This window comes from Arachis ipaensis, chromosome B1 (genome assembly GCF_059453495.1).
Source record: "Arachis ipaensis isolate K30076 ecotype BB chromosome B1, ASM5945349v1, whole genome shotgun sequence".
Classification (NCBI taxonomy): domain Eukaryota; kingdom Viridiplantae; phylum Streptophyta; class Magnoliopsida; order Fabales; family Fabaceae; genus Arachis; species Arachis ipaensis.
Window position 1 is genome coordinate 14,421,134 of NC_142436.1, and position 71,579 is coordinate 14,492,712.

Consider the following 71,579-nt stretch of genomic DNA (forward strand, 5'->3'; position numbering starts at 1 on the left):
GGTCGGCATTGGCTCTGATCATCTCCATCAAAGGCTCCTTTAATTCATGGGGAAGGTTTCTGTTTATGAACGTGAACTTCTCGTCCCCGTCGCTGACCCTAAATTTCTCCAAATCCCCTTCCGGCTCGGGTCTGGGCTTGTCTTCTATCCTGGCGTCCAGGTCGGCGAGGAAGACCCCCGATGCTTCTTTGGACTTTTTCCTGAGAGAGAGGCTGGCGTGGTCGCAGGCGACCGCCATTTCCAAGTCTCCTCTGATGGATCCTACGGATCCGTCATTAGCAACAAATTTCATCACGAGCAGCTTCGTACTAATAGCTGCCCCCAGGTCGTTGATAGTTTTTCTCCCCAAGATGATGTTGTAAGCTGTGGAATCTCGTAAGATTACGAAATCGGCCATCACCGTCCTTTGCCTCTACCCTTGCCCCACGGAGGTCGGGAGAGAGATGATTCCATCCGGTTTGATGAAGTGGTCTCCCAACCCTACCACACCGTGCTGGTGGGTCGCCAGATCGGCATCTCGTAGTCCCAAGGCGTCAAAAACGTTTCGAAACATGATGTTCGAGTCTGCCTCCGTATCAACCAGGATCCGCTTGACAAGGCCGGTTCCGACCCTGGCCGTGATGACCATGGGGGGACTTTCCGGCGCCTCGTCGAACCATTGGTCTTCCGGGCCGAAAGAGATGGATGGGAGTCTCCGGGAACTTCTAGCAGACGAGGAGGAGACCGCGAGGACCTTGGCATCTTTTTTCTGTGCCGATTTCGACCTTGGGGCGGAGTTCCTCGCCGTTACTACGTTCACCACCGTGAGACCGTGGTCGTCCCCCTCTGGTTCTTGGCGTCGTCTTGTCGCCCGGGACCCGTCTTCGCTTTCGCGATCCCGATTGCGTCTCCTCGGCTCCCTGATAAGATGGGAGAAGTCGGCAAGTTTTCCGTCCCTGATTGCCTGCTCCAGGGCGTCTTTTAGGTCGAAGCAGTCTTGGGTTTTGTGCCCGTATCCCTTGTGATATTCACAGTAGAGGCTCTTGTCTCCCCCTGTCCTGCCCTTCAGAGGTCGGGGTTTCGTCAGTATCCCCTTCTCTGCTATCTGTTGGTAAAATTCCGTGATCGGTGCTGCGAGGGGGTGTAATTGGTGAATTTCCCGATTCGGGGGAATGGCTTCGGCACCTTACTTGGGCCGCCGTCCCTGGCGTGTTCCCTTGGTTTTTCTCTGCCTTCGTAGTGCCGGGTTTGGTTGTAGACGGGCTGCCGTTTATTGGCAGCCACGACCCGGCTTACTTCCTCGTCGTTGATATACTCCTTGGCCACGCACTGGATCTCTTGCATTGTCCAGACGGGCTTTGTGGTAAGGTGCTTCCTGAAGTCCTCATTCAGGAGCCCGTTCGTCAAACACAAGCTCGCCACCGAGTCCGTCAGACCATCAATTTCCAAGCATTCGTCGTTGAAACGATCCAAGTATTTCCTGGTCGGTTCCCCGGCTCTCTGGGTCACCCCTAGCAAATTGATCGGGTGCTTGGCTTTGGCGATCCTGGTTGTGAACTGAGCCAGGAAGGCATGGCTGATGTCGGAGAATTGGGTCACCGAGCCCTGCGGGAGGTTATTGAACCACCGTATTGCAGGTCCCGCCAAGGTAACCGGGAAGGCGCGACATCTTACCTCATCTCCTACTCCTTCTAAGTTCATCCTGGCCTCGAAGGCCGTTAGGTGCTCTAGGGGGTCCTGCGTTCCGTCATACCTCATGTCCGTTGGCTTGTCAAAATGTTTTGGCAGCCGGACCTCGAGTATGGAGCGGTGGAATGGGGTGGCCCCTATTATCACGGGTCCCCGAGTATTCGTTCTCCCCTCGTCGTCCTCCCGGCGAGCATCTTCGTCCCCACGGTTTGTGGTACGCCGCCCTTCGCGCCTGGCGTAAATGACAGGGTCATGACGCCTTCTCGCGCGGCCTCTCTCCCCAGTGCTTTCTGACTCGACCTGGGGGCTAGGCGTGCGCCGGGAACGGCTCCTAGAGTGAGAACGAGAGTGACTCCGTTCCGGGGTGTGCTGGTCGCGTTCTCTGTCTGCTAACCGGCGCTCTAAGTCTTGCATTCTATGGCGTAGCTCTTGCATTATTCTGGCGTGGTTGTCGCCAGTCCCCCCGAAGGGGCGTCTCTCGTGTGCCTGGGTCGTGTCCCTCGGGGGAGATCTCGGATGTTGTCGGGTTCCCGTCCCGGCGACGTCGCCTCCGGGCACGGCCTCTTGGTTTGCCTTCGTTTCGACTAGCACGAAGTCCATAGACGAGTCCCCACAGACGGCGCCAATGTTCGGTGGGTCGGTTACCGGACGGTTCGGATTGCAATCCGGGATGATGGTAGGGGCTCGTCAGGTCGTGGATTGCCGGTCGAGGGGTGCGAGGTCCCGATGTCCCGTGTTCTTCGTAGAGAGGGGGGTGCCACCTGCAAAGACACTCCGACGCTCTTGTCAGTAAATGTGCAGGCGGAAAGGGTAGTGTAATACGTGACGTACCTTGGGGGGAGAGCAAGTCTTCCCCTTATATACCTGTCAGAGGTGGGCCCGTCCAGAATAGGCCCATGTTCCTAAGGACGTTGTCCCCCAGCTGCACATGAGCTGTCCTGGACGCGTGTCCGGGTCGGTTTGCGGGGCGTCTATCCGGATCGGGTGGTGTTCGGGTCGGCCCGGCCCGTGGAGGTTCTGGGCCAGGTCGTAACAAAAATCAAGGAACAATTGATATCCAACAGATCCGCTCAAGCAAAAATTTGGCAGACTTATTGACAAAGTTACTTCCAAAATCCTCCTTTGAAAAATTGGTACATCAGATTGGGATGCGCCGATTTCGAGACATTAAATGATGTCGACAAGAGGGAGAGACTGTACTCTTTTTTCCTTGGTCATGTTTTTTTCATTAGATTTTTCTTGACAAGGTTTTTAATGAGGTAGTCTCTGTCAAAGGATATTGTACTATTTTTTTTTCACTAAAATTTTTTTCATTAAGTTTTTCTTTAGTAAGGTTTTAACGAGGCATAATCCTAAATAGTCATTTAAGGGGAGTATTATGTTAAGAATGGATAAGGACGATGGATGTCCATTTATGGGTGACTCATTTTTCCTATGTTAAAAGAAACGAATTCTTAAGATGAAGCAAACTTAACGAAGTTTGAAACATAAATTTCGTATGCCTATAAAAATATGCCTTAAGGTATAAGGGTTATAGACAATAACATCAATAACAAGCATTTTTCTCTCTCTTTATACAATACATAAACTTTTCTCTTTCTCTATCTCTTGTGAATTTGAATCACAATATTATATAGATATATTAATAAATATATGAATCACTTCTATTATAGTATTACAGTGAGATAATAATTTCTGTGAATATTAATACTAGAATTTTTTATATACACTTTTTATATTTATTTATTTTACAACAATATTTAGTATTTACTCCAAGTGTAAAATAAAATTAAACAATTTACAATCCCGTGAATATTACTACTTACTAGTTACTACTTACTGGTGGAATGAACACAAGAACGCATCCTTCTCCATCACTGGTGTGCCGCAGCCGCCGGAACACACTGCGTTGCCAGGGATTCGCCGCCTCCTTGCCTTGTATCCTTGCTGCTTCGCCACCTCTTAGCCGAACTGTCTGCCTCGCCGACGGATCCCTCAGCGGCCGTCCAAGGTCGTCGCAAGAGCCCTCAGCCTCACAGCCACCATACAGGTACGCCCTGCCTCGTTGCTTCTCTCTCTCTCTCTCTCTCTCTCTCTCTCTCACATGTCCTAGTTCTTGGTTTGTTGACTGAGGATACTTGCCATTCTTGTAGATTTTTGTATGTGATGAAATTGAATGCTTTGAGCTCTTAGCCTATGTAGTCATGAACTAAGCACAATATAATTTTCGTGATAAATTAAACACTATACTTTTCTGTGATGGCCTTAATGAACTTTCTCTTTCACTGTAGTCCTGGTATAATGACATAATGGCAGAGAAGAATTTTGTATATTGAACAATTGTTGCCAATTGTAGAATTGTTAGTACTTGCTCTGTTTTTTAATAGATATGATCCTATATAAAGCTCTAACTTTTTTTCCGCTGTGGCATTTTGCTAACAGTTTTGGCTTTATAGGCTACTATTATATCTTCGATCATACTATTTTTATCTGCTATGTTTGTGCTGTTCGTTAATAAAATCCTGTGTCATGGAAGCTTCAGATCATATAGTTTGCTTTTGTTGCTAACTCTCCCCTTTATTCAATAATGTTATATTAAATGATTGCAAAATACGTCAGTTGCTTTAATAGTGTAGTTCTAAGAATCTCCAACTTCAGGTCTGTTTTCTTCACATGTATAATTATTAATAATTTATCCATATTTGTTGACTGCCATTTCGTAAACTGTTTAGATCTGGATTTTATCATTGAAAACAGGGTGTGTTTCAGGAATTGTTGTTTGATGGGTCTGAAGAACAGATTTTATTCTTTAAACTTTCTTTTTTTCCTTTGTCTTCAAAATCGGAACTTACAGATATTACTTTGGACGATAATGTGATGAAGTTAAATGTGTGGATTTGATTTGATTGGAAGAGTTGTTTTCAAAAGATAATGATTCAAAATTTCAAATAGATTCTCTTCCCCTTTGAAGGCCAAACCATTTGACGAAAGAGAAAACAAAAGCTGTGCCTTAATACACTGTCACTGAGGAAGCCCCTCAGCTAAACCCATCGTGTCTCCTTTTAGTTCAATGACATTCAACCCAGAGTGACACATAACTTACCAAACATGTCAGCCACAGCACCCGAGGCCCGTCAATGGCACTGGGAGAATGCTGCTGCCGGTGGCACAGCTGGGTTTGCCACTGTTGCTGTTATGCATCCCCTCGATGTTGTCCGCACTAGATTCCAAGGTCTTTGTTTTTCTTTTTTTGCATTTTTTTTAATTTTCTTTTTGCTCAAATAAATGGATATTTAATATTTGTCTTGTGTTCAGCTTTTTATGGGATTATTATTTGATTTGCAGTTAATGATGGCAGAGTCTCTCATGTTCCCAATTATAAGAATACTGTTCATGCAATTTTCACCATTGCTCGATCTGAGGTTTGCTTGTTTACTCATTCCACCCAATGCTAGCCATTTTTATCAATCAAGGATACAATTTTCGACATTTACATTACTTTATAATATTGCATTATTTTCTGCAATGCAATGTTTAGAGTGTCCCTAATAAGTAGTTTTTCTAGGACCACGGCTATAGATTGTTTCAATATAGCATTTAAGACATATTGGCATTTGAAGAATTCTTCTTGTTAGGAGTTTCATGTTTTTAAGAAACGAATTCACTGTAGATTGTGCAACTGGGCTTGTGTAAATTATTGACAACTTTATCTATATATGGTTATGACATATAGCTGGTGGTTAGGATAAGTCTTGCAAATTTGAAGAAAATAGATAAAATCATTATAGGCTTGGTCTATGCTAGCATCTAGGAGAATCTGAATAAGATTAGTCCTAGAAACTGTGATTTCTTTGGTGTGTCAGTCACACTCATGTGAGATTATTAATGGAAACTGAGTTTGGTGGTTTGTCATGTCATGTGCTACTCGCACCCAGATTTTATTTTATTGTATTGTGTTGTTTTCTTTTGCTTTCTATTTTTGATTTTTTTCCCTGATTGGGTTATTTGTCCCTGTTGTTTGTTGATTAATGGTTGCTGATCCAAACACTCATCATTTTTTCACCTTGTTCATAGTCTTACTTTTATTATTAAGATGTATGCAGCTAAGATAACTGATGTAAGGTTCAATACCCTTGGCTTTTACTTATAGTTCAGGAGTTGTCATTGAATATGTAAATAGCAGTTTGTTGTATTTATATTCCCTTCTTTATCTTGCAGGGATTAAGAGGATTATATGCAGGTTTTCTTCCTGGTGTTATTGGGTCTACTATTTCATGGGGCCTATATTTCTTTTTGTGAGTTTCAATTCTGAACGTTAAATAATTAATTGTATTAAGTTAACTAGAATGATATTATATGGTGTGATACACTGTGAAGTTTGTATCCTTAATTTTATGCTTGTAGTAGGCATCCATAGATTCCAAATATGTAAAATGTGAACTTGATTTATTCAGTCTGAACTCTCAAAAGTCTCCCTTATGCACACATGCGCGAGCACGCGCGCACACACATACACACATGCACACACTTACAGAGGAATCGATTCTTTTGTGAATTTTCCAGCCCCTAACTTCTTGATCAGCTATTAATATTTACATATGACTAAGTTAAAATTTCTTAATTACAGTTATGATAAAGCCAAACAAAGATATGCTAGGAATAGGGAGGATACACTGAGCCCAGGTCTTCATCTTGCCTCAGCTGCTGAAGCAGGAGGTTTGGTGAGTGTTCACAATTCCATTATCATGAATGGATTGCCACATTCGTGCGCTCTCATGTGTATGCACACGTGTGTGTATATTCTTGGTTAGGGCTTTGCATAATTTCCATGTGCACACGTGTGTGTATATTCTTGGTTAGGGCTTTGCATAATTTCCATGTTCAATTCAAAATTTTTCTTACATCAGTCCCAAGGAGTGGCGAAAGGTGGTAAGTAAAGTGTATTATAGATTTGCCAATGAACTCTATTATGATAAGTGTGTGAGAATGGAACTATATTTAAGTTTACAGCTTTGTTATCTTTGTGAAAATTTTTAATATATTGTTAAGCTTTTATAGTTGAATGGTTATTGATTAGGATTCCAAAGCCTGCTAAATTTACTATCATTTGATTTCCATTGTCTTCTGTCAGGTGTGCTTGTGCACAAATCCTGTTTGGCTGGTAAAAACAAGATTGCAGCTTCAGACTCCTCTTCATCAAACACGACCATACTATGGGATTTTTGGTCTCATCTCCATCTTAATTTAACTTCATTCTCAACTGTTCACTTTAAAGATTTTTTTTTTCCTTCTCAAAATATTCATGTAATTAGAATACATTTCTTGAAGTTATAAATTTAGCTGAATTATAATTTTAACACACAAGACTTTATTAATTGTAGTCATCTTCTGCCCACTTCAGTTTACAGTTACTACCTGTGTCAACTTTTAAGTGGCTTTTACAGCTTTGGTCTTTTAGACAAGAATCGAGAAATTGTTAAATTCTCTTGAATATAGAGTAAAAATGGTTTGCTTTGGTTAAATTATCCTGTCTCTTCTCATTAATTTATTATTACTTTATTAAGTTGATGTAATACTTTATACTTATGAAGTTAAACATTGCAAAAAGTAATTAATGCTTTGTATGTATTTATAAATTATAAATAATTTTTGACAAAAATAATTTTCCAAAATCAAACTTAAAAGCAGATAGATGGAGTACTATCAAAAGTTGCATAATGGCTCTCTTTCACCACCTGTTTATACGATAATATTTGGTTCAGTATTTATTTTATCATCCAAAAATGTTGTAGCAATTCGTAAGTCGCTACTATTAATCATCAATGTTTGGTCTTTAATTTGCTAAGTAATGTATGGCATAACTATTCATTGTATTTGTTTCACAGCGTTTTCTCCTATGATGTTTATTCTTAGTTTTTAAAATTGGGAAGAAAAAGGAAACTTGTTTTCAACTTTACTTGTATATATTTTAAGGGAATCACTTTGTTTCAGCATGGGAATGATCAATTAGAATGTAATAGTCAGGGTTTGGGTATTTTACTTATTGTGGTTGTATTAACTTTGCTAACCTGTCATACAATTTTTGTTTCTTGTCTGAAAATATCAGATGCATTTAGGACCATAATGAGGGAAGAAGGTTTTAGAGCACTCTACAGAGGAATTGTTCCTGGTCTATTTCTGGTATGTTGATGTTTGTTATTTTCCATCTCTGTCTTGGCTCTTGTAAATTTAATTATTGATTGTTGATTGATTTTACCCATCTAGTGGGATAAGGCTTTGTTATTATTGTTGTTGATACTTGTGAAATTGTGTCTCAGAAAAGATAACATTGTTATTCACCCAATGTAACATATGATAAAGATCTGTCTTTCCGATTGATCCGGTCTATGACGAGCATTGGCTCTGTAGCAGTTAGCCACTATGAGCTTCAGAATTTGCCAATTAAAGCCATAGACTATCCAAAACTTTACAAATAGATCCTGTCCTCCCTTTTCTGTTTACTGCTACATGGCTAACATAATGCGTTTGACATCTTATTGTCATCCGAGCAATGGCAGGTGAACATAAGATTTGGTCATATGACTGAGGTTCACGTTTATTCCAGGTTAGGGAAAAAATTTTCTAACATTTTTCCCTATATCTTTATTATTTTTTCTATATATCGTGTAAAATACTAAAGTCATATCATCATGAACCATGATATTTGTCATTCTCAAACTTCTTGTTACAGATAGAAACCCATTCATAAACTTCCACCTAGAAATTTAAACATTTAGGAGAGTTGAATTGTGACGTAGCATGAGAACCATTGAACAAGAGCTTAAGAATTTGATCCTTGTCCTGCTCATTCTTCTAAGAAAACAAAGAAGTTGAACTTCAACAGGACCTTTCATCAGAGCTTACTTGCTCTTCCATTGAGGCTCAGATACATTACACTATTGTCATCCTTGTTCCATGTTCCTAACAATGGTGGCATTGAACCTGCAAGGACTTCAGTGCTTGTATTAGGCCTGTGTCTCAGGAGGTACTAGGTTAGAAAGTGTAGCTGATAAGTGTTATGTGTTATCTCTTCCTAACCTGAGTATTTAGTTATTTAGAGTTATATTGGAGCCATGAGTGAGATGAGTGGGGAATGGTTAGTGCTCCACTATCTAGGAGTTATGCTAATCAGAGCTTGTGCATAACTACCTGTATAAGATAGGATCAAATAGTGGGCCAAGTCTTTCAGAGATGATTTACTATTGGGCCTGTAGTCCATAACACCAGTTATGATAAATTTTCTGAAATGTTTAAGCCGAGTTGCTTTTCAGTCTACTATTGTTATTATGAGGGTTCTGTTTTCTCGTGTGTGGAAGGAGCAACCTAGAACTCATGACTATACTAATTATTAATACATGCAACTTTTTGTCTTTGTAAGATTTATAGAAGGCTCAATTGTTTCTTGTTCTTCAGCAGGTCTCTCATGGGGCTGTTCAGTTCACAGCATACGAGGAACTTCGTAAAGTTATTGTAGATATAAAGCACAGGGGAAGTAAAAGGCATTGTCAAAACCCGGATGATCTGTTGGTAAGTAAATCATGGTTGGATTAGAATTACAGAGCATTGGACCATTTACATTTATTAACCCATTTTTTGATCATTGAAATTGAATTGAATGTCACTTATATAGTTCTGAGTTCTTGTTCCTATGTCATTGCTCAACTCAAGAGATCAAGTGACATTCCAAGAGTGATGTGTGATGACTCTTAGGTTGTATCGACCTGAGTGTTTAATATGTGGCATTAGATATGATAGGATAAGTAAACACTAGGTTAGATGTTAAGATATTATTCATTGTGTGTTGTATTCAGTATGTTGTTTCAACTTATCTACAATGACTGTTATACATCATATTGTGCTGTCTGGTGTATTAAATAAATATTTTAAAACGTTTAATGCAAAAGAACTTGTTACAGTCCTCAGTTTATCGTGTTCCAGTGCTTTGAAATGGGTGTTAGACATTTTAATGTTCAATATCAACTATGGACACAGCTTGGGTTAAGTTTATTAATTTTTCTTTTCTTTGGTATTCTGCTTATGGTGTATGTGTGAGATATATGTATTTAGCATAAAAGATTGGCATATTTTGTGTGCTTTATCTTCTGGGATTTGGCCTCTTGTATAGTTTTTTTCTTTTTCTTTTTGTGAGGATACTTCTGCTATTTACCTGGGAAGCATGACACGGGTAGAACCTTCAGAAGGAAAAGAATTAGGAAGTCCCTGCTGTTGTAAAAGAATTGTCACCTGGCAAGCCTAGTGGGGAGGGTTTGAGATCCAATGCTTATTCTTTTATGGGGGTGAGAGGATAGAAGGGATATAAGGGAGTGAGTGGGAATGAGGGAAATCATGGATGGCCTTTTGAATAGAATCAAGCTTTAAGGAGAGACGGCAAGACTCTTGAAATTCTCTGGCGATGTCATCTTTCTCTTTGAATTCTATCAAAACGCTGAGCTTACTTTATTTCCCCCTTTTTCTCTCACGGTTACATTCTTGTCTCTCTGGGTTTATCTTGGTGCCAGTTGTTATTATGGTTTCCTGCCCTTTTGTACTTTTTCTTTCTTTTCTAATTAACATATTTCCTTTTTTCTATTGCCCTGCCTACATTACCCGCTTTGGCTTCGGCCCTTCTCTTGACCCTTTGTTAATGCAGAATGCTTGTGCATCAAGTTGTCATTTTTTCTAAAATTTATTTAAGCCTGGTATTTAATACGTTGTTTAGCTTCTGGCTATATGATGCTTATAAATGAATTGAAGCTGTTTGATGTTCAACTTTGCAAGCTTTCTTCGATACTCGAGACTTTAGTGTTCTTATAACTTTTCACAGAATTCTGCTGATTATGCTGTTCTTGGAGCAACATCAAAAATTGCTGCAATACTTCTAACCTATCCATTTCAGGTACAGTTTCTTGTATCCTCCTCTTTGAAAGAGGGTTTTATATTTTAGTGTCCTTGTCTCGTCGAACATGATCGATCAATCTTTGACAGCATGCTTGCTTGCTCCTTTTTTTTCCAGGTTATGAGATCTCGATTGCAGGTACAAGAGTTGATTAAAAGATAGGGATAATAGATAGCACTTTTGGTTTAATAGTATAAATTTCTCATAGGCAAATCGAAATTTCTTTCTCTGCAGCAACGGCCTAGTGCGGATGGGGTTCCAAGATATGTGGATAGTTGGCATGTTGTGAAGGAAACTGCAAGGTACATACCACATTATAAGATATAACCCATTTCTTTGGTTTTGCATGTTTCATTGAAAACCAAAATGTATGCGTTTAGTCTTTTTTCAGGGATTAAAATGTTGAAACAAAATTCTCTTAAGGACCTCTCTCTCTCTCTCTCTCTCTCTCTCTCTCTCTCTCTCATTTTTACATTATAGATCTTGTTCTGTTCTTGCAGATATGAAGGTGTCCGAGGATTTTACAGGGGAATAACCCCAAGCCTTTTGAAAAATGTTCCTGCTTCTTCAGTAACATTTATTGTTTATGAAAATGTTCTTAAATTGCTTAAACTAGCAAGGAGGAATGACTAAATATTTTCCTTTTCCATCTTAACTCTCTCTCTCTCTCTCTCTCTCTCTCTCTCTCTCTCTCTCTCTCTCTCTCTCTCTGGGTGCCAATCTCCTCTCTTATTTGACATTTATATTTTGGGTACATTCCTGATTCCTCTCTCTCTCTCTCTCTCTCCCCCTCCGGCTCTCTGTCTCTGATATTTGTAACATTGGAAAATTGGTCATTCCATCACATTTTAATGATGAAATTCTACAGAGGTTTAATAATGTGTACACAGTATCCGGAGATTAAGAAGACATTAAGCATGGTTCCCTTCTGTCCATGTTTCTTTGACCTAGCGTGGATGTACAAGTTGATGTTGATCTATGGATAATCTATTTTACATTTTAATTTTAAATTTAATTATATATATTTTATTTTATTTTATTTTTGCCTACTAACATGCACCTCCACGCCTCCACCCCGTCAACTATGTCTATAGTTGACTTGCCTGGAGTCTTCTTCCAGCCCTTCATAGTCTTTGCCGTAAACCAGTAGAGCTGCTCATAAAAAAGGTTTCCTAAGTGATATATGTGTACAAGAGTACTTACCACCTATGGCCTAAAGCTCGTAGGTTATCTCTATGCAGCCACATTATACTTTAGGAATGTTTTAAGTGTTTCATGAATTTTAGTGATCAGTCATTTTAGTCATTAATTTTGATTATAAAACATGAATTTAATTTTTATACACCGTAATTATAAAATAATTTTACATGTATGTTTAATTATATAATATTATATTAGCAAAATTTTTTTTTTATTTTGACAGTGTGAATAGTTATTTAAAAAAATTAATGTGATTAGTCACAAAAAAAATTAATGTGATTGAACGAATGTGTTGTACACTTTAGGCTGTTGGTGCAATTAAATTAAACTCTTTAAGATATATATAATTGATCAATGACTAAAATTATTGGAACACTAATATTTTTAAAGTATTTAAAAAATTTTATGTACTTTATTTTTTTATTAATTACTTACATTAGTCATTGAGATTTTTAATATTGGACATTTTTTCACATTTTAAAATGATGAAATATACAAAATAATTCCAAATGTTTGCTTCTGTTAGACAATAAGGTCTTTTTTTAATTTAATATGTTTTAATCAAAATGAAATTTTGGAATTTTTAAAATTTTTTAATGATTCTTGAGATTTTTTAAATTCTAGAGACTAGTTATTACTTTATTTTTTGGATCAAATTGGAGGAGGATAAAATTATTTAATAGAAAAATATTAAAATGATTTAATTTTGATGTACTGACAGTGTAAAATGTTTTATACAATTGTGCAATTATAACCGATTTTTTAAATGACCATTCACGCGGTCAATGTGAAAGTAATTATATTTGTTAATATGGTGTTATATGATTAGATATACATGTAAAATTTGAGTTATGCTAAGTAGACAATGAGGTGCGAATAATGTGAACAATGGGCTGCACTGTGTCCCACTAAAACAAAAAACATTCCATCATTTATCCATCACAACTCTAGCCTTTCACTTTCCACCTTTCTCTCCTTTTACCGCAGCCGCTTCACTCTCCTTTTCCTGTCGTGCTGTCACTAATGCACCTCACCGCCGTTGCACCTTCTTCTCCCATGTTTCGCGCCACCCCTGTGCTTCCTGCAACTGACGCCACCGCTGCACCTTCTTCTTTCCTGCATTGCTCCCCTTGCACCTCTGTCCTTGCTTTCACGCTGCTATGTCGTGTCTTCGCCACTTTCATCGCGTGCCGCTTTGCTTTGTTCACCCAAATGGTATGACTCAAATAAACATCCACATCTTAGTAAAAAGAACCATTCGCATACATAGTAAAATGAACATCATGTGGAGCATGGTGTATACAGAATCAAGCAAATCAAGTAAAATACCAATGGTATACTCAAATAAACATCCACTTTAGAATGAAAAGAACCATCCGCATACATAGTAAAATGAACATCCGACTTAGTTGATAAGAGTCGTGAATAGCAACGGTGGCGGGAGCATGGGATCTTGAAACAGTAGTGGCTGCGGCTGCACAGCTATCGCAGAATAGTGGCACTCTCAGATGGACAAACACCTCGCCTGAAAGCTCTCACTAGTGGCGTCGGCGAACTATGGATGCGGACCGGCGGGGCATTGTGGAGGCGGCGGCCCTAGAGTCGTGAATAGCAGCATAGGCAGGAGTACGAGATCGTGAAACAGCAATGGCTGCGGCTCCACAGGTGTCACCGGTCAGCAGCACTCTCGACAGACAAACACTTTGCGTCAAAGCTGCCTTCTGCAGCGACGACAAAATGTGAATGTGGACCGGCGGAGCATTGTGGAGGCTGCGTGGTGGAGGTCGAAAATGCTGTTACAGTGGGATGATAGGACTCTACGTAGTGTGAATGTGTTTAGGGGTGCTAATCCTAAATTTTCAAATTTTAAAATCTGAAAATATTTAATAAGTTTTACATTGCTTTTTTAATTCGTTGTTCGCATTGTTTAGTATATACATTATTTTTTTATACTTTCTCAAACAATTTTACATTAACAGTAAATCAAAATTAAATTTTATAAGAATCAATTTTAAAAACCTCAACTTATTTGGATTACTTCTATTTTTTTTTTTAACCTTTTGATGTTCCTAAAAATGGACAGGACGGGTATTTTCTCAGGAAAAAAAATCTAACCCCACCAGCCCAATTCATGCTCCTCTTCAGCTTTCTTCTCCCTTGTCCCTCGTACCAGCGCCTCTCTCCTCTGTCTTTCTGAGCCGGCGACTCCTTCCCTCCACCGACGCCTTGCTATCTCCTGTCGTCACCTCCCGTCGCGCCGTCTTGACCGTTGCTTCGCTGTGTCGTTCCGGTAGGTCCTCTGTCCTCTGATCCCTTGCTGTCTTCTTGAGTTGTTATTGCCTTAGTTATTTTTTTGTAATTTGCTGTGTCTTTATTGCTGTTTTGTTGAATTTGTTGCTATGTTGTTGAGTTTTTGTTGTTATTGATGATAAACTTTGGTGTTGGGCAAAGTATTACATTGCATTGGATGCCTGTCCCAAAAGCAATATAATTCAAACCTGAAACCTGCCTCCAAGATGTGTATATTCAACAATGACACCTGAAAGAAGTGCAAATTTATTATTTTTACCACCACATGCAAGATGCAACTCTTGCTCCCTTAAGTAGCAAAATGCATAGAACTCTCTGCAACTCCATGGCATCAATCAACCCTTCTTTGTTCTCATCATAGACATCAAAATCTTGTTTCACCTCATCATTGCTTTGTTATCTTTATCCTGTCAAATTAAAATTGTTATCTTACTAGTATATGTGCCTGCGCATAGCGCTATGCGCGGGGAAGTGCTTATATATCATTTAGAAAAATATTGGACCATGGACTATGCAGACTATATATTGGTAGACTAGATTGGCCATATAGCAGTAGAAACTTTGGACGTTGCAGGCTATATGTTGGTAGAATTGACATTCTATGGCTGTTTAATAGTACTCTTAACTATATATCTACCAAGGTCATTCGTTATCTTTTTTAAATACGAGGCACAGATTAGTTTAACAATTTATTAGGTGTTAACTTGTAAAGATTGAATCTATTAGATTGCTATTTTTTATAACAAGGGTACAAATATTTTCATGTAAAACTCTCCATGCTTCAAAGATGTCTGTGTAGTATTTGCTAATTTACCACAAAAAGATTAGAATAAAAACACTCAATCAATTCACATTCAAATGATGAAATTGGGGGAAGGATAGATATCACATAAACAGCCACAATGTCAATGTGTTACCGAGGCTAGCATCTAAAGGTCCCATACAAATATGCTCTTATATCTCTTGCACATCCACAAGTCTAGGAATTAAAAATTCTTTAACTGACTTGCAGAGAAATTCTTTAATGGTAGATTGATGGTGGTCTATGCCTCTATGTCCGCATCACCTCTGTGCAGGTTAAAATTAAGTTGTGTTCATTCTGTTAAGGTGAAACTAAATTATACTTCCTCAAATATATTAGATTCTCCATGTCCAGCCACTATATTTGGTATTTACCCATTAAGAATCACTGTTTCATTCACCTCAAAATAATAGAACACAAATAAGTTCCTCATTTAGTTAAAGGATAAAACCGAATCAGCCTTGTAGCTTTTCAGCTCCTGCAGATTCCAGTAGCACCTAACCTTGCATTGACAAATTCTAAGAGTAAGTGATCAAAGGACTAAATTAGAATATAGCTCAAAAGATAAGATTTATAATTTTTTTTAGAAGTTGAAGGGAAAAATTTTAAATAATAAAAAAAGAGGAAAGAAAAATGAAAGACAAGAAACCAAAATAATCTATTTACAACTAATTAGAAGGTTTTCTTCTTCTTTTTTCTTTTCTTGTTAAATTTTATTTTGATTATATATATATATATATATGAAACAACAGCGGTCTGGACCTCAAAAACAACAAGTGGTTAGATCACCATCTTCGGTTTCTCCATTACTACAACCCTTCCCTTGCAAATTGCAGTCTTAACTACCCGGTGTGAACCATGGATGGTGCAAACAATGGTGAACCACAAAATCAGAAGCGTGATGAACTTACAGAGTCACTCAATGATCTCTTTAGCAGCATTAGCACAATGATCAAATCGGAGCTTCAGGTAAAAACCGTTGTCTCAAACAATTCCAATGAATTACAAATCATGTAAACTATCCGAGGATACAACATTATTTGGAATATCAAGTTTGACAATGGTTTTATGTGAGTTAGGGGACTAATAATCAACTTGAGTTATTAGAGAAGATGAATGTGAGGGTTGCGGAAGAGTACAAAGGTTACGGCGACTTAGCTTCAGGGTTGAGGGTTTTTGTGGAGCAGTTGAAATGCAAGAGTGATAGCTTCAACGAATATGTTGAGCAGATTGATGCCATAGAGAAGCAAGTAACTGAATTTGAAGTTGTGGTCTCTATGCTTGACAAATATGTGTGTTTGTTGGAATCAAGAGTGCAGTCTGTGTACCAAACTAGGCTTCATCCTCCTCCTAATAATTAGATAATATAAATATGTATAGATTTGATTTGGTAACTTGCTTACATAGTGATTTTGAGTGTTTTATCTTGTGTTAACCAGTTAATGACAGAGAGGTTGTATTGTATTCCCTTAATACCGGTGCTAGTATATTTTCCATGAAGTAATTTTATTACAACTCATTAATTACATTAATCTTGGCTTTCTTCCTGAGAGACAGGTTTTACGCAAGCTATAATCATTGCTTTGTCCTCAAAATTAAATTTAATAAGTGTCATTGATAAACAGCAACGAGATGAAACGACAGAGTATAAATTTAACTCAAAAGGAATAATTACACAACCAAACAAATAAGTTATCTAAACATATGAATTTGATTAGTTGTAAAATTATTTATAGTATTGTGTATTAAAATTAAACTCATAAATGAAATGCTTAAATATTTATGTGTAAAATTCAAATTATATTTCTGTTATTTATGTTTTGGTTTCTTACAAAATATACTTTATTATTTATTATAATTAAATTGAAGTGAATAAATTTTAATAAATAAATTAGAATCATGTTAGCATGATGAACTATGATAGAGATCTACACTACGTAACTGGCCCAAAAATTTTACAACGGAAAAAAACTGGCCCAAAAATTTTAAAACGGAAAAAAATCTTCTGGGGTTAGATTGGTCACCAAATACACAAAAGGAGGGATAAAATAGACAAATAGCAGGAGGTATATTTAACTATTAGTACTTAGATAAGTGAAAAAAAAGAAGTACGATTCAAACACACTAGAACACCGATATCTAGTTAACATTTTAAACAAGTCCTACTGCTACGAGACATAATGAAACTTCTTGGAGTAACAGTACTAAGCATTCTATCGCGGCTATCATGAAGTGTGAATATTTGTGCTTTCTCTCTTTAGATAGTTCAATAGCCTTTTTTACCATCTCTTTTTCGTTATAATCTCCATATGTTTTCTAAATGGCAATAGTTTACTGACAATTCCTGCAATTTTGGATTCTTTCTACAATGTTTGTAACATGTATCGCTCTTAATTCTTATATAATGTTATTGGAAATCACAACCAATATCTACCAGGAATAAAACAGAATCGGAATGAAATCGAACTAAATAATTTACATGGAGGGGGATAAAATTAATATGCCATCAAAGAATATTTTTTAATTTAAATTATTTAAATATAATATTTATAGAAATATGTAATTTGTAACATATTTACGTATTTGTGTGTATTTTATACATCTTGGGTACAAAGCAATCAAAACCTACAAAAGTATAATTCGGATATTTTGTATCCAGGATACAAACAATTTAAAAGTCTGTGCATAAATTGGATGCACTGTACCCGATATACAACGATAAGCAATTTTCTAATATTGTATCCGGAATATACATCACAAGAAAAACGACCTGTCGACACACTATTTTTTGCCACGTTTTAAAAGTGTGGCAAAAAATGGTCAATAACCACACTTTTATGAGGGTGGCGACTGATTAGTGATTCGTCTACGTTTTTTTTGCCACGCTTCTAAAGCATGGTCATAAGAAAAAACCAGCACGCTTTTATGAAGGTGGTGACTTATTAGTAATTTGGCCATACTTTTTGTCAAGCTTCAAAAGCGTAGCCATAAAAGAAAATAGGTATGCTTTTAAGGCGTGACTAGTTTGTCTTCCTACGATCACGCTTTTAAACAGGTATTGTATCGGGAATATGTGCTTAAATAAATAGGGATCTCTGCACCCTAGATATATAACAAAAACACCTATATAAATAATTTCTTGACCAACTATTCATCACACTACATCCATCTTAATTCTATCTATTCTTTCTCTCCTTTTTTTTCCAAAAAAATGGCTAGTAATAAGTTTTTTTTGTAGTAGTAGTTTATCCCAATGGGATCATTAAAAATGGTGATAAGGGAGTAATATTTGAGTGCAATTCACTTGTAATGCTGCGCACTTTTCGTGTTGGTTCTCTCGATGCGCTTAAGAATGTCATCTTAAGCAATATGGGGCGATCAATTCGAAGGATTGGCCGAGTAGCATATAGATTCCTATCAGCTGTCTAGTAGAGATTTTATTAATAGGACGTTTTAGGTTGAAGACAATAAGCATGTTAGTACAATGTTTGATGTGCATGCTAGACTAATGTCGTAATATGTGATGGAGTCATATGCTGAGATTCGTGACGTGTTTGGTGGTTTTGGGCCGTCTTCTTTAATACCCCATGCAGTCCTGATCCCGGCAAGGCCTTTTCACTTCACCAATCCGGGGAATAGTATTGACGTAGAGTTGAGTGAGTCTGATTCAGATTATGTTGTTGACACCAAGTCATCCAACAATAATGAGTCTTCTGGGGAGTATGTGTCGGATACTCCAACTGGTGGAGGTATTCGATTTCTTCTTCCTCCCCCTTGGAACTGCCATGTGGAGTGCCCATGAAACTGTTAAAAATCTCTAGTGCAGCCGTCTATCAGATCACCATTTGTATGCAATTCAAGATGGTATGTCACATCCTGCAGTGTGATATAGTAACCTCGTCCTACGAAAGGTAAAAAGTATAGGTTTTTGGTTTTCACCACTCTACAAATACAGAGAATAAGACATCATCGAAAATGAAATTCTTTAGTTCTACTGCATGTCTGAACCCAGCCTCCTGATATAAGGTAATAGCACTTTAGGCGGCGAGAACCCCAAAGTCATACAACGTGCCAAGAGCAACCGAGATGACTGTACAACTACTATTCATTAGTCTCCTAAAACTTATTACCTATTGTGTTTAATATTTCTCTATAATAAAATAATTATAAATATAACTTAATTAAATTTAAGTATGACTCATTAAATAATTTAACGCATATGGACTGTATGTAAGAAAATGGATTATTTACTTAATAATATAATTTAATTAAATTTAAGCATGAGTCATTAACTAATTTAATACATAAAAAATATATTATTTAATTAATATAAGAATAAAAAATAAAAAAATAATGATTTCATAATAAACTAACACGACAAATAAAAATTATTTCATATATACCTAATCAAATTCTAATGTTCTAGTCTTTCAACAAATCTCATCCGGATAAATATTAAACATCTAATTAACATATAATGTGGTATCAACTAAAAACTAAATAAATCAAAATATATTAACTAATTAACTATTGAAAATAACAGATACACAAATTGACCTCAAAATTCAATATTCCGACTACATGCTAAGTTGCATTCTATCTGTTAATATTTTCTAATCGGACGTAACACTTTCATCTAGCCATGTATGTTTTTAAAACCATCCAAAACTCAAAAAAATTTAGAATGAAGATAAGGATCTCGGCTACACGTTTTATATAGCATTCTAATGCATCTCATGTACTGTGTTCGCTTTTCTATTATGCACATATTTTGGATATACAATACCCGATTACTGCGTTTTGAATATATTCTGGTAGCACTTTGTTGTGTTTCGTCGCGTTGTTTCATATCCAGGATATAGTGTACCCAATTTAAGACACTGTACCCAGGATATGAAATATTTTGCATATATGTAAATACACGTTATATTATACATTTTTATTAATATTATATTTAAATAATTTAAATAAAAAAATTCTGCCAACAAAATAGATAAATATATAGAAAAAAACTAATATTTTAAGATATATTTTTTTTTAATAAATGGGACAAAAATTACAGAATAACATTCTAAAATATATCTACTATATTTAACGGTAGTTATGACATAGTATATTATAGTAAGATTTTCTTTTACTACAATTTGTAAAACAAAGTGAGTATTAAAAGGTATAACAATTCTAGTTTATATTAATTATAATACTCAAAATTTTACTACACACTACAGGAGAATTCAATTAGAAAACACACGAAACTTTGAACTTGCTTAGTTGTTTCTTGCCATTAATGCCATATGTATAGCGGTTTTCTTGGTGTATTGAGACTTCAGACCATCTCATATATATAGGCAATGACAAGTTCTCTAGCCACATCTAAAGCAGGGCATTAAAATTTCAAGAAGACATTGGTGGTGGAGTGGTTGGAGATATTATTAAAAATGTAAGCTATGACATCACAATGTTCTAATAAGTGGTATCGAAGTTTTTTGTTGCCTATAAATTAGAGATGATCTAAAGTTTTAATACATTAAGAAAAATACTAAACACATAGCAAGAAGCAACGAAGCAAGTTCAAAGTTTCGAATATTTTTTAAGTAATAAGTTCTCTTCTAATGTAGTGATGTAATATTGTAGAGAATGTATAGTTAAATTCTGAGTGTTATATATATATATATATATATATATTTGATTATACCCTCTAGTAAATATTTAAATGTATGCAATCTTTTCTTTTGGTATATCTTGTTAGACAAAACCTTGATAAACATTTTTTTTATCCAGGTTTTCCGCAATAAATCAGCAGTTTTTTCATCAATTACTTATCTTAATATGTTGTTTGCCAAGCATAATTGAATTGTACTTCTTGCTTTTGCCATTATCTCTATCTTTTAATTCTCAAATAATTTTTTCAGCAATTCTATTTATTCCATTCACTGTTTTTGTTATATATGTCTTGCTGATCTAGTAACGCTTGTACCTTTAATTTTTATAATTGAAAGTCATTAAAACTGTTAAATTTAATTTCACCATTTTAAATTTTTAAATCGACATCTTATATCAGGATTTTTTTAAATAAAATAAAAAAATTATTTATTTTTTCAAATAAGATATTTCAGTTTTATTTTTTAGAATACGTTTTTTTTTAATAAAGGCAAGTTCGCCGTATCTCTGCGAACTTTATATAAATTATAGAGTTCGTCGCACCCCAGCGAACTCTATGATGAATTCGGTGCACTATATAAATTCAATGGGATTATTTTCTTTTATCCTTTTTTTTTCCCAATCTCTTCCAAATTTACTCTGTTCCTCCTTTCTATCTTTTCGACATCCATAAAATTCGTTGTGGACGACATTCTTAATTCCATATCAATAAACAATAAGATTAGTTATTAGAGTTAATTTTTTTAGCTTAGTTAGAGTTACTGTTTACATGTTAGAAAAAATTATTAGTTATAGGTTCCATGTTAGTTAGAATAACAAATTTACTGTTTACATGTTAGTTGGACTTACTGTTAACTATTGTTATGTTAGGTAGATTTTTTATGTTACTGTTTTTAAGTATAGTTGCTGTTTATTGTCTATAAACATGTTAATTAGTATAACAAAGTAAATTGCTAGTTAGTTTAGTTAGAATAATTAGTTTACATTGTGAATTAGAAGGTAATTAGTGAAATAATTAATTAGGTTAAGTTAGACTAAAAAGAAATGTGATTAGTAAAATTTAGGGTTCAGTTAGTTATTAATTAATTAGTTAGTTGACGACGTCAGTTAGTTGGGGCAGAATTAAAATTAGTAAATTTATAAGCTATTTTGGATTTAAATATTTTTTTAATAATTTAGTTAACGTAAAAGGAATTGAGTTTAGTGTGTGTGATTTCATTTTACTAGATTATATTTAGATGGAGCAGTAGTTATTGGGTTATAAGGATGAGATGTACAGATTAGATCACGTTGAGCACATTGCTGGCAGGCTTGATCGAGTGGTATACTTTTTCACTATTTTTATTTTATTATAATTAATAAGCGGTGAACTTGTTATTATATGTGTTCACTGTCCCAGTTTTTTCAATTTTTTTATTTTCATTTGGTAGGCACCTCAGATCTTGCGCACCAGGCAGAATCTGATGACATGGCCGCCAGAGCAGATTAAGCCATATCTCAGATGAGTCGGGTTTGAGTATGTGGCCTATATGGTCAAGTTCGAGCACGATTGGCCGCTTGCCTCGGCGTTAATAAAGAGGTGGAGGTCTGAGTCCCACACGTTTCATCTACCGTGCGGGGAGATGACTATCACCCTGCAAGACGTGGCCTATCAGCTAGGACTCAGGATTGACGGTGATCCTGTAAGTGGATGCATATGTGGGTGGGAGCAGCACCATCAAGGACGGACCATCGAGGAGTTAGGTGAGCAGATTCTGGGTGTTGTTCCCGACCAATCCGAAGTCATTGCATTGAGATTCAACCTCGTGAAATGATTCGGCCGGTCATATGGTCGAAAACTGGCAGGCTGTGTCAGAGCGATTTGTGTCTCACCGTAGTAGTTCATCTCTTCTTCCTCGTCACCATCATCAGGAATTTCGGGTGATTCTTCGTCAGCATCGTCTCCGTCATCGGGGTTAACTTCATAATGATCCATCATCGGGTCTCTGATAGCAGAATCATCATGACTTTCAACACCGTCATCCATTAAGTCAACGTTACAAACTTCAACATTAGACTCCTCCTGATTATCCTCAGGTGGCATATTTAGATCCACCATCATCCTTCTGATAGTTTGTCTAACAGCTCCACTCAACAGACTATCATCGACAGTATTTGCAGATGATCATCGGTCACCAAACTCAACTAGAAACACGAATAATTCCAACAGATAAACATTTGTCCATCGGTTGTGCCACGACCTTATAAGCCGTACGTCCTCGTCGTCGTGCAAACGGTACCTAATTCAAAACAATAGAAATATTTCTCACAACCGTAGTTTGATAAATATACTAGTAATAGAGAGAATACAACTGTAATATACTTTTTATAAAACAAACTGCCATCTACTTCGGTCGGATATCTGTAGTAAATTTTTTCACCATTTTTGCCTCTTACTGTCTGATGGAATGCAACATCAAATTCTTCAAAGCTGTTAAACTGTTGATTTCCGGTGTCATATAAGTAATTATCGGTTGCTCCGATCTAAAAACGATTGAACTTTCTTCGTTATACACTATTTCACCATCGTAATAAATGGATAACAATGGATTCCTTGACATCGTAGAGAAAATGTCAATAGTAAAAAAGAAAGTAAATAAAGAAATTGTGCCTCTCTGATCCGCTTTTCAACAGTCTGCTTTTATTTTAGAAACCTAACATAAAGTTTGCTAGAGGTATGGCAAACTCTATATAATTTATATAATTTGTCAGAGAGTGCGGCGAACTTGTCTTTATTACTAAAAAAAATTATATTTTAAAAAATAAATCTAAAATATCTTGCTTGAAGAAATAAATAATTTTTTTATTTTATTTAAAAAAAATCCTCTTATATTAAGATAAATTTTTTTCTAATATAAAAAGTCAGACAAACCTGCAACTACGCAAAGTATATGCAGAATTAAACTTTTATTCTAAAAACAAGTGACTTTAATACCACTTGTTAGGAATAGGATAGAGTTAGAGTGAAAATAAGTTAATTAATTTACGTAGAGAGTGGCAGAATTAATATATCATTAAAATAGATAAAAAAAAACGAGTAATACTAATATTTTAATATGAAAAAAATTACCAAAATGAATGGGACAAAAAATAATTACGGAATAACATTTTAAAAAATATCCACTATATTTAATAATAGTTATAATATTATAATTTATTATAGTTTTTTTTTGGGCAATTTACGCATCTAAATTGTTTGACCCCCAATATTACGCAAATACATTGTTTCCAAATTTAATACGCAAATGCATTGTTTCACTATTTTATGTAAACCGCAGTAGCGGTTTATCAGATGTGCATAAACCGCTACAACCAGCCGCGGTTTATGTGTGTGAGTGTGTGAGTGTGGTAGCAGCGGTTTACGTGCGTGTGTGTGAGTGTAAACCGCTACTGGCAGTAGAGGTTTACGTGCGTGTGTGTGAGAGTGTAAACCGCTACTGCCAGTAGCGGTTTACGTGTATGTGTGTATACTATTTAAATAATATTATAAATAAAAAATTTAATTTATCATTTCACAATATAATTTAAAAAATATAAATATGCATGTAATAAATTTTTTATTTGTATTTATTATTAGAAGTGAGACCAAATTACAAATAAAAAAATACAGTCTTCAAAGTATTAAATTATATAAAGCAAGACTAATTTTTTTTATTCTCATCTCTTTTAAAATTTATAAATAATAAAATAATTTATTTTTAGCCAAAAGTTTACTAAATTATATATTTTACTCTTTAAAAATCACTTCATTCTCTTTTATTTATATCAACCATACAAAAGAAATTGGAGAGTTTGAAAAATGAGTTGTGTTCTTTGCTGCTGATTTGCATTTGAGGTTCTAGCTAAATGACTTTTTTATTTGTGCAACTTTGTTGTCTTATACCAAAAAATAAAAATTATTTGTATTTTACAGTTGATTAATTGGATAAATAATAGTGATAGCATCATAATTTTGATGAATAAAATAAAAAATATAAATATGCATGTAATAATTTTTTATTTGTATTTATTATTAAAATGAGATTAAATAGCAAATCAAAGAGTGAGTACTCACAGAGTACTAAAATATATAAACTAAGACTAAATTTTTTTTTATCTTCATCCCTTCTAAAACTCATGAATGATAAAATAATTTATTTTTAGTAAAAAATTCACTAAAGCATACACTTTTTCTTTAAAAATTACTTCATTTTTTATCCATATAAATCATATGATTGCAAAAAATATATACTCCGTTTTCTTTCTCTCAATTTTTTTGTAACTTAATTTAGCATAAACAAACATTTTTTCTAATCAACGTAAACCGTTAGAGGAACACAGAAACTGCTAAATTAAGTTACAAAAAAATTGAGAGAAAGAAAACGGAGTATATATTTTTTGCAATCATATGATTTATATGGATAAAAAATGAAGTAATTTTTAAAGAAAAAGTGTATGCTTTAGTGAATTTTTTACTAAAAATAAATTATTTTATCATTCATGAGTTTTAGAAGGGATGAAGATAAAAAAAAATTTAGTCTTAGTTTATATATTTTAGTACTGTGTGAGTACTCACTCTTTGATTTGCTATTTAATCTCATTTTAATAATAAATATAAATAAAAAATTTATTACATGCATATTTATATTTTTTAAATTATATTGTGAAATGATAAATTAAATTTTTTATTTATAATATTATTTAAATAGTATACACACATACACGTAAACCGCTATTGGCAGTAGCGGTTTACACTCACACACACGCACGTAAACTGCTGCTGGCAGCAGCGGTTTACACTCACATACACGCACGTAAACCGCTACTGGCAGTAGCGGTTTACATAAAATAGTGAAACAATTCATTTGCGTATTAAATTTAGAAACAATGTATTTACGTAATATTGGGGTCAAACAATTTAGATACGTAAATTGTCTTTTTTTTTTTTTTTTATAATCTCTTTCTGTATTGCATGCCGATAAAATTGGCTATGAAATAACCAAATTATTTTTATAACCATAAAAGATCGATAAGTTATATTTTATAAAGAGAAAATAAAAAAAATCAATAAATTTAATGTACAATATGTATAATAATAGTAAAACCAAAATTAACATGATAATTAAGTTAATTAATTTTTAATAAATTTTAATTTAAAATTTAAAATAAATAAGAATTTACAACAGTTATGTATATTGCAAAAACGGCCTCTTTCTCTTATGTGATGTGACTTTCTTCTCGTCCAGTTTTTTCCTATCTCACCGGTGTTGCGTCGTCACCAACAGCAGCTACCGTCACCCATAGTTTTGCTGTCGCCCATAACAATTAAACTCATTCACAATTCGAACGGTTACTCCTATTCTCATAATATGCTTCCAATTTCTGGTCCACTATTGCTGCCGCAGCCTCACCTACGCCGTTGCAACCCCTCCCAGCCGACCATGCCGCCGACGTTACCGCAGACTCCAGCTGACGTTGCCACAGGTTCTCGCATACGCCGCCAAGAGCTCAATGATGCCGCTATTTGAATTAACCGTGTGAGTATGGTAGATGTAATGCACGCGTGCGTGAAGGCAATATTAAACCCAACACTCAATTGCTTACTTTTGATTCTCACTCATGTCTCCTCATCTGTTCAAAATTTTTTTTTTCATTTTTGTTTCTCTAGTTTTATGGTTATATCAAATCATAAGACTTAAGTGCCAAATTATACATTTTTTTTAATAAAAATTAAATTATTGGATGATCATAATTGCTTCTTCTGTTTATTCATTTTCTTCTTCTTCTATTTTAATGGTCAATTTAGGATGGTCATTTTAGTAGGTATGCGGATGGTTATTTTAATTTTTATGTAGATGATTATTTTGATTGGATTGGGTTTAATTATATATAATTAAAATATGTTAGATGTTCAATTCATTAGGTATGCAGATGATTATTTTTATCCTTAAGTGGATGGTTATTTTTACTAAGGGTGAGTGTCGTGTAGCAAGTCAAGCAGCGACGGTGAAGTGGGATGATTATTGATGAAGGTGGAGTGGCCGCCGGTTAAAAAAGAAGAAAGTATTGGAGTGAAATGTTTTAGTAAATTAGGATTTTAGATGGTTATTTTTTTGAAATAACTAACTAGATTTTTTTAAAATTTAAAATTTAAAATTAGGGGATTTAAAATTTGATGTGAAATAATTGAATAAGAGTTTTTGAATTTAGGTAATTTGTGAAGTGGTTTTTATTATTTATTCCTATCGGATTAAATAACTAGCCCATTATACATATTGTCAAGATTTTTCATTGTCTTCCTAGCGAATTCATCAAACAAAATACTCAATCATTGAATTTTGTTGACTTTATTAATAAAAAACGTTAAATTCTTAAATTAATCCTCCATGGTCGTCTTCAATCTCTTAGGTAGCGTTTGGTGGAGAGACAGAGACAGAAAGACTGAGACTGAGACTGAGAGACAAAGACTAAGAGACAGAGATTGAAATAAACTTCAGTATTTTGTTTAGTGCAAAGTGAGAGACATAAATTTAAACATGAATGAAATTCTAATTTAATTTGTACAAAGGATAAAATTAAAATTAATTAATTGAAATGAAGGTATTTTAAATATAAAATATTATTAAAGTTTCAGTCTCAATCTTTAAAAATTTTAGTCCCATGTGTCTTCACTTTTTGAAAGTACTAAAATACTGAAATTTTAGGATAATACTGAGTCTCAGTCTCTCGATCTTTATCTCAATATCTCAAAACAAACGCTACGTTAAAGTCCTCGACCAAATACATTAACAATAATCAAAATCATTACCACCATTTTTTCCAATTCTAAAGTTCTAACCCTCTTCTGTCACTATTTAAAAAAAATTATTAATATAAAAATTTAAATAATAAATTATTTATTTTTATAAAATATATATTAAAAATAAATTAAACAAGGTATGCATTTATATAAAAGTAGCTAATGACTAATTAGCAGCTGATTTTTTTATATCAACGTAACAATTTTATAAAAATGAAAAATATATATGTTCCTGGCTGCATGTTTGGTGCATCGATGGCCAACATTTTCTTTTCTCCACAAGCGCTAAAAAGTCAAAATAAAAGCACTAGAGAGCCACTTGTGTTTCATGGTCCTCTACCGTTACAATATTTTCGCCATGATCATAGACACCATTTTAGTTTCTCGTTAAACTCTCTACACATAGTATTTTCTTGTGTTGCACTACAACATTAGTTATTTGTTAATTTCTCTCTCTCAAGAAAACATAATATAACTTCCCATTATAGAATAATAATGTCTCTAACAATCAAATTACATCTAACATCCCAACTCAACAACCTCGGACACAAGAGCAAACACAATCTTGCCAAATCTATTTACAACATTAACCCATTGATCACTATCAAGAAGTGCAAGGTGAAGCAAAGAATAAAGTGCAATAATAGTAATAAGAATATGATAAAGAGCTCATTGATAGAGCCTGATGGAGGTACATTGGTGGATCTGATAGTGCCGGAGAGCCAAAGAGATTCGAAGATGGCGGAGGTAGAGTCGATGGCGAAGGTGAATCTCACGAGAATTGACATGGAGTGGGTGCATGTGATAAGTGAAGGGTGGGCTAGCCCATTGAGAGGGTTCATGAGGGAGAGTGAGTACCTTCAGAGTTTGCATTTTAATTGTTTGAGAATGGAAGATGGCTCTGTTGTGAATATGTCCCTTCCGATTGTGTTGGCAATTGACGATGAAACAAAAGGGAGAATTGGCTCATCTTTGCATGTTGCTTTGGTTGGGCCTCTTGGAGATTGTGTTGCTATTCTTCGAAGGTTAGTCTTCCTTTTTCACCAAATTAAATTAAACCCTTCTTGTTTCTAGGTTAGTTTATTGTTCAATACTTGAATTGTTATGAACATTTATTTTAACGATGAGAACTCTGCATATCTTGTATTGTATCTCGTGTCTGTATCAATACAACATTTTTTGCAGTATTGAAATATACAAGCATAACAAAGAAGAAAGAATTGCCAGAACATGGGGAACAACTGCTCCAGGATTGCCTTATGTTGATGAAGTGATTACTCCATCAGGGGATTGGTTAATTGGAGGAGATTTGGAAGTTCTAAAACCAATCAAATATAGTGATGGACTTGATAACTATAGACTCTCCCCTAAACAACTTCGGAAAGAATTTGAATCGCGTAATGCTGATGCAGTTTTTGCATTCCAGTTAAGAAACCCAGTGCATAATGGTCATGCTTTGTTGATGAATGATATTCGGAAGCGCCTATTGGAAATGGGATACAAGAATCCAATTTTGTTGCTTCATCCTCTTGGAGGTTTCACAAAGGCTGATGATGTACCCTTGGATGTTAGGATGGAACAACATAGCAAGGTGATTATACTCCCAAAATACTATAACTGTTGTTGTTGGCCTAGTGAAAATGGTAGAAATTCAGATTCAGATACAGTTAACTTTCTATAAAGTTGATAATTGAAATTCCTTAGATGACAATTTAATCAAATCTATTAAATTATTTAACGATTTTTAATTATTAATTTCACTGAAGTTAACGACACTTGAGTTTTTACCAATAAAAATTGCTTGATCTAAGTATTCATTAATTGTCAAGTTAGGTCTTAGAAGATGGTGTTCTTGATCCTGAGACTACCATAGTGGCCATATTTCCATCACCGATGCATTATGCAGGACCAACGGAAGTGCAGTGGCATGCCAAGGCACGAATAAATGCCGGTGCCAACTTCTATATTGTTGGTCGGGATCCTGCCGGCATGGCTCATCCAACTGAGAAAAGGGATCTCTATGATCCTGATCATGGCAAAAAGGTTCTCACCATGGCTCCTGGCCTTCACAAGCTTAACATTTTGCCTTTCAAGGTAACAAGTCTTCTCTTCATGCTCCTCTCTCTATATAATTTCAATAATAATATAACTTCAACAACTTGTCCTCTATTTTAACTTAAAAATGTTACAGCCGATTAGAATTTATTATTGTTTATCGTTAATTAGTTGTTAATTTAAGAGGTTGGGGATTCGAGTTTTCTATATCTTTGATAAAAAAAAATTAGTTGTTAATTTAAGTTTTTTTAGTTTAATTAATAATATATTTTATTTTATATTTTTAAATATTAATAACTAACTAATTATAAAAATAATAAATTTTAATAATTTTTTAACTTTCTTCTTCTTAAGTTTTCTTTGTTATCCTCTATAATTTCCGGTATTCTTTTGTTATACCGTAAAATTTTAGCTGGACAATACTTTTTTTTAATTTTTGTCTTATTTTTTATAAAATGAAGACCATTTTAATAAAAATATTAAAAATATCATTTTTTAAAGACATTTACATGTGTTATATTATTATTGAATATCTTTATTAAATCGATTAATAATTTATTTTTTAATAAATAAGAACAAAATTGATTTATTATAGTAACAATAATAAATCCAATTGCCAGCATTATAATTATTAGACCTAATTTAATCTAATCCAATTACATAATCTAAATCGAAATTCTTTTATAAAAAGACAAATATATTATTGACTTTTGTTTTGCGAACATTATTTAAATCTCTAAAAATTTAAAAATATAATTAAATTCTTAAAAAAAATTAAATTTATTGTTATTATTATAAAAAAAACTAATTTTATTCTAATTTATTAAAAAATTTAAAAATAATCAGATGTCCAATAATAATACAACACGTAAATATCTTTTTGCATCTTCTTATGGGAGCATCCCCTTACCTAACACTAGTCAATTCTTATTTTTAGTTTTTTTACACTAAAATTATTGGTCTTTTGTCTGATGACAATTGTTGCTTTTCTTTCCATATTTGAATTACAGGTGGCAGCTTATGATAATAGGGAAAATAAGATGGCATTTTTTGATCCCACCCGTGCTAAGGATTTCCTTTTTATATCCGGAACCAAGGTATCTGATTCTCATTATTCCAAGATCTATTTACTATCACGAGTAGCTAGCTAATTCTTCATTTCTTATTGAATTATGATATAGACAATCTATCACATGTACCGAATGAAAATGGATTGAATTGAGTCGAGTTGACGAACTTGATTCATGTTGTATATATATCTTAAGTTTAGGTTTGTTATTTTGTATAAGTTTTTTTTTTTTTTTTAATGTTTGAGTTTAACCGATTTAAAAATCTAATAAATTCATAAAACTATTTAAAAAATTTATTTCATAAATTATAACTCAAAATAAAAAATTTTAAAATATCTAATAAACATTAAATGCATTCTATCATTTATAATTCATAATATGTAAATTACAATTTATTTACATATTAATTATTAGTCACATATCATAATTATATTTACTTAAAATTTATAAATATAATTTTTTTAAACAAAAAAATCACCATCTTAATTAATCTTGATTATCAATTTTTTTAAAGTTTTGCTTTAAATTTATTATGAATCTATAGTTGAAAGTTCTACTTAAGAATAATTTATTTAAAAAAAAATATTTTGATAAATCGATCCAACGAATTTCATCATTTTTTTAAAAGTTTGTAATATGAACTTTTTAACTTATAGACATTATAAAAAGTTTAAATTTGACCTGTGTAATAAAGTCAAGCCTAAAACGAATTGAAGCATTAAGGTTAGTGTCAAATCATTGCTCTTGCTCTTGCTTATGTTTCTTGGTTAGAGTTAGCTTCCAAAAAAATTGTGTTCAAAGTAGTTGTAAAATTTTAGTAATAAATATAGGGTCTTATTAACATGCGTTCTTAGAACGCATTTTAAGAATATCGTAGAAGAAAACATTTTATTAAAATTTTTAAAAAGATAAATTTTTTCATATTTTAATGCATTAAATGCATCGGAATTTAAAAAAGCAATTATTACTAATTTCTTAAAATGTGCTCTAATTAGAGTACAAAATAATGAAATCCGTAAATATATGATCTATAATATGATTATCTATATTTGAGAGGGAAGTGAACACTAAATTGTGAGCTACCCCTTAAGATGATGTTAATTCTTTAAACTTATTCACTTGCATGTAAGATTGTGTTTGTTCAAAATAAGAACTCTCTGTCAACGAGAACTGATCCACAAGATTTTATTAATATATTTGGATGATTTATTTTGTAGATGAGGGCTTATGCAAAAAATGGTGAAAATCCACCAAATGGTTTTATGTGCCCATCTGGATGGAAGGTTCTTGTCGAGTATTATCAAAGTTCGCAAGCCGAAGAGGCATCACAATAGCCAAAGGTGTTATCTACCTAGATATTAGTCAATAGTCATAGATGTTTAATTTTTCGAGTAAATATTTAAATTTCTTGAAGTTTAAAATGAATTAATTTAATTATTGAAATTTAAGATATAAGTCACGTTGATTCTTTAACATTATTTGCATATGACAAATGTCAAGTCATTCCGAAGGAGGAGTGCCGAAGTTGCGGATCTGGGAGTGCCATTTTTTATGCATGGTCTTCCACAGCAAATTTAAGGAAGCACAAGCATATTCTATTCTTTTTTTAATGTTGTAATATATTGATATTTTCTTATAAAATCATCCTCAAAACTCAAAAAGTTAATTGTAGACTTGTAGCTTCACGCAAAAATTATTGCATATGAAATCTCATCTAGTCCGAAAATCTTTACAAATTACAAAGGCCATTTGAATCTTATAACCTTATAGGTTACCAATGAATCATATTTTATTGGGCTATCTCTCATGATGTTAATCACGCGTGTCAATTACTTACAAATTATTAAATTTTATTAAGTTAAAATTCAAAAATTACATAAAACAAAATATAGTGGACTTTAAAACCTGTAGGACATAATATTACAATAAATAATTTTAGAATAAATAAACTTCTTTAGAAGTGTTGTCTAATCAAATTTTTTAGTAATTAAGTTAAACTGAATTTTGCTATACATGATTTTTAACAGTTTATGTACCTTTTTTTTCTTCTTCTTTTGAATCTTCTATCCTTTTTTTTCCTTTTATTTTTTGTGTTATTTTAAAAATTTTATTAAAAAAAGAATAAAGAAAAAAACAAAAAAAAATGTTCAAAACGAAATGGCTAAAAATACACAAAATTGAGATTTGAATCGTGTATAGGAAACTTTTTTCTAAACACAAATATAAGTTCAGAAAGTTTATCAAGTTTTTTAGGTTTTTGAGTAACAGAAGATGTTTGCTAGTGATTTTATGAAAAATTTAAGTAGTTCAGATCTTTAAAAATACTTTTAATGAAATGAATTAAAAAAAATTAGTGATGTTACATGACTAAATTATTTTAGTAATCAAATTCAATTAAGATGATTCAATAATTTATTAGTACAATAAAAATGAATTGAAAAAAAAAAGAAGAAAAGCATTAAAAGAAAAAAAATTTTTGATTGAATTTAGTTAAAAATATAATTTATTTACCTAACATTTCTTAAAACAAATTATATACAAGGTAAAATATTAAATTAGTCTCCTACATTTAGGTGTAATCCTGTTTTGCTCCTTAAAGTTTAAAGCATCCTATTTAAATCTAAAAAAGTTTTATTTAGCTTCAATATAGTCACATCGTGAGGTAAAAGTTAAATAATTAACGAATGTCCTACATGACAGCACTACAAGAACAAGGTCGATAATTTGGAAAATAAGTACAAGTTCTAGAGGCACAAAATCAACCGTGTATGCATCAATACATTTATTTATTATATTTTTCTTACAATTTAAATGAAATATTTTTTTTATAGAACTAAGGAGAATGAAAAATAAATGTATTGATGCATCCATGGTTGATTTTGTACCTCTGAAACTTGTATTTATTTTCTAAATTATCGACCTTATTCTTGTATTGCTGTCTTGTAGGATATTTCGTTAATTATTTAATTTTGACCTCACGGTGGGACTACATTGAAGCTAAATAAAACTTTTTTGAATTTAAATAGAACATTTTAAATACCAAAATAGGATTATGCCCAAACGTAGAAGACCAATTTAATACTTTATCCTATGTATAATTAACAAAGTGAGAAGAGTTAGAAACAAGTATACAAACAATATAAGAACATTTTAAAACGAATTTAATCGTCACAAAAAAATTTAAAAAAATTACTTAACATAAAATTATCAAATTTAAAAAATTAAAAAATTTTATTTTTTAAATAATATTTATAAAAAATCACATCAAAACCTTATTTCTAAAGCTATTTATAAAATCTAATTAATGGATGTCTTTAATAAGAGAATACTTAGGTGCAGTTGTCTTTACATAAATTTGATAATCAAGAGCAATTAGATAATATTTTAGTTAAACATATCAAATCATTTAACGTTTTCAACTAATAATTTTACATAAAAATAACTACACTTGAGTTTTTAGCATGTTTAATATCCAATAATTTTGTCACATTGCTTATTTATCATTTATATTTCCTAAAATTTTATTATTTTTGGTTACCATATTATTAATTATACTTAATTAAATGAATTAAAATGATTCTAAGAAGAAATGACACTTCTCTAGCACGGCAGCACATTGCATCTTTAACAAGTCAACGGGGTCAACATACAAGCCAACAAGAAGGACCTTGGTTGCTTCCCTTCATCTTCCCCATTTGACATTTTCATTCCCAAACATACACTCATTTACATTCCAACTTTTACATTCAAAAACCAGTCTTCCAACCACACCACTAACCCAAGAATATTTATAAATAATCATATTACAATACAATAGAAAGGTATACAGGGTGCACACCAACCCTCAAGAAAGAAAGAAAAGAAAAAATACAATGGCAATGCCATTTTTTTCTTCCTCCTCCGCCGAGTCCAACCTGACCACAGCAAAGACCTTCCTCTCGGCGGCTGCCTCCTTCGCCGCCACAGTAATGATCATCCGGTCAGTAGCCAACGACCTCGTCCCCGGCGAGCTTCGCGACTACGCCTTAGCCGGAATCCACCGCGTCCTCTCCCGGTTCTCCTCCACCGTCACCATGGTCATCGACGAATTCGACGGCCTCTCCAACAACGAAATCTACGAGGCGGCGGAAACCTACCTCGGCGCCAAAATCTCCCCCTCAGCGCAGCGCTTAAAGGTCGCCAAGCATGACACAGAGAACGACTTCACACTCACCATGGAACGCGGCGGCTCCGTAACCGACACCTTCAACGGCGTGAGCTTCGAGTGGATCCTAATCTGCCGCCAAGTCGAGTCTTCTAGAAGCTTCCACAGCCCTAGGGACATCAACTCCACCCTCCGCTCGGAGCTTCGTTCCTTGGAACTCACGTTCCACAAGAAGCACAGGGCAATGGTGCTGAACACCTACCTTCCACATGTCTTGAAAGAAGCGAAATCGATGAAGCAAGAAGCAAAATCTCTTCGGATCTTCACGGTGGATTACCAGAACATGTACGGAAACGCGAGCGATGCGTGGGTGGGGACCAACCTCGACCATCCGGCGACGTTCGAGACGGTGTCGTTGGACGAAGGCATGAAAGAATTAGTGATGAAGGATTTGGAGAGGTTTGTGAGGAGGAAAGAGTTTTATAGAAAGGTTGGGAAGGCGTGGAAGAGAGGGTACTTGCTTTATGGTCCTCCTGGGACTGGGAAATCGAGCTTAATTGCAGCCATGGCTAATTACTTGCATTTCGATGTTTATGATTTGGAGTTGACGGAGCTGCAGTATAACTCTGAGCTCAGGAGGTTGCTCATTGGGATGGCGAATAGGTCCATTCTTGTTGTGGAGGATATTGATTGCACCATTGAATTCCAGGATCGCATGGCAGAATCTAGTGCTGTCACAGGAAGAAATGACAAGAAGGTTAGTAACGCTTTTCTATTTCAGGGAATTAATTTCCTTGTGCAAATTCTAATTCAATATCATTCGTCGTGTCCTAATCAATGTTAGTTAACATGGCCAATCAATATGATTCCATTGAAATTTAAAAAACTAACTTGTCTCACGTAGATTTTGACCATTTACTCTTTCGAATTTCAACTCTTTCTTTTTTTCTTCTGTCCATTTTTTATTATTTTCTGGTAGTGGCAGCTAGCTAATGTGAGTAAAGAGGAGTGTTAGGGTCAGCAATTTTTGTAATTTATAGTCATTAATTAGTCATTATTAATATTTTTAATAGTATGAAATTAGTCACTTTTCTTTTATTAGTTAAGGGTTGGCCAAATTTTAATAAAAGTACTTGTCTTCTAGACTTTTTCTATTAAGTATTAACAGAGTCTTTTTGCAGTAAAAAATTTCTTTAGATAATTTGTGAATAAGTTTAAGATAATTAATGTTTGGAGGTTTGAAATTTAATTGCAGTGGTTCTCAGTTTTTCTTTCCTTTGTTTGCTACTTTTAAGTCTTCAAAAGAAAGTAGGGAAGAAAAACAGAGGTTGACTTGAGACAAGCGAAATAAAAAAAAAATTCTTTTGAACTCATCTACGATATGGACTCAATTGAAACACAAATACAAATACAAAGAGTGGATTTCTTGAACCAGGAACAATTTTATTTTGTGTTTATCTATTTTTAGCTCTTTAAGATTATAAATTAAAAGTTTTTTTTATTGAAAATATAATAAATTTATCATATATCCTAAGAGTATATATATGTTAGTTAAACTCTTTTATTTTATTTTGTTTTGATTTGACAAAACCAGAGAAAATTAAATATACAGCGATTATTATGGTGCTTAAAAAATATCGTTTAATTTGTCAAAAATAATAAAAAATTAATTTTTAATTTAAAAAATATAAAAAATAAATAATTTTTAAATATTTAATATTTATTATAAAATATAAATTAACTAAAAATTAAACACCATAACAGCGACCTAATTACATGAGGAATCCACAATATCATAAACACTCACCAATAAGTTTTTTGACTCAAGATGAATGGCCAAGGGTGTTTGTTTGCTCTTGCCATTGGTTTTGCATACCTTTTTGTTTGTTGTCAAACATTTGGCTCATTTCTGTGTGCAATATAGACTTGGGGATGAGTTAAGGAAAATGTATATTACTTGTAAAATTAAACCAATCTAAAATACGTATAGGTCTTTATTTGATAATATTATTCAGTATGAGCAGGTCAAAAAAATTGAACCAGAAACACGAGTGTACTGCTCCTTCTATTTACCTTGTTTGAAATATCATCAGAAAATTCATCACTACAAATATTTATTTTATTAGAACATTCAATGGATACATTGTTCTGACACTATAATAATTTCTGTAACACATCACAGGTGACTCTGTCTGGGCTACTGAATTTCATTGACGGATTATGGTCAAGTTGCGGCGATGAGAGGATCATAATTTTCACAACAAACCACAAAGACAAGCTTGACCCAGCCTTGCTGCGACCCGGTCGCATGGACGTTCACATCCACATGTCTTATTGCACTCCATATGGGTTTAGGCAGCTAGCTTCCACGTACCTCGGAATTGAAGAACACACCCTTTTTGGAGAGATTGAGGATGCAATTCAGACAACCAAGGTAACTCCAGCTGAAGTGGCAGAGCAACTCCTCAAGAGCAGCGACATTGAAACCACTCTTAAAGAGCTCATAGACTTTCTTAGAAAGAAGAAAGAAGATCAGGCACTGGAGGATGAGAAGAAGGAACGAGATGCCAAAGTCGAGGAAGAACAGCAGAAGCAACGGCAACATGATGGTGGTAATGGAAAAGAAGTAACCGACAAGGAAGATGATAGTTAATTGAGTTACACATACACAAGCCCTCGGCTAAAATGTTAGATTCTGCATTCATATATGTTTTACTGATTTTTCTGTGTTAGTTCTTGTTGAAATCATTTTCGACTGCTAATCTTTATTATATTTAGGGTCTAATATGGGAGCAGCACAACTACTCCTCCTATAGGTACCAAAAGAAGTACATAAAAGAAAAATGAGAAGAAGGAAACAATCCAAGTTTTATGATTAAGTTTATGTGAAGTTAAACATTATGCCGAAATTATACATACTTATATAGCAATATGTATAACAATGATATTATTATTATATGAAAAGAAATGATGTACAATTTATAGAATTGCAAGGTAAAAACTACTATAATTCATGACATAATGTTAACAAAATATCAAAGAATTAAGGGACACGATTGGATGAATGATTTATAATGTATTTGAAAGATAAAAGAAAGTAAGGTCGACAATAGTCAAAATGTAATCAAAGTAAATTTGTAAATGAGTTAAATTTTAAAATGGTTCTTGAATTTGTAATTGAGATTTAAATTCGTCCCTAAATTTAAAATTGTCCTAAATTTGTTTCTGAACTTAACAAGTCTTCTTTGACATATTTTTCGGTGATAGATTGATGACATGGTTAGACAGAGACCACGCTAGACTTGTAAACGTCATTGTTTCCTTTCAGAAGTTGAAGGTGAATGTGAACTTAGAGAAATTCTTCAACTTCCGCCCTCTTTTTCTCTCTCTCTCCCCGAATTTCATCGTAGCAAGCTCTCCTCTCCCCTCGACAACACCACCCCGTGGCAGGTAACCAGCGCGAAAGCGAAAGAAGGTGGAGCAAATTGTCGAATTTTAGATTTTTTCCTGATAAAGTGTTTCAGATACATTACAAGAAAAACGCTGAATACCGTCGGATTTATCGTTGGATTTAGCGTCGGACGTTAGCGGCAAATTTACCAGTGGATTTACCGGCGAATTTGGCAATAAATTTGTCGGGTAAAAAGTTACCGTCGGATTGGATTTTTTGACGGTGAATCGGCCGTAATATTTAGAGGGGAAAAAGGAAAAATTGGCGCGATCATTACCGTCGGAATCATCCGCCGATAAAAATCAATTAATGGAACGTTGTGTTTTGATCATACGCAATGCATTATCGTTGGATTTATTCACTAGTAAATTCGACGGTAAACCTTATCTAAATTCAAAATGCGCAGCCCTCTCCCCTCACTTTCGAGAATACTTTTTTCTCTTTCCCATTCTCCTCTCTCTTCTCTCTCCCCTGCAACTATCTCCGCTAGCACTTCCCACCTCCATTCTCCTCTAAAGTCTGCGTCAAGTCGCCTATATCGTGTTTCGTTGCCTCAAATAGAGTTGCTCCTTTTGTCTCTGCCACCGTTGGAAGAGCTGCCGCTCCCTCTGTCACCGGAGTTGTGTCCCACCTCCATCGTCCAGGTATGTTGTCTTTATCCCTCTTTTTTCCTTCTCTGGTGGTGCATCCCCTTCCTCTCCCAGAGTTTGAAGCTGTGAGTTCCTCCGTCCGCCACTCTGTGAGCTCTGCCGTCACCTTGTTGTTGTCTTCTGCCATCGCTTTCAGCCTCTGTTAATTATTCTTCTTGTTACTGATTCTTCTTGTTAATTGTTATGTTGTTGTTGCATAGATGTTCAGTTCTTGTAGTTATTGAATTTATTTGCTGTTATTATTGTTGATTACCTTAATTTTTTGCTAATATAATTGTTTAGTTCTTGTAGTTATTGTTGTTATGGTTCTTGTTGATTTGTTAGTGATTGTTACTGTTGCTGTTGCTGTCATTGTTCATGTTCATCTGTTAAATTTTTTGCTAATAATTGTTCAGTTCTTACTAAGAATTCTTTTGCTAATTTTTTGTTAGGTGTTATTAAATTTTATGCTATGTAGTTATTGAATTTATTTGCCTAGTTGTTATTGTTCTTGCTGCCTACTTATTGTTCTAGCTGTTATTTATTTGCATACTAATTGCTGCCTACTTATTAATTTTGTTTGGATGTTTCTTTTATTATTTGACTTGTGTGGACTTGGACGAGATTATATAACAAATTTTTAATTTGGATGAGATTTTAAGGTCTATATTAGAATATAATTATGTTTTGCATGTTTATTTATATTTTATATATTATTTTATTATAATTCGGTCATTCCGATTGAACTAAGATTGAACCTTTGATCCAGTGAATCAGTAGCTAGATTGAATAATCAGTTATTCTTATAATATGGTGCTAATAAATTATGTCAGCTAAAGTATAAGATGTTGCTGCGGCGTTTCTTGAGATTTTTCGATGACGAGCTGATGAAATTTGATGCAAAACCTTGTTAAAGTAATTGTTGTTTTGACGTTTAAATGAGTAATGCTTGATTGCTTATTATAAAATGTAAAAGTATCTCTAGTGTAAGTCGCTAATTTAAGTCATATGCACTTATAATTGCAATTTTGATTTTCTTAAGGTAGAATGAAAATGAATTAGCAATAATTTACACACTCTATCATGAAGTAATAGTAATATATGAAACAATTTTGAATGTTTAGTGCAATAAACATTGAACATGTTTCTGTGTATCATTAGATTGTATAATGTAATGTCTTGTTGATGTTTTTGCCAATTTGCTGGAAATATTCCAAGTTTCTTTTTGATGTATAATTTTGGATTACAAGTTATGATCATTTTTTTAATAGAATGCTTAATGATAGGAACATAATATGACCTAAAAGTTGATGTAACATAATTGTTTTTGGTATATACGAGTTATACTTTTTTTATTATAGACTTGTAGTTCATATGGTATAATTGATTTTGACAACACATTTCATATTGGATGCTTAAATCTATGTTTTTAAATGTGAAGTAAATTATTTATCCTTGGTTCATTGTAAATGTTAAGTAAATAATTGCTCTTTTCGATTTCTGATTTAATTTTATTCAATTTTTGTAATTGAATTTGTTTGTGAACTTTTAACGAAAAATTATAGACAAATTATTATAAGAAATTATAAAACTTTAAATTTTGTTAGTTTAAAAATTATTAAATTTAAATATTTAAAATTATATATTAAATTTTGAAATAAATTTTTAAAAAATTAAAATTTTAAATTTATCGTCGAATTTACCTGAAAAAAATCCGATAGTAACAAGCTCCAGAATTTTGCAATTAAAATTTTATATTTGTCGCTAAATCTGCCGGTAATTAGTGGCGGACGAAAAAATCCGCCGCTAAATCCGACGATATTAGATGACTTTCTTGTAGTGATAATTGATGTTTACTTAGTTCTCGGTATTTCCAAGGTCATCAAAAGGGAGAGAAGATATCTTAGCAGCGGGAAGAAGGCCAGCAACACAACATTGGCGGCCGGTGGGAGAGGATTTAGGGCAACAGGTACGGGAGTATGTCTGGCGACGAGATCTAATGCTCTCATTAAAGAGAGATGGGTCAATTTTGGGAGTGACAAGGTGGCAGCGGGTGGAGTGGAGATTGAAGACAGAGAGGGATGAGAAAGACAGGGCATAGAGCTTCGACTCTGAGAGAGTTGTAGTGTCTATACGAGTCAAGGATTCTATGTTAAAAAATTGCTACTACTGCAATGGTGGCATCTGCAGCTGCGAGGTAGTTGTAGGAATTAGGAGAAGAAGAAGAGACTTCATGATAGACAGAGGCACATACCAACACATTAAACCCTTTTCAATACTCAAAACAATATTGTTTCAGTTGTATTTAGGGGCCAAAAAGGAAACGGCGACATTTACAAGTCCAGTGTAATATCCGTCCAACCACATCATCAATTCGCTGCCGGAAAATTCGCGAGCTTGGCCCATCCGTTGTCCCTGGCTCAACCTCAACCAAAGAAAAACCCTAGCCTCCATCAATCGTTGTCGTTGTCTGGCGTCCGTATGTCGGAGTGAGAGACTGTCGTTGTCGCCGTCTGTCGCACTCAAGAGCTTCCCTCTTCGTGCTGTCGACGTTTGCTCTCACCAACCCCTATTCACCCTCACCAATCACCTGGTCACCATCCTGCTCACTGTCGTCTTTCGCGCTCAACCGCTCTCCGTCATCCGTCGGAGGCCAGTGCTCACTACTAGTGCTTGTCCTTTGTTTTTTATACTCTATTAAGAAATTAAACCCTCTTCGTGCTTGTTCTTCGAGGGTCACTGCTAGTGCTAGTGCTCGCTGTTGGTGTTTTGTATTTTATTGATTGATTATTGATAAAGTGATGTGCTCACTACTAGCGATTATCCATTTTTTCTCTTCCAGTTTGCTCTATTCAGACTGTTTTCTGCCTCAGTCATTATTATATGCTGAATGTTTTCATTATTCTCTTTCAATTGGGGATTGTATAAGTTATTATATGCTTCATTTAAAGTGATGTGCTCACTGCTAGCGATTACCATTTTTTTTCTTCCAATTTGCTCTATTTAGGCTGTTTTCTGCCTCAGTCATTATTATATGCTTCATTTTTTATTGCTCTAACTTCTATTCTCATTTAAAAAAATTTTAATTAGTGATTTTTTGATTTATTATATACTTCATGTTTTTATTGTTCTATTCATATGAAGAAAAAAATTGTAATTGGTGATTGTATGATTCATGTTTTGATTGTTGTTATTTAAAAAAAAGGTTTAATTACTCTGTTGGTCTCTATAGTTTTGCAAAATTTTCAATTAGGTCCCTATATTTTTTTTCTTTTAATTGGGTCCTTGCACCAATTTTTTTTTTTCAATTAGGTCCTTCTTGGTAGTAATTGGCTTAATTGTATAGGGACCCAACTAAAAAAAAAGTTGGTGCAGAGATTCAAATAAAAGGAAAAAAAGTGTAGGGACTCAATTAAAAAAAAAAATGGTGCAAGGATTCAATTAAAAGAAAAAAAAGTATAGGGACCTAATTAAAAATTTCGTGAAACTATAGGGATCAACAGAGTAATTAAACCTTAAAAAAATTATGTTTTCATTGTTTTATTCATTGTTTGGTTGCACTGTTCCTATTATCGATCTCCGCCAACTCACTGTCTCTCTTCCATGTTGGATGTTTTTTTTTATATTAGGCTATATTGTGTGTTTGTTGTGCAACACTATCTTTTTTTTTTTGCTTTACTTTTTGACTCAGTTACAAAAAGGCAATATTCTTTGTCTTTAACTTGTACACTGTGATTCAATTCAATCATTTTTTGGAAGTATAATTATATTAATTGTCTTTAAATATGCATCAAGTTTTGCATATTTTGATGATTGATAACAAATTTTTTCGTTGGCATTATATATTTGGATATTTTCTTTTATTATTTAACTTTTACGTTTGCACTTTGATAAGATTATAATATTTCGGTTGATGACGTTTCATGTAATGCTTTAAATTTGGAAGATATTTTAAAATTTATATTAGACTATAATTATATTTTAGAATATTTATTTATAATTTGTTTATTATTTTATTATAAAATAATTTTTATGGTTGAACCATAATTAAACCGGTTGGACTAATAAACCAGCAAATTAGTAACTAGAACAGTTCGATGACCGGTCCAGTTTTCAGAACCTAGGTTATATCTTAGTATTTTGTTTAGTTCAAGATAAATATGAAGATGAAATAAGAATCTATTATATATAATATTTTATATATATCTCTAATTTTACAACCAAAATATGTCACATGTCACTTTCTCATTGCAATTAGAATCAAATCTTTTCCTCCAAAATTAAGAAATTCTCCTCTCTTCCTTACTAATTTTACAACCAAAATATGCCACATGTCACTCTCTCATTATAATTGAAATTAAATCTTTCCTTCCAAAACTAAAGAATTCTTCCCTCCTCCTTACTAATTTTACAACCAAAATATGCCACATGTCACTCCCTCATTACAATTGAAATTAAATCTTTTCCTCCAAAATTAAAGAGTTCTCCCCTCCTCCTCTTCCTTTCTCTATTTCTCTCATTCCTTCATGTAAACCTTGCAAAATTAGCAGATAATTAGCAGAAAAATTAAATTTTAATTAGAAAAATAAAAAATATAAATCTAATATTAAAATAGGATAGAGCTCTTCAAAACGAGAATTTTGACACCAATTTTAAAGAATTTGGCCCAAAATTGGGTCGAACGGGTCGAATCGAATGAACCGGGCCCGTGTTGGGCTCAAGGCCCAGCCCAATATATTTAAAACATGAGCTTCAGCTCATTACCCTTCTTCTTCATCACTTCCATGTTGCACCATGAAAAGAGAGAAGGAAAGAGAGTCTTAAACCCTAGCTCAATCTTTAAACCAAGATAACTTTTGATCCGGAGCTCCGATCGCCGCATTGTTTGCGGACACGCGACCGCAGTGACTAGCTCTACAAAGCCCAGTACCTTTCAAGGTGAGAAAATCAAAATTCCAGCCCCTATTCTCTCTTCTTCAATTCGGGAATATTAATGTTTTGGGTGTTAAGATTTTGAATAAATTGATGTTATAGGATCAAATTGAGTTGAGGAATGAGTGGACTTTGGTTCGATTGAGGCACATACAAGGTAAGGTTCATAAACCCTAGCCAATTTCGGTTCTAGTATGTTAAATGTAAATTTTGAGTATGTATGGTGATATATGTGAAATTAGGTGTATAGGTGTATATATTGGAGGCTTGGTGGTGATTGAAGCTAAGATTTTGGTTGGTTTCTCAAAGCTTGAGGGGCTGTATTGTGATTTGTGATGCTGCCTTGGGCAAAATATAGTGATCGGCCAAGGTATGATTTAGGTTTCGCGCGTTTAATATATAAGGTGGTGTGAAAACTTAGACTAGAAGAACTATACGGATAAGCTGAGATCCTCCTTAGCCTTTCTTTTTCATAGCTTTTTTCTGATATATTCTTCTATCTTCTTTTTTATTGATGGACATTACTGAAAGCAAAAGAGAGGAGAGAGAAGAGAGAGAAAATTTTCAAAGGAAGCATTCAAAGAAAATTAAATTCAATTGAATTCCAAATCTCATTCCCCAAGACATGGAGTAATGTGTGGAGCTATTAATGCAAATTAAAAAAAATTGAATTTTATCTTTTCAATTACTAAGGTATGAACTTAATTGAGTTAAAATTTAAAATCCATTAGTCCATAGGAGTAGGTAACCGAAGCTTGCTTTATTACTTGGGTCATTTCCTTCTTTTCTTTTGCTTAGCCAATATTAATTCATGGGCTTGTGATTTGGGCTTGTCTCACTCTAAACTTTAAAGGTTCAGCCACTTGAATTAAATATTTGATGATGAGCTTACACTTGTTTAGAAACTAAAGACGGGCTTCCATTTGCTGGCCCATTAGGAAATTAATTTTTCTTCCTGTACACTAATAAAATCATTAACCAAACAATTGAAAGTAATTTAAAAGCATTGATAATTTTTTAATTTGTATTTAATAATGTTTGATCATCATTTCAATCAGATACAAGTTTTTCAAACTCAACAAAAGAGCGTCATTACTAGTGCTTTTTCTTCTTCTCTTCCCCCGCACTTCTTCTTCTTCTTCTTTCAAATTCACGCATATGTTCTTCTTCTTTCAAATTCATGCATACGTTCTCTTTTGTTTCTTCTTCTCCTCTTTCGTTATCATCATCACCAACAACACCAATATTTTGCTAACATCTTTATTGGTTCTGATTTTTTCGGTGCCATCATTAAATCATTTCACTTCTTCTTTAGTTTATTTTGGTTCATTTATGAATTAATTTCGGTTCATTTGTGTGTTAATTTCGGTTCACTTATGAATAAAAAATTTGGTCAATACTTATCAGCATCAAGTGAACCGAAATTAGCACATAAATAAACCGAAATAAATTAAGAAATGAATTGAAATTATTTAATGATGGCAATAAAGAAAATCAGAACTAATAAAGACGTTTGTAAAATGTTGGTATTATTGGTGATGATGATAAAGAAAAAGGAGGAGGAGGAGGAGAAAGAGAAAGAGGAGAAAGAGGAGGAAAAGGAGAAAGAGGAAGAGGAGAAAGATGAGGAGAAGAAAAAAGAAAGAAAAAAACCTGCGTATGCAAATTTGGAAAAAGAAGAAGAAAAATCTGTGCAAATTTAAAAGAAGAAGAAGAAATACGAGGAGAAGGAAAAAAAAAAGAAATGAAAAAGAAAAAAGCGAAATAGAAAGAGCGCTTAATTTAAAAAAATATTATAACGACTTGAATAAATTTTGGATGTAGAACTTTATTCTTTTATTTACTGGTACTATAAAAAAAAGTTACAAAACTTTTTGCATGTATCTTATTTGCTCGTGAGGTAAGTTTGTAATTTTTGAAAAAACTTATCTCATTGTACGAGTTTTTTTTAATTTGATTTGGATCTTCTAAATTTTAAATTTGTACTTTAGAGAGTAAAGTGTGATCTTTTACTATTGAATGATTTCTCTCTTATATTTATTCTTGGTCACACCTATAAAATAAATGGTGAGAGATCACACTTTACTCTCTAAAGTGAAATTCAAACTTTAGAAAATTTAAATTCAGTTTTTTTTTTTAATGTATCTCGTTGCCGCTGCTCGTCGCGCCTATAGTCTCGCTACGTGCTTCCAACTCGTCACACCTCTAGCTTCCAGACTAGTACTCTTCTACCCTTGCCTTTTTTTTTTTCATGATTTTTTTTAATCTGCTTGTTGATTTTGGATTAGGACTAATTTCTTTGATTTTTGGATTACCATTTGTCTTTAGTTTACTGATTATGGATTATTATTTGACCTTTTTTCATTAATATTTTCATAGAGATTATCAAAGGAAAATGAAAAATAATAGAGCCCCGCAAAGATTTTGTAAAACACAGGGATTGAAATGGGGCAAATATTCTCCTATGACTGGAATTGGGGACAGGAACAAGGAGAAAATCAAGGTTCGAGGAAGGGAGCGGAGAGATATCCCTGCCCCGCCTTGTCCCATTAACATGCATGCCTAATGACTTCGGTTAATAATTGATTGCAGGAACAAATTTATATTTCCAAAATTTAAATGAGTTATTGTTCAAGTTTTAAAATGTTGATTTTTATCTGATTTGTATTTTATTATTAAAAACATTTTGGAGTACTATTTAAATAATTATATATATATATATTAAAATTTTGGATGAATTATTTGAATTTAAATTTAAAATATTTTAAAATTTAAAATTAAATTAAATTAAAAATAAAAAAGCAAACCGATATAAATATATAATTCAAATAGTAATAAATTATATTGATTTTTATGTTTTAGATTGATTTAAATTCCATTATAAAATATGATTTATTTTGTATCAACGAAATAGTTATAACATATTTCGTTTGCACTATTAGCGAGATATGGGTAAAAAAATTTAGATTCTTATCTTGTGGGCAAGCTGTTTAACATTTTGTTACTTATATGGTTGGCATAACTATCCGTAAATATTGAATTATTTCTTTGAAATAAAAATCCCACTATGATATGATTTACGAGCGTGTTAATGTTTACGCGCGACGGGCCACATACTCGTGCTTTGTATAAGATATTCATGGCGGTATATCCAGAACAGGACATGCTTTTACTTGCAATGTCCATGGCTGTCTATATACACATAAATAGAACAAGCAAGTCCTTTTCTAGAGTATAGTATTGTACCATATTATGCATGATTGGTACATCTAGTATAAGTATTCATATGTTTAATATTTAACATATAGCAAGTGGGCATTTAACAAGTCTTCGAAAAGCCAGAAATTGAATCCTTAGAGAGTTCACCACCCGAACTGCATTGCAAAAGAAAAAAAAAAAATAAGTAAAGACCACTTCCATGTACGTATACGTATACGTATACATACATTATTGTACGCGGGAAAGTCATTTTATCAAAGAATTAATTTAATTATTACTGGTCAAAAATACAAAATTCTTTTTTGATAATTAATAACCATCAAATAATACTTTATCCCAGCTGCCAAATTTACTCGTTTTTCTTGTATTGTATAAATGTATAGACTATAAGGCAGTAGTGCACAGTAGTGCACGTACCATCTTCTTCTTCTTTTTCTTCTTTTTCTCGATATAAGCAGTCATTTCCTGTTGACGAGCAAGTGAATCCTCCAAAGCCTGATATAGCAGAACCATGGAACCAAAATTTCATAAGGATAGTTAGAGAAGAAAGCCAAGGTTCATAAATTAATAACACTAACAAATGGAAACTTCATATATAATATATTTGATCATAATTCTAGTACTCGATTCCATATATTTGACTAAATTGTCATCTAACGATTATCAATTATCAAGTTGATGCATACCTTCCTGGTTGCCATGAGTTCCCTCTCCAAAGCATCGGCACGGCTGACAGCAATGTTGAGCATCTCCTCCTTGTCAGGAGGCATAACGAAGGGGGTATTGTTGAGATTTCCCATCTTCTCTTCGAGCTCAGCCATGCGCTTCATGACAGTCATGAACTCCTGAACTGAAATGGTAGGACACGTCATCTCATCGGAAGAGCTGGATTGGCCTTTGCTGTAGGCGGAGTAGCTGGCGGTGTTGGAGTAGAAGTTGGCATCGGTGAGCTTCTTGGGCATGTTTCTTGTCATCCTAACCATAGTCACAATGCCCATCAGGAACGTCATCAAACCAGTGAAAATCTGTGAATTCACCCTTTCGTGAATCTTGCAGGAGTCAATCATACTACTGAATGTGTCTACTTGTGCTGTCATCAATTCACCCTTCATAAGTTATTAATAACGAAATGGAATCAACCCTAACTGTTTCTCATATTCTACAACCATATTATTGCCTTTTCTTTTAAACGCACCCTACATCAGTTACTTCTAAAATTACACTAACGAAACCCAAAACTTTTTCATCTCTAGTTCATTAATTCAATTTAAAAAATTACATTATCCTAAAACACCTCGGAAACATTATATAGTCAACGATTTTTTTTTTTTTGGGTTGGGGGTGGGGGAGAAGAAGAATCAAAATTATATCAAAATCAGTTATTAGAATAAAATATATATTAAAATATAAATATATATTAAAAATAAATTAAACTATATATTTTATATATGATGATTGATTTTAGTAGTTAATTTTAATATATAAATTATATTTTTTATTTTAAATTTCAACAATAAAATATAAAAAATTAACTTTTAAATCGACTATTTTTATAAAATATATAATGATTAATTTAACAGTAAATTATATATAATAATAATATTTTGTTTTTGTGTACACATTGTATTTCTTTTAATTATATATTAGATATATATAAAAAATCAATTACTAAATTAATCATTTGTGTAAAATAAAAATTAAAAAATAAAATATATAAAAAAAATAAATTAAATAAAATATATATTTATACACAAATAAATAATAACGCACTTTTAATATAATATTTTTATTTTTGATTTTAGCACGGGCCACTAATCCTAAGTCATCTAATGTCTTTTTAATAATATTCTTTACTCATTCATATCCCTTATCTCCTCACATATTTTCTTCTAATCATTTTCGTGCACAATTCTCATATGTACTACTATTATGTTTTCTTGGAGTAATTATTCAAATGGATTATCAAAAATTTTCAAGACAGATATTTTAGTCTCTAATTAAACTTTTAACTATAACACGTGTACAACAAATTCTTAATATTATGTTAGATATACAAATTTTTAATAAATTTTATTATAAACTAATTAAATTCTAAAAAATACCATGTGTACGAGAGAGGTAATAACTTTTGACTACTCAACAGAAAATAAAAATTTATGCAGCAAAGCGATATAGAGTTTCTTGAGGAGGTGTTTAACTGATTATTCATTTCTGGTAAATAAAATTTACAAATCCAGAAATAATCAAATGGTTATTTGTAGATGGTAAAATTTTAAGAAGCATTCCACCATGATGATGACTTGGAGAGTTGGACAAATCACGCACTATTAATTCACTTCTAATTTCGTATCACTCATCATTACCTTTTGTGATTGCAAACTTGTTATTCTCTTCTACTTTTTTCCAGGGAGCAGATTTGTTAGTTGCAGGGACAAAGGCACCGTAGTTATTGTAAGCTTTCTTAGGAGTAGAGACCTTTTTAGGAGTACACACCTGTCATATTTATTTTCTCAGAGAACAAAAACTTTAGTCAAAACAATGCTTTTTGTGTAAACAAAACAAGAAATAATTGTCAAAATATATTAATCAAGCAAAAACGATACGAATGGAAATTACAAATTAGTACGTAGCATACCTCAGCTGAAATGGTAGATACTTGTGAGGTGGCAGCTCCTCCAAGTTTTGGAGTCTCAGGTTCCTAAACAAGCTAATCGGTTACGGTTACTTTCATAATCCAGTAATAACAAAATTAAAATAAAGATAACAGAAACGATTTCAAAGAAAGAACAGATGTAGAAAGATACCTGAAAAACAGAAAAAAGCTATCATACCTCATTTTTACTCTCTGGAATTGTCTCAATTTTATGGTTTGATCTTTTGTGGAACCCATTCTGAACCATCTGTAAATCCACATATAAATTAGATAGTAAATATTATATATAAAAACTAATAATATGCCGTAAATTAATATATTAAATTTTTTTAAAAAATAATCTTATAATAATACATATATGGATTAAAAAATGAACAGAAACTTAAATTTTCAATAAATGTATTTGGTTTGAGTTTTTAATAACTTTTAGTTTTTTTTATTTTACATCATATTTTTTGTTTTTCTATTCACAAAATCTTATAAACAGAAAATACTAAAAATGAAAATCAAACCAAATAAACAATTAACAATGGTTTGGACGAAGCTACCATCATTATATCTGCATCTTTCCATGGACCCTTATCAGAATGCATGCAGCCTCCATGATCAGCACAGGTACATGTACCTCCTAAAAATTCTGGCAACTCACTATGAATGCAAAAGTAATAGATAAGAACAGTGTGGAGTGTAAAAACTAAAAAGGGATTAAAAGTAATAACGAGTTATATGGCTCACCTAGCATCAATCACTTCTAGCAATTTGCTTTGATACTTATTGCCAAGTACCTGTAAATGTGGAATTAATTTTAGTTTAAATCCTAGTTTCCTTGAGAAAACTAAAGAGGATTAATTAGCATATAATCTTTGTTCTCACATGGATCTTAGATGTGGTTTTTGGATCAAGGAAGGATTTGACAGTGCTCCACAACATTCTGAATCCAGAACCAGCATTAATAATGTACATTTGGCTCAAGGTCTGCAATGAAGGACCCAATTTAATGATATTAAAATTAAACTCTCTACTTCGACATAATTACACATTTAATCGAGACATAAACTCTTTTATAATCCATATTTACTATAACAAAAGCAGGGGAAGGACTTACTTCAGGATAGTTGTCGCCATCAATCTTCTGAAGGGCAGTGATGAGTTCTCTGGCATGTTTGCTGAAGTTCTTAAGCCCCTGCGACATGCGTCAAAACAAAAATTAATAAGTATTCTGTAGAGTAAATGTCATACTTAATCACTTAATCCTTTTCTTTCTCATATAGTTATCAAGGTTCATTTCCTTTTAACAAGAACACACTATCCAAGCCATGCTGCCTAAATTGTAGGTTTTGAAAGTTTGACCATCCATAGTTTGAACCTTAAAACTTTCATTGAAATTCAATTAGAGTTCAAATAATATCGTCAAATAATATACTTATACACAATATATAATTTTATTTAAAGAAACTTTTTATTTTTATTTTTATCAAGTTTTTTGAACTTATTAACTTTATAAATTTTCACTAATTCAAATATTTTGATAGTTAAGTTTAACTAAAGAGTCAATTTTTTCAGATAGTTTTTTTAAAATTATTTTTTTATTTTAAATTCTAAATTTTAAATTTTAAAATTTAAATATTTTACAAAAATGAGGATTAAAATTTTTTTTAATATTGACTAATTAAAAATTATTTATTTATACATATTCTTATTAGTTTTTTAACTAATGCTTGAACAATCAATTTTTAATCAATACACATACAAAATAGATAAATTATTAGATAATTTAATATTTTGATTAAATTATTATCTAAAGATTGTTAATTATTATTTTTTCATAAAACAACTTCATGTGATGAATGATTATTCTCTAATTAATCGGTCTTGATTGACTAGTCCAGTCCAATTCTGACAGCACCAATTTAGAATTATAATAAATTGTAAGAGCATACCACTCCCTGCACATCAAGGATGGTTGTACTTTGATCAATGTGTTTCTTTGCAGCAATGGAACAAGCTGCAAACTTGATATCAAAGGTTTTCTCAAACTCCTTGACATGGTATTTGATGTAACGATCCATGGTTGTGACTTGCAAAAGCTTGGTGACATCTACTTGGCCTATTCTCTCGATGTACACTGGTCGTCCTTCTTTGTCTACACCATGGTGTCCATGAGGATAATATTTCAACACTTCATCGATTTCCTTGAATTCAAAGTCCTAGTACCAAAAACATATAATTATATTAAATAAAAGAAAAAAGGAATAATGTTAAACAAGGAGAGTGCATGCAAGCTTTCAAACTAAATACCTCAACGATTGTGTCAGCACCGAATTCCTTCCTCCACTTAAGCATGTCTGCCCACATTTGCTTTGATTTCTCTAAGTCAAATTTCCTAGCCTTCAGGAACCTATTACACAAATAGAACAACATGAAATCAATTTTTAATCATTTTAGAAAATACTTATTGATATTAACTAATATTGACAAGAAGTTCTTAAAAAATGTGTATTGACAAGTTACTAATTGATTTTTAATTGATGGCTAAAAATAATAAATTCTGATGGTCCTTTAACGTTCTTTTTCGTTAACAATTATTTTTTCAATTTTGTATGCATCCATTATTATGAAGCTTTGTAGCATGCATTACTAAGAATGAACCTGAGCAACATGTGATAGTCATCGTGCTTGGAAGGGAGAAGCTCGTCCAAAATAAGAGCTTGGCGAAACTCATCAACAATTTTGGCTTCGCCAGCGTCACGAAAATCCTCTATTTCAAGGGACATAACCTTGCTGCTACTTCGCCTCCCCTTCCTTTTGAAAGAATTTCTCAGTTTCTTTTTCAATGAACCCACCCGGTCAGTCTTTTCTAAGACTACAACATAAACAATCATAATAATAATAATAAGCGAGGATTTCATAAATCATCTTCTTTCATAATTCAAGTAGAAATTATGAATAGTTCTATATATTTCTAACATAAAGTAATGGCTGGTTTAAATTCAAACCTGCCGGGGGAGAAAGAGGTGCAGACATATTGTTGCTTTTGTTGAATGCTTCTGCTTGGTATTCAGGATAATCAAGCACTCATCATACAAATGTCTCCAACCTGCAAAACCCACCAACAAATTATTATTCATCATCAACATGCAATAAAAGATGTGCAGAAATTTGGGGAAAGAAAATGACCTCTTGAGATTGAAGGGGGAAGGGGAAAGGAAAGAGAGAGAGAGAGGTTATAAGAAGAGAGGGTAATCCTGAAAATAGGTTTGCAGTTTCTGATGAGACAGTGAGGCTCCGCGATGTCCACAACATTGACCAAGTCAGACATAAGATATAGAATGAAGGACCGTTAATATTGTTTCTATATATGTTTTCTATTTGGAGATACAAACACATTAACAAGGGTTTTACTTGGCCGAAACTTTAGCCTAATAACTCTCTTCCTTGCTTCCTAGCTAGTACTAATAATCTTACATCATGCATGGTTCAATTAAATAAATCACTCTTTTTCTATTTTGTGGAATTCAAAACCATGGGATTGCATCATTGTCCTGTGCGTCTTGTGTATGCAGGTATTTGCGATTCTTATAACTAAACATGTTGATGATGCATGGTTTGTGGCATCCCATTTCTGTTTATAATGGGGTAAGACCAAAATTTTAGGAAGAGAGCCACTTAGATTTAGGAATCAAAACATTTTAAAGTAATACTAGGGAATGAAGTTTGCGACGATGTCATGTATCCCTGGAGAAGAAGCTTAGCTTAGGTAATTAGTAATAGGTTTTTTGTGTCAATATTCTGTCTTGTTTATGCTTTTTAGTTAATAACAAAAATTTAATTTTTTCCATGGCAATGTCTTAGAAATAGTTAAATTTTTGTCTTGTTATGGCTGGTTAGGGCGGTGTCTTTGTTTTTGTTTTATGTACCAGACTGTTTGTTTTTAATACGTATCTTTTTGTAAGTGGTTTAGTACTGTTTGATCATTCCTGATATTATCGTATATAAGTTTACATACTTTACTGTCCATTTATCGTCGAATTTTCTAACTAACATATATCGGAAAAAAAAAAGCCAAAACTCTCTCGTATCATGTTTGTTTGGAGATAATGTTTGCTTTTTTGCAAGGTGACAAATACTCAGGTGAGACAAGTGTTATCTATGGGTCATGAATGAATAAGTTACCAAATAATAAACTTGCTAAATGATAGAAATATTAGCAAGCTTATCGTCTCTCACACGAAGACCCCGATTCATCTTTGTAGTACTAAGGGTTCCTGAACATGTTAGATGAGAAAGAGAGAGCAGGAAGAATTTATGGGTTAATTCTGTTATTGATGCAGAATTGAATTATTTACTTATATTAGTTCACTTATATATAGGTGTATTGTATGTAATAAGGAATAAAGCCTATTACTATATCAAATATAAGTAAATGAAACTAACTTAATTATACAATTGAGTAAGCTAAGAATGCAACCTCTCTCAAGCTGAAATAAACAAAACTGAGGTGCTGAGAGCGCCTTGGTGAAAATATTTATGACTTGGTGCTTCCTGGGAATATGCACTAGCTTCACAATGCCAGCTTCTACCTTCTTCCTGATAATAAAGTGATAGTCCATTTCAACATGTTTAGATCTCTCATAAAGTGCTGGATTAGTTGCCATGTGAATGTTAAAAATGTTGTCATAGAAAAGCATGTAGAATTGACTTACACATTCATGAACTTGAGAAGGGCTATGATTGATGTAATCTCACAAGAAGCATTCGCCAGCACCCTGTACTCAGCCTCTATCGAGCTCCTAGATACCATGTCTTGTTTCTTACTTTTCCACGAGATAAGAGAGTCTCCAAGGAAGGAGCAGTAACCAGTGTTGGAACGTCGTGTGTCCAAGCAACTTTTCCAATCAGCATCGGCATATACAGAGATATTGAACTTGAATTTTGAGGAGAAAAGAAGACCCTGGCCTGGTGCGCCATTCAAATATCTCAGCACATGGTGAGTTGCTTGCAGATGTGGCAAGCGAGGGTCAGCCATGAATTGGGCAAGCTTCACCACAGCAAAGGTGATGTCTGACTGCGAAATGGTCAAATACATGAGCCTACCAATCAACCTACGATAACCTAAAGCGTTTGGAACAGGATCACCAACATTAACGGGGCTTCAAGTTGGCTTCCATAAGGATCGTGGCTGGTTTGCACTCCAAATAACCAGTGTCCTCCAACAAAGACAAGGTGTATTTTCTTTGGGTTAAAGAGATGCCTTGCTTTGAATGAGCCAACTCCAATCCTAGAAAGAACTTCAAATCACCCAAAATCATCAATTTAAAAATTGCATGAAGTTTGTTGTTTAACATGTGAGACCAGCGACAATGATGTTGTTCACATACACAATTAAGAATGTAATGTCAATTCCTTCACCCAAAGCAGCCCGTGTCTTGAAGGGAATGATCTGCTCATAAAAGACAACATCCCGTGAAACGAAAAACTGTTTGGTTCTCAAATTGTATAACTTATAACACTTGTACCCAACTGGATAATCAACAAAAACTGATGGTTTAGTTCTCGGACAGAACTGTCTTGGAAGGTGAAGTGTTGGCAGCATAGGTTAGGCAACTAAAAATTCTCAAAGTATCATAAGTTGGTGTTCTTCCAAAGAGTAACTTGTAGGATGATTTAACTTTCAAAAGCTTGCTAGGCGTCCTATTGATAAGAAAACATGGACTTGCATTTCCGAATGATAAATGAAAAACAAAAAAATAACATATTTAAAAACCAACCAAATTCTTACCGTTCTTTTATATAACCTTATCCAATAAGAGGTCATCTGGCAACTTTTCCTTTTGTTCTGTGCTTCTAAAGACCAAAGATATGGAGAGGTGAAAGAAAGTTTATCAAAATTTTAGAAAGGAGCATCAGCTTTCCGAGAAAGAAAAAGTATTGTACGGTTAGATGGAAATTGAATATTTTTAGGGTGGGAATCTCACTAGAATTCAAAAGGCCCTCTGATAAGTCTGCAAGTCGCATGCTCATCATCGATACTGTGAGGGGAGCAATAAAAACCAAAATCAATCAGAAGCATCCTGCCCAGTGACATGTAGTTGGTTCTGTAAGAGAGATAGAGTCAGCTAATTGAAACAAAATTGTGGGAGTGAAGTTTTAAAATGACAAGAGTGCAACAGGTGGAAGGTCTCCTTTGACCTTCATACACTAGTCATGCCATTTTTAACAACAATGCTACGTCACTAACAAATATTATTATTTTAGACTAATATATTTAATCAGTAATAATTTACATTTATATTTATAGATATTTACACACAAAAAATATATAATTTGTATTTATACTTAGTGACAGAACTTTAATTTGACAATGAAGACTATGATCCCAAATTTTTTATAAAAAAATTAATAGTACGTGTAAATAAATAAAATTTAGTTCAAATGGCATACGCTTTTTTTTTTTTCTCTCATTAGAGCTACTATGTTCAATACTTACTACTTGCATTTACTTACTTATTTTTAGTTCCATGACTGAAAGAAAAGGACTCCTATGATTCTATAACCAAATGAAGATAGAATCAAATTGCCTCTCAACTGAAAAATAAAAAACGCTAATAGTAATACCTAATAAGAATAACACCATAGCAAGTTAAACAATTGATAAGATATTTTTAGAATTGAATAGCAAATCCAGCAATCATTTTCAGCGATGAAAATAATAAAAACAAGATGAAGGACACTTTTTTTGCAGATAATTTGGTTAGTTATATTGAGATTTTTTTTTAAAAAAAAGTTTAATTATAATTCAATAATTATTAAAAATTTTAAGTCAATCAATATTTAAATAGTATCATTATAAACTATTTTATATTTTTATCTATAAAATTATTTATTTATTATTATATTAATAAAAAATTTAAAGAATAATTATATTTATGAATTTTATTTTAATATAAATACTATTACGTAATTTTTATGTTAAATTTTTTTTTACGTTCAATTTTTTTTTCAAGTTCTGCCAATACTTATATTTACCAAAATTTACATATATGAGTCAATATATTTATATTCACATTTTTTAAAATTTGCATATATAAATTAATAAAATATATTTATAAAAGACAATTTAATATTTATGCTAGTCGAATAATAACTAAAATTATTAAAAATTACTGACTCCTAAAATTTTTGTATTTTTAAATTATCCCAATACCACAAAACATGATACTTGAAATCCTCACTGCTATCAAGACACGAGTTGGACAAATATTACTAGAAAAAGTATTGGAAAATAATGACATTTACGAATAATGTGAAAAATAGTTTAAAATTGGAAAATGAATTATAATTAAAATTCAAATTTTTTAATTAATTATCTAATTAAGATATTTTAAATTTTAAAAAATTAGGATTTACGGTTAAACCCATTTTTGTTATAGACGGTTACTCCTAATATTATCATTTTCTCCCGATTTCTGGTATACCTTTTTGCCGCATGGCTTCACTTGAGCCGTTCAAACTAAGAGATCCCGCTGAAAGTTCCGATGCTGTCATTATCTTCGACTGATGTCGCTGCCGTCCCCTGCTCACACCACTGCCACCTCAAGTTATCCCCCTTGGTCTTCTGTCTCCCGACAATTTCCAGGCACCTTCTTCTCGGCGCGTCTCCTTTGGTGCCGTTGCAACCCCCCGGCAGACTGTGCACATGCCGCCTCAGGCTCCAACCGACACTGCTACGTTCTCCTGCAAACACCACTGCGACGTCAAATAAGTGTCACTCGTCATTCGTAACCATGCGCGACACTCTTCGGCAGCCCAACCGTGACTTTTCCTTGACGCTGCACCTCCTGTCAGTCGTGCCACTGCGGACACAGCTAGGAGCCATCACCGTCGTAGCCTCACCATAAATAGCAAGCCCCTCATTCTCCTCACGGCGCACCACACCAACTTCGGACAGCCTCGTTCGCGCTGCCCACCCAACGCCGCCCAGCCTTCAGCCTTCAGCCGATGCCGTGCAGCCTCTCCGCAAACGTCCGATCGCGCCGCACCAGCTCCAGACAGCTCCTTCGCGTTGCCCACCTGCCGGGGCTGTGCGCAGTCTCCCCCGCAGCCCACTGCGTTCACCGTCTCAACGTCACCATCCGCGACAGATCCAATCAACATACAAGGACGTTCTTTTTCTACTTCAATGGCCAGTTTAGGAAGGTCGTTTTAATAAGTATGCGGATTGTTATTTTAATTCTTATGTGGATAATTATTTTTATTGGATTAGGTTTAGTTATATATAATTAAAATATGTTAGATGTTCAATTAATTAAGTATGCAGATGATTATTTTTATCCTTAAGTAGATGATCATTTTTACTAGGGGTGAGTAACGCTGGTGGCGACGTGTGGCAAGCTAAGCACTAGTAATGAAGTGGAATGATTATTGATAAAAGTGAGATGACAGTCAATTAAAAAACAATAAAATATTAAAGTGAAATACTTTAATAAATTAAAATTTAAAAAGGTAATTCTTTTAAAATAATTAAATGAATTTTTTTATTTAAATAAATTTTAAAGAATCTTTTATTTTTAATATGTATTTAGCTAAATCTCCAATCCATTATTCAAATTATTTAAATTTTTTATTGTTTCTCTAACAAAATTGTACTTAATTGTCCAATATTCTAACTAGGCCATAAGTACCTTTCAGCCGGAACACTTGCTTTTGGAGAGAGAGAGAGATATTGGAGCGTGAGATGAGGACGACGGATAGAAAAAAACAACATAGACGGCGGACAAAGGCAGACACGACGCAGATAGGGCCGTGAAGAGAGGAGAGTGGGGTGTTCAGGTTGTGTTGCGATTGGACCCGCGCTAAATATGATTTTGTATTGTAATAATTTTATTTTTGTTATAAAATTTTTTGTAAGAAAATCTATCCCAATAATACTGTAACGATTTTATAGATTCATTTATTAATAAAATTAGTAACTTTTATAATAAATTTTTTATTATAATTTTTTTTAGGAATTCGACCAATTTAAATTAATTTATACTAATTCTTAATAAGAATTAAATTGATGATCTTTTTAATAATTTTTGCTCACGTGTCTTATCACCGTTAAGTACCATATACATGACACATTAATAATGTGACACACGTTAATATTTACTTGACACGTACATCAACAAAAAATTAATAAAATGATCAATTTAATTCATATTAGATATCTTTCAAACACTAAATTGAGTTATTAAAATTTTAAAGGAGTAAATAAATGTATGCATAATATCTTAAAGAACATTTTCTTTTCTTTTTCTTTCTTTCTTCTGCTATTTCTTTTTCAAATTCAACTTGAGGCCAGGTGTGACCAGGTCATTAATTATTTTAATTTGAGGTCCAAACAGACTTTGTCTAACCTTATCGGCAAGTAATCTGAATTTTTCACCGTATACCATAGAATAATTTATATGTACTATCATTTTTTTTTTCTTTTTTGACATTTGTATTTTAGTTTCTTTTCTTTCCTTTGTCATAACTTCTTTTGCCTCTTTATTTCACAATATTTTCCTCATTTTTATTTTTATTTTTAATGTGCTCTATCTTTAATTGGTTTTCCTTTCTTTACATATAGTTATCAATTATTTTAGAACTCTACATATTTTTTAACTCATTATTTTTTTCCTTCTGAATTATTATTATTATTATTATTATTATTATTATTATTATTATTATTATTATTATTATTATTTTAAAATGTAACTTTTTGGCGTAATAAATATAATAGATATACATATATATATATATATATATATATATATATATATATATATATATATATATATATATATATATATATATATATATATATATATATAAACTTCCCATACAATATACGTATGCAACGAAAATTATTTTCAAGTCACATTCTCTTATGTGTACCGTCAGGCGTAGTTTTCCCTTGCAATAAAGGAAATAAAACAAGAGTCTCACAAATATATGTCCTTAGATGTTTAATGTAGAAATATTTTTTTTTAATTAAAAAATTTAAGTTTTCCTAATATTTTTGTAATATACTTATTGATTTTTTTTTTCAAAAAAGTCAAGCATAAATTAAATAAGCTTAACAGGTGCCTGTTAACGAAGTCGTAAAACAAAATTAAAAACGTAACCTAACGTCTTAAGACGAAGTTTTGACTGCAAAAATCAATGTTGGTGTACTATAATTAAAACTAATTAAAATGTCAATTGTTTCACAAATACTATTAGTTTTAGATGGATATATATGTAGGGACGGCACAAAAGCAAGGTCAACAATTGCATATCTAATAATATCTAATAGTAGCGTTCAAATGACACTCTTGACGAACATTTAAAACATGTAAAAGACAAAAGAATAAAAACTTAAATGGATTCCTATTAAATTTTGTTTCTCACCAGTCACCATTTATGTTTTTTTTTTTTCAAGAATAATTTAGTCTATAATTTTTTAAGTTATTAGATAAAATAATTTTTAATATGTTAAAATTTAGGACAATATAATATAATTTAATTTTGATGGATACATTGATTATGTAAAAAATTTTATACAGTTATCTAATAATATTTATTTTTTTTATAATTATTCATACGACTAATATAAAAAAAATTATTTTTATTGATATAATATTATATAATTAAATGTATATATAAAACTATTTTGTATTACTAATTACACATCAAAATTAAATTCCAATAATAATATATCCACCCACTATTTATATTTTAAAGAAAATTAGAAGTATAGCAATCCAAGTTTGACCGGACCGAAAGATCCCTATATAAACCTCTCCTTTATGTTTGTGCTGCCCAGCACACATCCATTTCCATTCTCTTCATTTTACACTGAAAGATATAAGAAATCCAAAAAGTGTTAGTAGAATTCAGCAACCATGTTGAGATCAATGACGACGAGGAGAGGCCCTGGGAGATATGAGAAATTAGGTAAAGAATCTTCTACCACTGCGCTGCTTCATGAGGAATTCAAGAGGAGCACAAGTTTGCCTGCTCATAGAACACTATTATCTTCTTCCAGAAAAATGGGTACTTCAGCATTATTTGGGAACATAAATTTGCAAAGAAACCCGACAAAGAGGGGTAATGGTAACAACAACAATAATGGTAGCAAGAAGAGCCACCCACTGCTGAGTTTCTTGGATCTTCGTAAGAAGAGTAAAACAACGGCAAGGCCTGAATTCGCCAGGTATGTTGAGTATCTCAAGGAAGGAGGCATGTGGGATTTCAAAACCAACAAGCCTGTCATTCATTACACTTGATTAGAGTTAATATTTCTGTATTCTGTGTGTAACAACAAGATTGTATTGGATTTTATTCATTTAATTCCCTTCAAGAAGATTTAGAGTAATATTAGTACTTATCTGTCTGTTTGATTAGTTTTGTAGCTAGGGTGGGTTTACCCTTTTGAAAATTGATGTGGATGGATCAATTGTACACATATACAAAAAGTTAATCAGCTTCCTTCAAATAATTAGTTCTTTTTTCTTTCTCTACGCGAAAAAAAAAAAATAGTTAGCGACATCAATTATCCTGTACAAATGTGGTGTCTCGTGTATTATCAGGGTGAATTTTATGATTATCATTAGCTTAGTTATATGCTATTGGTACGTATTATAATTAAAATTAATAAGATGATTTTTTTAATTATTTCATAATATTTTTTAATTTGATTACAAATTTTATAATTTCTCTTTTTTATTTTTAAATTAAATTTTTTTTGTTAAATAATAAAAAAATATAATTTTAATTTTAATTATATTTTTAAATATTATCAAAATTTTATAGTCACTATATCTACTATAATAATAATTAGCGTAAAATTCACCATTATTGTGTCTATACTTTATATAGTATATACGTATTTATACATTGTACACCAAACAGACACCAACAATATATAAAAAGGTAGTTGACAAAATCCTACTTAAAGCAAGCATTAGAAAAGGAATAATATTAAAATAACTATTTGTATCAAAGTTTTGAAAATTGAATCAGTTATTGAACCGTTTTAACTATTGGTTTACTAGTTTATTAGTCTAATCGATTTGATTGGAATTTAACCAAAAAATTATTTTATAATAAAATAATAAATAAATTATAAATAACCACCATAAAACATAAATATAGTCTATATAAACTTTAAAATGTCTTTCAAATTAGAAGCAAGGTTCTTAAAATCGAACCGGTCATCAAACTGCTCTAACTACTAGTTTACTAGTTTATAGGTTCAACCGGTTCGACCGTAGTTAAACCGAAAAAACTGTTTTATAATAAAATAATAAATAAATTATAAATAAATACATTAAAATATAATTATAGTCTAATATAAACTTTAAAATATCATCCAAATTAAAAGTACTACATAAACCAGAATGTTATAATTTCATTCAAATACAAACTCAAAAGTCAAATAACAAAAACAACCAACCAAACATAAAATGCCAACATCCAAGTTTGTCATCAATCATCAAAATCTGCCATAACTTGTTGCAGATTTGCTTCCTTGATATCATCAACTACTTGGACCAGAAAAATCAAGTGGTGCAACATAACATGTACTACTACCACCGCTACCACCACTTTGATCTAAATCAGCATCAATATCATCTATAAATATACAATTAGATTTAATTTTTATTGTGCAAATACGACTACTCCTACTCTACCAGCAACAACATATAACTTGTGAGCAAAGAAAAAAAAAGAGATGAAAGTATCTATTATCTCTGAGGTCCTTCTCGAAACCGTTTATTATTAGTACTAGACTCATCAACCAACCCCTTTTTTTTCTGTCATGTGAATTTTCTGTTTGTGGAATAAAGTGTGTTAGATATCAAGCTTGTGATTTATCCATGCTTACATCATTATAGCTTCATCAAGATGTACCACCACTCTTGTAATGAAATAAAAAGCCTTGTTATGAATGCTAAGAATGAAATGAATTGCGTTATTTAGTAAAGAAACTATATTCCTCTGTTTCTGTAGCGTGTGTCTGAGAGTGAGAGAAAAATGTATAACTATGTTATATGAGTGGTCTACGTGAGTGATATTGATATTGAAGATAATTCACTCATGAAAGTGTGCTTTTCATGATTAACTCATTCTGTGCTTATTAATATACTTTAAACTATAAATCAATCTAAAGTAATCCAAACATACACTTTTAAGAAAAATGTTAGTATACATCTTATTAAGGAAGGGATTATGGTCACCAGAAGAATATGAGAAGCTCATGAAGTACATGATGAACAATGGACAAGGTTATTGGAGTGAAGTGGCTTGGAATGCTAGGTTGCAAAGGTGTGGCAATTATTAATCAATTATATAACAATTAATCAAAATTATTCAATAGCAAGGTTTAGCAATGCTTCAACAATTAATCCTGCTTTAAGCTTTCAACAGCAAGATTTAGATCCAACAACTAATCAATGCTTCAACAATTAATCAACAAACAAACATTTATTCAACAAACAAACAAATTCAGTAGTTCACACTTCACAGCTTAACTAACAATAATTATTCATAAGTATTCAACAAAGTTCACAGTTCAGTTCAGTAACTTCAGTTGAATCAGTTCACAGTTTGAGTTCACAGAACCTTGGTTCACACTTCACAGTTCATAGAAAAATAAAAAATTAGTAAATCACATAGTTAATAAAAAAATTACCTAAAATTAGAAGCTAGAAGAATCAAACAAATTATTCAATCATAGCTAATAAAAAAAATTATTCACAGAGCTTCACACTTCAGTAAATCAGTTCACACTTCAGTGACTTCAGTACTTCACAGTTCACAGAGCTTCACAGAATCAAACAATGGTTCAATATAGTTAATAAAAAAATTTACCTAGAAGTTAGAAGAAGCCTTCAACAGAGCATGCAAGAGACAATTTCACCGAGTGACCAAGACAAGAATCGTGGCTGCGTGATGGGCTTCGAATGGGCTTCGAACTGGATAGAGCTAGGTTGTGCGACAGAGGAAGGTTGTGATGGCTGCGCGATGGAAAGAAAGGTTAATATCGATGGCAGCTGCGCGATGGAGGGAAAGTCAGCGAGCAGACGGCGGCTGCTCGAAAGAACGTTGGCGGCGGCACGAGGCGGTGGCTGGACGGAGGTGAGGGACGACTAGGAGCTCGATTGAGAGGAGCTCTGCCCTGGACTGAGTCTGTGTGAAAGTGAGAGAGGTAGAGCGTTCTGCAATGAGTAGAATCTGGATCTGGGCATCTGAGTTAGGGCTAAGCTAAGTGCAGCAGCTGAAACGGCGACGTTTTGCTCTCCCTCAAAACACCGGCCGGGTTACGGTTCGATTCAACCAACTGGTTCCTGGCCAGTTCACCGGTTCAGTTACGGTTTTTGAAATCTGCAGTTTTGACATTAGTTCGAGTCGTTTTCCTCAGCGGTTCACGGTTTAACCGGCCGGTCAGAACCGATTTTCAGAACCTTGATTAAAAGCATTATATGAAATATCATCAACCTAGGGGTGTGCATGGCCCGGCCCAGCCTGACTCCGAACACTTTAGGGACTAATTTGGTGTGATTTCACCGAGTCTAGGGCCGGGTAAGGGTCTCAAAAATAGACCCGGTCATTATTTCGGGTCGGGTCCGGGCCATGGCTTGGGTCGCCCAAACTCGGCCCGGTGGCCCGATTATCATACACAATTAATATTTTGTATTATTAGTGATGGATGATGGCCATTCTTATGTGGAATTTAAGTATTGTAAGCCTTAATATTTTGTGTTATTAGTTATTATAAGACTATAAGTTAAAGTTTTATGTTTAAAATGCATAGGATTTTAGACTAATGCATAATATTGTGTTATTTGTATTGATTTAAATATTTGGTGTTATTAGACAATATTAGTATTGATTATGGTTATGCTTTAATTTTAGAGAAGAGTTGGTTCTTGTTATATTTTTCTAAGTGAATTTTACCATGTCAAATAATGGTTGGAGTCTTGGAAATTTGGATATTTTCACATGCTAGCTTATAAGAAGGTATCAAGGTAATGTAATGTTAACGGCCCGGTTTTCACCCCGTTTTTACCCGGTATAATCGTGACCCAAAAGTGTATAGGTTTCATCAGGTCTAGGACCGGGTTCGGGTCTAACAAATAGGTCCGGTATATATTTCGGATCGGATCTGGGTCACATCAAACCTGGTTTCACCCGACTCATACACACCCCTAAACCAAAATATTATAATCTTATCAAAATACAAATTCAAAAATTAAAAAGCAACAAGAAATATGCTAATTTACAAAGAATAAATATACTAATAATCACATATCCTAGAGAGACGGCCACCAACCTACATAAGAATTAATTTACAAAGAATAAATATGCTAATAATCACATTCTATTTGATCTACATAATTTTATTTATGCATGTGTTTTGCAGTAAGAAGACAATAATAATCCATCATATGTAAGACCAAACAAGCAGCAAATCAAAAGAGTAAATAAATGAAAAAAATATAAAAGAAACAAGTATATATACCTCAAAAAACCCCTCATGTAAACAATGGGAACCATATTTGTTTACGATGGGTTGCTTGTAAGAAATTAAAATGTGCAGACACACAGATAGAGTAGGTAGAAAGAGATATAGAGAGTAGACTAAAAGTCTAATTTGGTGATTAAACTGTAGCATTCAACAAAGTAGCAAGACCTCTTTTGTAGTTAAACTCAACCTAGCTAATCATCGAGCCAAGCCTTCTTAAAACATAACAATTATCAAAATTTATCACAATCTAAACTCATATCTAACAAACAGCTCAAAACTTTAAGCCATGAACAAACACCAACACAGGCAACAAAGATAAAAAAAAAATCATCAAATTGCTGTGTGTAATAATAATAATGCATGTTGTAATTGCTCAGATACATTCTTTTAATTTTAACAAAAATTTCATTCAACCCAAGAGAGGGATAATAAATCTTGAATCTTCCTCAGCAAATTCAAATCAGCCATAATACTAAATTGTACCTTCTGATTTGGCAACTAGTAAAATATAACAGAGAAATAAAATATGAAAAACCAGAATTAAAGAAATAAATCAGCAATAGAACAAATAAATTAGAAAAAAATTATTGAATGAGTCAAAAGCATAGAACCAATCCTAAACCAGAATTAATAAAAACACAAAAAAAAATTGGAAGTAAAAAAAAAATAGAATTAACAATCCAACCAAAGAATCAAGAACAACCCAACCAAAGAACAAACCAGAATCAACAATAGGGAGGACGACGGAAGAATAAAAATAAATCAGAATCAAACCAACAATCAGAATAAAAAAGTTCATAATAATAAAAACAAATCAGAATCAAGCTGAGGCTCCATTATAGTTTCAAATGCAAGGAAGCATGACGGCGCTGGAAACGGAGAGCTGGCGACGAAGGCAGGAACAGAGATGGCGCCGGCGACGGTAGAGCAAAGCTTCGCGACAGAGGCAGGAGGCGAGTCCGGCGACTATGCTTCCACTGCTGAGAGTTTGAGATGTTAGCTGAGTGAGGGACCGAGTGAGCTTTGAAGCTCCAACCGGCAACAGCGTCAGGAGCAGTCCGGCGGCTAAACGAAAGTGAGGGACTGAGCTTGCCGGCGTTGAGAGGAACGGCCAGCTCGAGGGTGATGGGAGGGACGAGGGAGGGTGTGCTGCTGCACCGTTGGAGAGTTGGAGTGAGTTAGGGTTGGTAACTGGTAAGGGTTGAGGGGTTACTGAATGCTAAACGGATGTGTTTTGAGTGTTTTGGGCAAAGTAAAAAAACTGGTTGGATTTCGGTTCGATTCGACTGACCGGTTATCGGCCGGTTTAGTGGTTCAATTGGTTCGACCGGCCGATTTGAATCAGTTTTCAGAACATTGATTTGTACTCATAAATTTTACGAATGCTGACAAAAGTATCCGTCAAAGAAGGGAATTAATTAAGATTGTACCCATTAAAGATGAGTTCGGTACGATGACTTTTTAATAAAATTTTCAAATTACCCCTCTTTATCTTCAACCTCAACTCCATCACCATCTCTTCCTCCCCAAATCTCAAACTTTCACATTCTTTTGTTACCACGGTACCACCTTTTCTATTCTCTGCTACTCCATTACCGCCACCACCATCGCCACCATCTTTCCACGTCGATGATGACAAAGACAATGACAAGGCCTTCAAGCAATCCACCTGTTTCCATGCAATGTGGTCACCTCCAATGGCACCCACCCCAAACCCTGCGGCGTCCTTAGCGCCACCTCAAGCCCGCATACAAATTACCTCTACTTCGGCACGGTGGCGAGTTTAGAGCCACCACCAGATTCAAGCTCCAGCAACACAATCGGAACCTTGATAGCGCCACCGTACCAAAAACTGATGACTCACTGGAACTGGAATTACTGCCTCCCTTTTCCCGCCATAATTTTCGGCCATGGTAGAGTGAAGAAGACAAGGACGAAAAGCATAAGGAGAATCAAGATGAAGAAGAGAGACAGTTCTTTTCTCTTAGAGGCTCTTCCGGTAACAGACAAGAGAGTCCTCCTTCCCCTGTAGTAGCTCTTGGAACCAAAGATTCAAGTTCTCGTTCATTGGTGGCTTTTGCTTTAAAAAACTCGGATACAGAAGCTTAACTTCAAGAATCTCATCTCATTCTCTTTCTTGTTTCCCTTTCAGCCCCGAGAGCACCAAATTCCTGCCACCACCCCATTAGACCTAGTTTCTGGGCAGCAATTGCCGTCTATTTTATGTTCTTTGTCTTCTTTTCCTAAGACTAGAGAGGAGTTCAGAATAGGAAAGGTTGTTAGGGTAGTGATAATGGAGGAATAGAAAATTTTGATATTTGGGGAAGAAAAGATAGTAGTGAAGTTGAGGTTGAAGATAAATGAGATAATTTAAAAATTTTATTAAAACATTAATAAAATTTTAAAGTTTAAGTATTTTTGTTGTACAAAATCCATCTTTAATGGGTACAACGTTAGTTTTTTTTTCAAATATTAACGGGCATAAATGATTGTTTTTTCCAGTAAAAAAGATTGAAGCCTAATCTCATAGCCAGATATATGAAACAAATCAATACGATAAGTAACCAAAATGAAACCTTGTGTATCATAACATGATTACAATAATAATGTTTATTAAACATTCAGTGTTCAAATTCCAACCGTTTAGAGAACCTTAAGAGTTTGTTAGACTTATTAAACTAGTTCGAATGTTAGATTAGAGACTTTTTTATGGACCAGGTCTCGGAGTATCGAGTGTGTATATATGTACATAGTTATAAATAGAGGGTGTATAAAACGATATAGTACTAACTTTTTTTTGGATAATATTCCTATTTTATATATAATGTACATGATATATATTATGAGTTTAATTTTTTTGTATTTTATTTATTCTTCTATTTTTTATATTCATGTATGTTGGTTCGGTTATTCGTATCCTTTTGTATAAAAAAAAGTCCTTAAAGAATTTATTCATTGACATGTTGTACATATAACGCTAAATAATAAGTACATTATAATTGTTGAGTCTGCAGCAGTGGAATTTGGACTTCTAATAAATACAAAGTAATATGAAATTAAACACTACTCACAATAATGCACTAACTATAACAAAGTCAATATGAGAAAATATGATGTGATTACTCTATATAATATGATGTAAATTAATTTTCTTTCTTATTTTTGATGATGTTTCAATTGCAATGCTACATAAATATATATAGTATCATCTATGCTATAATTTCAATGAACAAGAATAAAATCCTCTTATGAAAACTCCCTACAAGTTCTCTCCTATTAAAACTCTTTGCAAACTTTATTTTACTCCCTAAGTTTTCTCTTAGCCTTCCTGTATTCTAATAGAGATAATAGTATGTCCAATATATATTCAATCTATCATGATTGGCTCTCGTGTATTCTGATAGAGATAATAGTATGTCCAATATATATTCAATCTATCATGATTGGCTCTCGTGCAAGTGAAAAATTATTGGGAATAAGTAGTATATGACCACAATCTAATTTATCATGTGTCAAATAATTCGTTGTTGTTATTATATTGAAGGATTAATATAATAAGGTCCTTAATTAAATTTAGAGATTTATCATTGTGATAGTGATCATAATATTGAGAGATAAATCTTTTATAATTTAATCTAAATTGTTCTTGGTCATAGAATTATTAAAAAAGACATTAATAATTCGAAAAGATCAATATATATAATGGACTTTGTTCCGGCCCAGCCCATCAGCGACCCGGGTCCGGGCATGAGCGGCCGACTCGACGGGTCGCTCGACCCGAGCTAGGAGGTGACCCGCCTTCATCTCATCCTCCACATGGAACCTAGACAGCTAGCAGAAGTTTCCAAGAAGGTGGGCCTGGCCACAAGGGGCCCACCCGAGTACGGACTATAAGAGGGGAGGGACCTACCCCTCCCCACATGTACGTAACCCTAATTCCAATACGCCGCCTTCTTGTATGGATCCTAACTTGAGCGTCAGAGTCCTTGCAGGTGGCTCCCACCCACCGTCCAATCAACGACAGAACCCGGCTCTAGCTTCCCAACTCGCGCTTAGGTCCCAACCTTCTCAAGTTTCTGCTCTCCGAGCCGTCAAGCAACCGAGCAGACGAACATACTTCATATTTAGAATCTTATCATTTCAGATTTGAATCTTTTAAATTTATGAATCATATCATAATTCAATTTAAAATAGAACCAGTTAGGATCTCATCCAAACTTAGAGTTCAAATTTAGAAATAGAATAACTAATTATTCTCAATTCTCATTTAATATTCTCAATTATCATATTATTATTATATTCTTAGTGCTAGTAAAGAATATAACAATATTCTATTTGAATTAATATAATTATTTATTTGATTAAATCAAAATAATAATTAAATAATTTTTTTAGCAAAGATTAAAATACTCGTTAGTGTGTGATCCTATAGGTTCAACACTAAGCAGGTAGTAAATTAATCATACTAAATTTACTAATTAAGATTAACGTCTAGCAACACTTCTTAACGACCCGATAGTATGAAGTAATATATTTTTACTAAGAACCTGAGAAAAATAAAGTATAATTTCTTCTATCTTTCCAGCTCTTAGTTAACCCTTAGAGTATGGTTTAACTGTCAAACTCTAACTTATTACCTTTATTATAATGAACTGTAAATGACCTAAAAAAACTCATTTCTTCATTCATTCAATTCTCTTGGCAAAGGTTTTATCTGTGAAACAAAAAATCAATCTCGACAAGTTGAAGGAAAACTAAGATATTGTAGTTTCAAGAAATGGTTTATTGTAGATTCGGATGGATTATCAGGGGGTTTGGCAATGGCATGGAGGGATGGTTGCACTGTTCAGATTTTACAGCATGGTAGATTCTTCATTGCGGCATCAGTTCTGATAGCTGGTTCTAATGATCCCTATGGTGTTCTAGGTGTTTATCTCAGTTCAAATGATCAACATAGAATGACTCAATTTGCTGAATTAACTTCAGTCACCCAACAGTTCGATGGTAAGGTTGTGTTAATGGGTGATTTTAATGTCATTTCTAATCAATTGGAGAAAGAAGGTGGGGGTGCTAAATCTCCTTCTTCTATTGAAACCTTTAACTGTTTTATTGATGATAATTCCCTGATTGATATTGGTATGGTCGGAAGACCATTCACTTGGTCAAATAGATGGAAGGGTGATAATGAATAGACTAATTAGCCCTACGCAGAGTACTTTTATTAAAGGCAGATTAATATCTGATAATATCCTAATTGCTCACGAGTGTATGCATTACTTGAACAAAAAAAAGGGGACTCGAAAATGAAATGGCGCTAAAATTAGATATGAGTAAGGCATATGATAGGGTGGAATGGCATTTTCTTTGGTTTATATTGGAGAAGTTTGGTTTTGACTCCCGGTGGATCATGTGGATTCGAGAATTAGTGACAACTGTTTCTTATTCTGTTATTGTGGAAGGACAACCTTATAGTTTCTTCAAACCAAATAGAGGTATTCGACAAGGAGATCCTCTATCCCCCTATCTTTTTCTTTTCGGTGCAGAAGGTCTCTCCTTCTTGCTACACAAGGCAGAACAAAACAGACTAATTCAGGGTCTTCAGATACATAGGCGATGTCCCAAGGTCAATCACCTCCTATTTGCTGATGATTCCATCTTATTCTGTAAGGCTAATCCTGAAGCATGTTCAAATATTCTGCATTTATTGAATTCTTATGAAAGCATCAGTGGCCAGAGGGTAAATCTTAATAAATCTACTATATGCTTTAGCCACAACACTCTCTCCACTACTCGTACACTACTGGCTAACTCTATGAATATTAATCATATTGAGGCTCAGGATAAATACCTTGGTTTGCCTTCTACAGTCTCTAAATCAAAAAAGGCTTCTTTTAGTATGATCAAAGAAAAAGTTCGGAAAAGAATCCAAGGGTGGAAGCGCAATCTTCTTTCGTCAGGTGGTAGACACGTATTGCTTAAGGCAGTGGGAGAAGATATTCCTATTTATACATTATCTTGCTTCAAGTTGCCTGATGGTTTAATTTCGGAAATTCACTCTCTACTTTCTCAGTTCTGGTGGGGACAAAAAGGTTCTGAAAGGCGGATGGCATGGATTAGCTGGGACACTATGACTCGCTCACGAAAAGAAGGAGGCCTTGGATTTAAAGATCTCAGAATCCAAAATCTGGCGCTTTTAGGCAAATAGTTTTGGCGACTTGTAACGCAGCCTACTTCTTTATTATCCAAAATCCTAAGAGGTAAATACTTTAGCAATGGTAATGCTATAATGGTAGAAATTGGAGTCTTACCTTCTTGGGGATGGAGGAGCATACTGGAAGGCTGAAAGATTGTTGAAAAAGGTTTTAATTGGGTTGTGGGTACTGGTGAGAATATCCAAACCTTTGAGGATCCTTGGCTGCCTCCTCCGTATCCTTTAATGATTTCTGACATGCCAAATAGACAGGCTATTTCTGAGTTGGTTCCAAGAGTTAAAGA

At 33.3% G+C, this 71,579-nt stretch overlaps 6 protein-coding genes, 1 long non-coding RNA gene and 1 pseudogene across 18 annotated transcripts; 6 read left to right on the forward strand and 2 right to left on the reverse strand.

The window, feature by feature from the left end:
• Positions 1-412: 412 nt before the first annotated feature.
• Positions 413-1,737, reverse strand: LOC107646821 (uncharacterized). The gene is made up of 2 exons (XM_088502550.1): positions 1,276-1,737; positions 413-1,084 (listed from the first exon to the last, which is right to left on the reverse strand). Exons 1-2 carry the CDS (start codon positions 1,735-1,737, stop codon positions 413-415), a joined length of 1,134 nt encoding a protein of 377 aa, XP_088358676.1.
• A 1,731-nt stretch (positions 1,738-3,468) lies between these two features.
• FOLT1 (folate transporter 1) lies at positions 3,469-11,254 on the forward strand. 9 transcript variants are annotated; one of them, XM_021117688.2, is made up of 12 exons: positions 3,469-3,718; positions 4,621-4,900; positions 5,014-5,090; positions 5,887-5,963; positions 6,296-6,389; positions 6,800-6,893; positions 7,775-7,848; positions 9,121-9,234; positions 10,532-10,603; positions 10,721-10,741; positions 10,838-10,905; positions 11,104-11,254. In XM_021117688.2, exons 2-12 carry the CDS (start codon positions 4,777-4,779, stop codon positions 11,234-11,236), a joined length of 948 nt encoding a protein of 315 aa, XP_020973347.1. In that variant the 5' UTR covers positions 3,469-3,718; positions 4,621-4,776; the 3' UTR covers positions 11,237-11,254. The 9 variants fall into 9 exon arrangements, with proteins under 9 accessions (XP_020973347.1, XP_016183617.1, XP_020973350.1 ...); XM_016328131.3 differs by having other exon boundaries at positions 9,124-9,234; XM_021117691.2 differs by having other exon boundaries at positions 4,640-4,900.
• Positions 11,255-13,886: 2,632 nt separating this feature from the next.
• On the forward strand, positions 13,887-16,465 carry LOC107625487 (biogenesis of lysosome-related organelles complex 1 subunit 2). 2 transcript variants are annotated; one of them, XM_016328138.3, is made up of 3 exons: positions 13,887-14,093; positions 15,668-15,884; positions 15,995-16,465. In XM_016328138.3, the coding sequence occupies exons 2-3, from the start codon at positions 15,774-15,776 to the stop codon at positions 16,274-16,276; spliced, it is 393 nt and encodes a 130-aa protein (XP_016183624.1). In that variant the 5' UTR covers positions 13,887-14,093; positions 15,668-15,773; the 3' UTR covers positions 16,277-16,465. The 2 variants fall into 2 exon arrangements, with proteins under 2 accessions (XP_016183624.1, XP_088358521.1); XM_088502395.1 differs by having other exon boundaries at positions 15,752-15,884.
• An 11,585-nt stretch (positions 16,466-28,050) lies between these two features.
• Positions 28,051-31,873, forward strand: LOC107616694 (ATP sulfurylase 2-like; annotated as a pseudogene).
• Positions 31,874-34,234: 2,361 nt separating this feature from the next.
• LOC107625515 (AAA-ATPase At3g50940-like) lies at positions 34,235-37,649 on the forward strand. Of its 2 annotated transcripts, XM_088501072.1 has the most exons (3): positions 34,235-35,419; positions 36,845-37,349; positions 37,441-37,649. In XM_088501072.1, the coding sequence occupies exons 1-2, from the start codon at positions 34,391-34,393 to the stop codon at positions 37,313-37,315; spliced, it is 1,500 nt and encodes a 499-aa protein (XP_088357198.1). In that variant the 5' UTR covers positions 34,235-34,390; the 3' UTR covers positions 37,316-37,349; positions 37,441-37,649. The 2 variants fall into 2 exon arrangements, with proteins under 2 accessions (XP_088357198.1, XP_016183648.1); XM_016328162.3 differs by having other exon boundaries at positions 36,845-37,649.
• Positions 37,650-43,548: 5,899 nt separating this feature from the next.
• Positions 43,549-44,128, forward strand: LOC110269873 (uncharacterized). Its single transcript, XR_002358637.2, has 3 exons — positions 43,549-43,680; positions 43,777-43,831; positions 43,917-44,128. It is a non-coding gene; the product is annotated as an uncharacterized LOC110269873 (long non-coding RNA).
• A 2,785-nt stretch (positions 44,129-46,913) lies between these two features.
• On the reverse strand, positions 46,914-52,835 carry LOC107646829 (phosphatidylinositol/phosphatidylcholine transfer protein SFH12-like). 2 transcript variants are annotated; one of them, XM_088502397.1, is made up of 15 exons: positions 52,724-52,835; positions 52,543-52,643; positions 52,196-52,409; positions 51,845-51,944; positions 51,487-51,753; positions 50,652-50,729; positions 50,420-50,521; positions 50,282-50,331; positions 50,095-50,194; positions 49,725-49,793; positions 49,529-49,591; positions 49,257-49,386; positions 47,580-47,983; positions 47,311-47,388; positions 46,914-47,048 (listed from the first exon to the last, which is right to left on the reverse strand). In XM_088502397.1, the coding sequence occupies exons 2-15, from the start codon at positions 52,568-52,570 to the stop codon at positions 47,037-47,039; spliced, it is 1,695 nt and encodes a 564-aa protein (XP_088358523.1). In that variant the 5' UTR covers positions 52,571-52,643; positions 52,724-52,835; the 3' UTR covers positions 46,914-47,036. The 2 variants fall into 2 exon arrangements, with proteins under 2 accessions (XP_088358523.1, XP_088358522.1); XM_088502396.1 differs by lacking the exon at positions 46,914-47,048 and having other exon boundaries at positions 47,204-47,388.
• A 7,552-nt stretch (positions 52,836-60,387) lies between these two features.
• Positions 60,388-61,052, forward strand: LOC107625522 (uncharacterized). Its single transcript, XM_016328173.3, has one exon. The coding sequence runs from the start codon at positions 60,457-60,459 to the stop codon at positions 60,838-60,840; it is 384 nt and encodes a 127-aa protein (XP_016183659.1). The 5' UTR covers positions 60,388-60,456; the 3' UTR covers positions 60,841-61,052.
• Positions 61,053-71,579: the final 10,527 nt, after the last annotated feature.

Bases quoted from the DNA above. Each gene is read 5' to 3' on its own strand.
- LOC107646821 (XM_088502550.1), bottom strand. From the start codon at position 1,737: ATGAGGTATGACGGAACGCAGGACCCCCTAGAGCACCTAACGGCCTTC. The intron at 1,085-1,275 runs GTAAGCCGGGTC...TTTTACCAACAG, and splicing joins AGTATATCAACGACGAGGAA to ATAGCAGAGAAGGGGATACT.
- FOLT1 (XM_021117688.2), top strand. From the start codon at position 4,777: ATGTCAGCCACAGCACCCGAGGCCCGTCAATGGCACTGGGAGAATGCT. The intron at 9,235-10,531 runs GTAAGTAAATCA...AACTTTTCACAG, and splicing joins AAAACCCGGATGATCTGTTG to AATTCTGCTGATTATGCTGT. The intron at 10,742-10,837 runs GTACAAGAGTTG...CTTTCTCTGCAG, and splicing joins TTATGAGATCTCGATTGCAG to CAACGGCCTAGTGCGGATGG.
- LOC107625487 (XM_016328138.3), top strand. From the start codon at position 15,774: ATGGATGGTGCAAACAATGGTGAACCACAAAATCAGAAGCGTGATGAA. The intron at 15,885-15,994 runs GTAAAAACCGTT...TATGTGAGTTAG, and splicing joins TGATCAAATCGGAGCTTCAG to GGGACTAATAATCAACTTGA.
- LOC107625515 (XM_016328162.3), top strand. From the start codon at position 34,391: ATGGCAATGCCATTTTTTTCTTCCTCCTCCGCCGAGTCCAACCTGACC. The intron at 35,420-36,844 runs GTTAGTAACGCT...AACACATCACAG, and splicing joins CAGGAAGAAATGACAAGAAG to GTGACTCTGTCTGGGCTACT.
- LOC107646829 (XM_088502396.1), bottom strand. From the start codon at position 52,570: ATGTCTGCACCTCTTTCTCCCCCGGCAG. The intron at 50,522-50,651 runs GTAAGTCCTTCC...CCTTCATTGCAG, and splicing joins ATGGCGACAACTATCCTGAA to ACCTTGAGCCAAATGTACAT. The intron at 47,389-47,579 runs GTATGCATCAAC...CTGCTATATCAG, and splicing joins AACTCATGGCAACCAGGAAG to GCTTTGGAGGATTCACTTGC.
- LOC107625522 (XM_016328173.3), top strand. From the start codon at position 60,457: ATGTTGAGATCAATGACGACGAGGAGAGGCCCTGGGAGATATGAGAAA.